Source organism: Salvelinus namaycush, unplaced genomic scaffold (genome assembly GCF_016432855.1).
Source record: "Salvelinus namaycush isolate Seneca unplaced genomic scaffold, SaNama_1.0 Scaffold698, whole genome shotgun sequence".
In the NCBI taxonomy this organism is placed as follows: domain Eukaryota; kingdom Metazoa; phylum Chordata; class Actinopteri; order Salmoniformes; family Salmonidae; genus Salvelinus; species Salvelinus namaycush.
The window spans coordinates 1-72,089 of NW_024061417.1; the positions used below are offsets into that span (position 1 = coordinate 1).

The following is a 72,089-nucleotide window of genomic DNA, read 5'->3' on the forward strand; positions in this document are numbered from 1 at the left end:
ATGGACAATGACCCCAAGCATACTTCCAAAGTTGTGGCAAAATGGCATATGGACAACAAAGTCAAGGTATTGGAGTGGCCACCACAAAGACCTGATCCTATAGAACATGTGTGGGCAGAACTGAAAAAGCGTGTGCGAGCAAGTAGACCTACAAACCTGACTGAGTTACACCAGCTCTGTCAGGAGGAATGGGCCAAAATTCACCCAACTTATTGTGGGACGCTTGTGGAAGGCTACCCGAAACGTTTGACCCAAGTTAAACAATTTAAAGGCAATGCTACCAAATACTAATTGAGTGTATGTAAACTTCTGACCCACTGGGAATGTGATGAAAGAAATAAAAGCTGAAATAAATTATTCTCTACTATTATTCTGACATTTCACCATCTTAAAATAAAGTGGTGATCCTAACTGACCTAAGACAGGGAATTTTTCTAGGATTAAATGTCAGGAATTGTGAAAAACTGAGTTTAAAGGTGTATGTAAACTTCCGACTTCAACTGTATGTATATATATTTAAATTTTGTATTATAGCCACTATTCTTATTGTTGTTTTGATAATTGTTCTGAGTAACTTGGCTTCAGCAACATTCACCTTGTCAATCATGCCAATAAAGCAGAGAGCGAGAGAGATGGAGAGAGAGAGCGAGCGAGAGAGCGAGCGAGAGAGCGAGCGAGAGAGCGAGCGAGAGAGCGAGCGAGAGAGAGCGAGAGAGAGCGAGAGAGAGCGAGAGAGAGCGAGAGAGACTCACCACAATGGGTTGTCTGAAATACTCGTCTACTGCAGCTTCTCTCAGTGATGACAGATCAACACCATGGAAAGATGGCTGATACCTGACAGACAGACAGAGAGAGAGAGACCGTGGGAAGTGACTTTAGTTATTTGACTTTGTTACAATTATACAAAAATATTTAATTGTCACTAAGGCCTGGTGAATTCGCTCTCCCCCCAACACTTTCCAGGTAAAAATGAAGCTTTAATAATATAGTAAATAAAGTTAAAGGTTATTCACCAGAAGTTGCATAATTAAGAGTGAGACTGTAGCTTGTTAAATAAAGTTAAAGGTTATTCACCAGAAGTTGCATAATTAAGAGTGAGACTGTAGCTTGTTAAATGAAGTTAAAGGTTATTCACCAGAAGTTGCATAATGAAGAGTGAGACTGTAGCTTGTTAAATGAAGTGAAAGGTGACTCACCAGAAGTTGCATAATGAAGAGTGAGACTAGCTTGTTAAATGAAGTGAAAGGTTAAAGGTTACTCACCAGAAGTTGGCCTTGGTGAACTGTTCCATGTATAACTGTTCGTCTGTGAAGGGAGCCAGGTGGACGTCACCTAAAGTGGGGAACATGTTACCTAGGAGAGGAGAGAGGGTTAGGGCTGTCACCTAGGAGAGGAGAGAGGGTTAGGGCTGTCACCTAGGAGAGGAGAGAGGGTTAGGGCTGTTACCTAGGAGAGGAGAGAGGGTTAGGGCTGTTACCTAGGAGAGGAGAGGGTTAGGGCTGTTACCTAGGAGAGGAGAGAGGGTTAGGGCTGTTACCTAGGAGAGGAGAGAGGGTTAGGGCTGTTACCTAGGAGAGGAGAGAGGGTTAGGGCTGTTACCTAGGAGAGGAGAGAGGGTTAGGGCTGTTACCTAGGAGAGGAGAGAGGGTTAGGGCTGTCGGCAACACCTGTATACGCCTTCTACGAATTCCATTTCCTCATCCCCCTCCATCTTTCCATCCATCTTACCGTTGGGCTGTATCCCTCTCTCATCCATCACTTCCTCTATCCCTCTCTCATCCATCACTTCCTCTATCCCTCTCTCATCCATCACTTCCTCTATCCCTCCCTCTCATCCATCACCTCCTCTATCCCTCCCTCTCATCCATCACCTCCTCTATCCCTCCCTCTCTCTCTCATCCATCACCTCCTCTATCCCTCCCTCTCTCTCTCTCATCCATCACCTCCTCTATCCCTCCCTATCTCTCTCATCCATCACCTCCTCTATCCATCACTTCCTCTATCCCTCTCTCATCCATCACTCCTCTATCCCTCTCTCATCCATCACCTCCTCTATCCCTCCCTCTCTCATCCATCACCTCCTCTATCCCTCCCTCTCTCATCCATCACCCTCCTCTATCCCTCCCTCTCATCCATCACCTCCTCTATCCCTCCCTCTCATCCATCACTTCCTCTAGCCCTCCCTCTCATCCATCACTTCCTCTATCCCTCTCTCATCATCACTTCCTCTATCCCTCCCTCATCTATCACCTCCTCTATCCCTCCCTCTCATCTATCACCTCCTCTATCCCTCCCTCTCTCTCTCATCCATCACCTCCTCTATCCCTCCCTCTCTCTCTCATCCATCACCTCCTCTATCCCTCCCTCTCTCTCCCCCAACATTCCTCTATCCCTCCCTCTCTCTCCCCCAACATTCCTCTATCCCTCCCTCTCTCTCTCATCCATCACCTCCTCTATCCCTCCCTCTCTCTCTCATCCATCACCTCCTCTATCCCTCCCTCTCTCTCTCATCCATCACTTCCTCTATCCCTCCCTCTCATCCCATCACCTCCTCTATCCCTCCCTCTCATCCATCACTCCTCTATCCCTCTCTCATCCATCACTTCCTCTATCCCTCCCTCCTCTATCCCTCCCTCTCATCTATCTCCTCCTCTATCCCTCCCTCTCTCTCTCATCCATCACCTCCTCTATCCCTCCCTCTCTCTCTCATCCATCACCTACTCTATCCCTCCCTCTCTCTCATCCATCACCTCCTCTATCCCTCCCTCTCTCTCTCATCCATCACCTCCTCTATCCCTCCCTCTCTCTCTCATCCATCACCTCCTCTATCCCTCCCTCTCTCTCTCATCCATCACTTCCTCTATCCCTCCCTCTCATCCATCACCTCCTCTATCCCTCCCTCTCATCCATCCCTCCCTCTCATCCATCACCTCCTCTATCCCTCCCTCTCATCCATCACCTCCTCTATCCCTCTCTCATCCATCACCTCCTCTATCCCTCCCTCTCATCCATCACCTCCTCTATCCTCCCTCTCATCCATCACTTCCTCTATGCCCTCCGACCCTCCCTCATCAATCACCCCCTCTCTCATCCATCACTTCCTCTATCCCTCCCTCCCATCCATCACTTCCTCTATCCCTCCCTCTCATCCATCCATCACCTCCTCTATCCCTCCCTCTCATCCATCACCTCCTCTATCCCTCCCCTCTCATCCATCACCTCCTCTATCCCCCCCTCTCATCCATCCCCTCCTCTATCCCTCCCTCTCATCCATCACCTCCTCTATCCCTCCCTCTCATCCATCACCTCCTCTATCCCTCCCTCTCATCCATCACCTCCTCTATCCCTCCCTCTATCCCTCCCTCTCATCCATCACTTCCTCTATGCCTCCGACCCTCCCTCATCCATCACTTCCTCTATCCCCCTCCCATCCATCACTTCCTCTATCACCTCCTCTATCCCTCCCTCTCATCCATCCATCACCTCCTCTATCCCTCCCTCTCATCCATCACCTCCTCTATCCCTCCCTCTCATCCATCACCTCCTCTATCCCTCCCTCTCATCCATCACCTCCTCTATCCCTCCCTCTCATCCATCACCTCCTCTATCCCTCCCTCTCATCCATCACTTCCTCTATGCCTCCGACCCTCCCTCATCAATCACCCCCTCCCTCACTCCCTCATCAATCACCCCTCCCTCCCTCCCTCATCAATCACCCCCTCCCTCCCTCCCTCATCAATCACCCCCTCCCTCCCTCCCTCATCAATCACCCCCTCCCTCCCTCCCCTCATCAATCACCCCCCTCCCTCCCTCCCTCATCAATCACCCCATCCCTCCCTCCCTCCCTAATCACCTCCTCCCTCTCTCAGCTTTAACAACTTCTTGGCATGTAGGAAGCTCCCTAGCATTCCCTAATTCCCCTCTCCTTCCATCCCTCCCATCTCTCCCCTCCCTCCTCACCGTTGGGCTTGAGGAACTTCTTGGCGTGTAGGTAACTCTCCAGCATTTCTCTCGTTGAAGAGCATGTATCCCATGGGTTCAGAGATGATGATGTCCACCTGCTCTGGTAGAGAGATCTCCTCCACCTTCCCAGCTATCACCACCACACGATCCCCCATTCCGTTGGAGTTTACCAGCACCTACACACACACACGGGGTTAGGGTGTGTGTGTGTGTGTGTGAGGTAGGGTGTGTGGTGTGATAGTGCGCATGGTTGAGGAGGCCTCTCAGTGTAGTCTAATTAACAACAGCTTTATACTAAGAATCACCATAATAAAAATACATCACAGCAAAAGAAACAAACCCACACTCGTACGGTCAGTGTGGTGGTCAGTGTGGTGGCAAGTGTTTGTGTGTGTTACCTCTGCGTGCTGGGCCATGGTGCTAGCCTCCACAGCGTAGGACCTTCCTGGCTCCGGCCTGCGCCGCAAAGAACGACAGAATACCTGAACCACAGCCCACATCTAACACCACCTAGAGAGAGTGGGAGCGAGGAAGAGGGAGAGAGAGAGAGATCACATATCATTGGATTGGCAGCACGCATAAAATCAGTCACCGCGTGTCTGTGCCCGTGTGTGGTACCTTGTCCTTAAAGTCAGCATGGTTCTGAAGGATGGCACGTTGGTAGGTTCCGGTCCGAACATAGTCCTGCATCATGTTCTGCTGCTGAGAGAGATAGCCATAGAACTAGAGGGAGACGAGGGTCAAAATGGAGAAGGCAAAGGTCATTCAGAGGCCAATCAGTCAAAATTCAGCAGTTATCTCCAATGTCTTTTAGACTTTGATAACGCTGTGTGTGTGTGTGTGTGTGTGTGGTGTGTGTGTGTGTGTGTGTGTGCGCAGTGATAAAAAAATAATAATAGGTGGGTAACTGATGGCCACAGTAGAAAAAGTAACGCTTCCTTTTCTTTCAATGCATTTTTCTGAAAAAGGTGTGTAAACTGTTGGGCCTAAAAAAAGGTGTGTAAACTGTTGGGCCTAAAAAAAGGTGTGTAAACTGTTGGGCCTAAAAAAAAGTGTAAACTGTTTACTTGCGTTACCCCTCCACTCCACCGCCGTGTGAGAGTTGGATTAGATGGAACTGCAGGAAATGCCTTAGACTCACAGTAGTCCAGCGCAGGTGTGTGTGTGTGTGTGCCCACCTGAAAGTATTGCACAGCAGAGGACTCTTCCGTCCGGTCACTGAAGACGGAGTGTTCTGCATTGTGGCCCCGGCAACTCTTCAGAATGTTATAGAAGGAAGTAAACTCTACACACACACACCCACACACAGTTAGAAACAGATTGAACATCACCACCGATGAGGCAATCACTGCACAACGTTTGTAAACATCCACACAGCCTACCTGCAGGTGTGGAGAACTGTAGCAGGACACTGTTGCAGCCCAGTGTGATGATGAATGACTGTTTCCCCACACGACTGCATTCCGTTTCCCTGGACAACGAACACTTGAAGACTGAGGTCTCATCGCCTGTTGACAAACCATCAGACAGGTCAGATAAAGATACACAATATTTACAAAGTCGAATTAAACCAACTTTTCAAAGCACTGGTAGGAGTTAAAATGGCACTATCCTGAAGCATCCGCTGAAGCAGGTAAACAGGTGCAAGAGCTTGGCAAGCACGCATGCTTCTATTCTCATCTTGTGCACATGCTTCAGGTGAGAGACATTTTTACACACTAGTACTTTGAAAAGTTTATTTAATTACACTTTTTTGTATTGTCTCATTCCTACATGTAATGGACCAACCGCACGGGTAAAGTAAGTTAAAATATATTTTTATTCAACATTCTGGCTTGCAGAGGTCGAGAGAGTTAACTTTCCTGATCACAACGATTAAATTATGCCCAACATCAAATTCAATGAAATTCAACGTCGGGTTTCCAGGCTAACTGACGGGCTAACGTTACTCTACAATGAAGATTTGTAGCTACAGGACAAAGCCACCAAGATGTATAGGCATAGCCAGCCTCAAACTTAGCATGCTAGTTACCTAGCTATCTCATAACGTTAATAAGATGCTATTTTATATGTAGTGTATCAATATTCTGGTAATAACCACCCAATTTATACAACAGCAACATTAGTTCACTTGAAAAACACATTTTGGGTAAACTTGTGCTATCCCAATGCACCGGCCCATCACAGTGAAATGCTACCTGGCTAGCTAGCTAGGAAGATGCTAAAGTTAGTTAGCCGCTGCTTTACCGAATCCTATTCATTCTTCATAGCATCGTGAAGGGTTCTCGGGCTACCACAAGGCAGGAAGCGCTAGCTAACTAGCGGATAATCAATACGCCGGGAGCTGGTTATAGCAGCTACTTACTATTGGAGAGATTTAGGAGAGCCGTGTCTGGGGTGCTTTTGACCTCCAACCTCAGGGGCTGTTGCTCGGAGTGTCGCTGGATCTCTCCGTTCACGTCCCCGATGGACCGCAATCGCACACAGGGAAACACCGATACCGCCATCTTTGCTACTTGACTTTGCTTCGTCGGCTCAGACTTCACGATCAAGCAAACTGTTGCTATACTGCCACCCACAGTCAGTCGGAGCATAACAGAAGCTGCATCTTGTGAAATACCAAGGCTATCTGACCTTGTTTCTCAAACCTGGTGGATAGAGGGTAGTCCAATAATGTGTGTATATATATATATATATCCATTAAAGAGTTTGGGGTCACTTAGAAATGTTGTTTTTGAAAGAAAAGCTATTTTTTTGCCCATTAAAATAACATTAATTGATCAGAAATACAGTGTAGACATTGTTAAATGTTGTAAATGACAATTGCAGCTGGAAACCGCAGATTTTTAATGGAATATCTACATAGGTATACAGAGGCCTATTATCAGCAACCATCACTCCTGTGTTCCAATGGCGCTTTGTGTTAGCTAATACAAGTTTATAATTTTAAAGGCTAATTGATCATTAGAAAACGCTTTTGCAATTATGTTAGCACAGCTGAAAACGGTTGTGCTAACTAAAGAAGCAATAAAACTGGCCTTCTTTAGACTAGTTGAGTATCTGGAGCAATAGCATTTGTGGGTTCGATTACAGGCTCAAAATGTCCAGAAACAAAGAACTTTCTTCTGAAACTCGTAAGTCTATTCTTGTTCTGAGAAATGAAGGCTATTCCATTTGAGAAATTGCCAAGAAACTGAAGATCTCGTACAACGCTGTGTACTACTCCCTTCACAGAACAGCGCAAACTTGGTCTAACCAGAATAGAAAGAGTGGGAGGCCCCGGTGCACAACTGAGCATGAGGACAAGTACATTAGACGGTCTAGTTTGAGTAACAGACGCCTCACAAGTCCTCAACTGGCAGTTTCATTAAATAGCACCCGCCAAACACCAGTCTCAACAGTGGAGAGGTGACTCCTGAATGCTGGCCTGCTGCCAAGGAACTGACGTTTGTTTTGTTGCTTTGTCGGCACATTGGAAGAATGCCTTTCAAAAATGTTTAGGCGTCAACAATCTATCCAGAGAACCACCCACACACATAAAGTAGTCACACACACATAGTGGTAAATGTGATTTACTAGGTTGGAAACACAGTTACAAAGTTAAGGCACAGAGGATCGACAGTATATCAGGTATCAAATTAAAACTCCTCATTCAAGGCAGGTAGCTAGGCTAGACAGTTCCACGATATAAATATAAACTTATATAGGCTGATGGAATCATAAAAATGGCAGTCATGGTGATGTGGCTAATCAGTAATCTGATACAAGCTGAAGCACCAGCTGTGGCATATGGAAATGAGTGTTGTTTGTCTTAGTTAAATACGTTCCCATTTGCTACAGTGTTATCGGTGACTGAATGTAGGCCAGTGGAAAAACGTGCTACAGTGTTATCGGTGACTGAATGTAGGCCAGTGGAAAAACGTGCTATAGTGTTATCGGTGACTGAATGTAGGCCAGTGGAAAAACGTGCTATAGTGTTATCGGTGACTGAATGTAGGCCAGTGGAACAACGTGCTACAGTGTTATCGGTGACTGAATGTAGGCCAGTGGAAAAATGTGAGAAGGACATGAGAATTTCCAGGGAGAAAGGCCAGGACAGGAGTGTCTTCCTAAAAAAAGGTACAGGAGGGCACAACAATGTAACATTTAAGATCACATCAGTATCATCATGACCGAATGAACGAACCCTTCGATAAAAAGGCTGATTATTTTATAAAACCTTAAATAAAATAGGTAGAGGAAAGTTTAAAAGAAACATGTACCTGCCAGTCTCTTGTATAGAGTACAACTGGGGAATATGTGGTTAGTGTTCTGCATGAATTCTATATTCTAATTCTATGGTTCTGTATCCCTGGGTTGAGAATGTCAACCTGTACCGTGTGGTAGTTTGTACCAGGAAGTATACTGCATGTGGAACACGAGCAATAGAAGGTGACAAGACAGCATGTAGGCCAATAGGCTAAGAACTGTAGGCTAAATATCAATACATACCCTGGTTAAAACATTCAACTGTTGGTCACTTCCTTATTGTGCTGTACATGTCGTCGGACACATAAGTTGCATTCCAAATAACACCCTATTCTCTATATACTGCACTATAGGGCTCTGGTCAAAAGTAGTGCACTATATAGGGAATAGGGTGCTATTTGGGAGACACAAAGAGAGACAACCTCAAAAGGCACATTCACTGGCTGCCTGTCAGAGGCTGATATCATACTGATGGAAAGTACAGTGCATAGATACAATGTAGGGTTTCAGAACTACAGTAACTTTCCAGATTTTCCTGAAATTCCAGTAGAAGATTCCTGGATGTTCTGCTTATTCCCTCCTGATTCCAGGAATCTTCCAACAGGAATTTCTGAAAAACTGGGGAATTTTCAGGAAGTTACAACCCGAATACAATGTCATCATCATCATCATAACAAATAGGATATCACATCAACATCCTGAACATACATGTATAATGGCACTACTAGGCTTTATCTTAATACATGGACTGTCTAGCCTGGTCCCAGATCTGTTTGTGCGGTCTTGCCAACATCTATATGGTCATTGTCGTGCCTTGGCATGCCAGATCTGGGATCAGGCTAGAGGTTAACATTGGGATAGCTGCAGCACACAAACGGACCAGCAGTAGAGAGAGAAGAGGAAGGGTCCCTCATAGGACATACAGCAACAACTCCTCCTCCATACACTGACTGCTGCTGCAGAGAGAGACAGACAGAGGGGGTGGGGGGAGAGAGAGAGAGAGACACAGAGAGGGAGAGACAGACAGAGGGGGTGGCGGGAGAGATAGAGAGAGACACAGAGAGGGAGAGGGAGAGAAACACACAGAGAAAGAGACAAAGAGAGAGAGGGGGGGGGCACAGAGAGGTATGGTAAATAAACAAAACACTATCAACCACACACATAATTATTATAATTAGGAGGATCTGACATATTGCCAATTCACCAGCATCTATCCCATCCTAAAACCCAGACAGGAGAGGAGACTGGAACAGGGGAGAGAGTGGAGAAGAGGAGACTGGAACAGGGGAGAGAGTGGAGAAGAGGAGACTGGAACAGGGGAGAGAGTGGAGAAGAGGAGACTGGAACAGGGGAGAGAGTGGAGAAGAGGAGACTGGAACAGGGGAGAGAGTGGAGAAGAGGAGACTGGAACAGGGGAGAGAGTGGAGAAGAGGAGACTGGAACAGGGGAGAGAGTGGAGAAGAGGAGACTGGAACAGGGGAGAGAGTGGAGAAGAGGAGACTGGAACAGGGGAGAGAGTGGAGAAGAGGAGACTGGAACAGGGGAGAGAGTGGAGAAGAGGAGACTGGAACAGGGGAGAGAGTGGAGAAGAGGAGACTGGAACAGGGGAGAGAGTGGAGAAGAGGAGACTGGAACAGGGGAGAGAGTGGAGAAGAGGAGACTGGAACAGGGGAGAGAGTGGAGAAGAGGAGACTGGAACAGGGGTGAGAGTGGAGAAGAGAGAGGGAGGGAAAAGAGGAGACGAAGGTGTACATCCGTAGAACAGGCTGCAGGACTCTGGAGAGAGAAGGAGAAGAGGGGGAGAGTGGATAAAGGTGTCCTAGACTACCCCAGAACAGGCTGCAGGACTCTGGAGAGAGAAGGAGAAGAGGAGGAGAGTGGATAAAGGTGTCCTAGACTACCTCGGACCAGGCTGCAGGAATTAGGGGGTGAGAAAAGAAGAGGTGGAAGAGGAGGACAGGAGATTGGGTACTAGGTTACCTCGGACCAGGCTGCAGGACTCTGGAGAGAGAAGGAGAAGAGGAGGAAGAGAAGGACAGGAGAATGTGTACTAGGTTACCTCGGACCAGGTTGCAGGACTCTGGAGAGAGAAGGAGAAGAGGGGGAGAGTGGATAAAGGTGTCCTAGACTACCCCAGAACAGGCTGCAGGACTCTGGAGAGAGAAGGAGAAGAGGAAGAGGAGGACAGGAGATTGGGTACTAGGTTACCTCGGACCAGGCTGCAGGACTCTGGAGAGAGAAGGAGAAGAGGAAGAGGAGGACAGGAGATTGGGTACTAGGTTACCTCGGACCAGGCTGCAGGACTCTGGAGAGAGAAGGAGAAGAGGAAGAGGAGGACAGGAGATTGGGTACTAGGTTACCTCGGACCAGGCTGCAGGACTCTGGAGAGAGAAGGAGAAGAGGAGGAAGAGAAGGACAGGAGAATGTGTACTAGGTTACCTCAGACCAGGCTGCAGGACTCTGGAGAGAGAAGGAGAAGAGGAGGAAGAGGAGGTACTAGGTTACCTCAGACCAGGCTGCAGGACTTTAATTTGGGGGTGGGGCATATATTTGTCCTGTTACACAAGTGTGTAATGTAAATGTGTTTCTTGCATATCCCAACTCCCCCTGTGGGGTCCCGACCAGGGTCACCATTGTATAGCGCCCCTGGAGTAATTCAGGTTAAGTGCCTTGCTCAAGGGTACAGCGACAGATTTTTCACCTTGTCGGCTCCGGTGTCCGAACCAGCGACCTTTTGATTACTGGTCCAGTGCTCTAACCTCGAGGCGACCTGTGGAGAAGAGGAGGAGAGTGGACGAAGGTGTTGTAGACTACCTCAGAACAGGCTGCAGGACTTGGGGGGTCTGAAGGGGTTGTCACTGGAGGGTACCCCCATCAGGAGAGGGTCCTGGTGAGCATTCTGCAGACAGTAGTTCTTCAGCTCCACTGCAGCCTGAGACACCTGGGGGTTCATTACAATAATTATTCATTACAGAATACAAGAAGATATATGAATGGGACTGATGCATTATGGGGCGGCTTGCCAGACACAGATTAAACCTAGTCCTGAACTAGACAGTGATCTCAATGGAGAATGTCTATTAAAAGCTGTAGTTAGTCCAGGACCAGGCTTAATCTGTGTCTGGGAAACTGCCCCTAGATACCAGGGCTCTCCAACCCCGTTCCTGGAGAGACACCTTCCTGTATTTTCACTCCAACCCCGTTCCTGGAGAGATAGCCTCCTGTATTTTCACTCCAACCCCGTTCCTGGAGAGATACCCTCCTGTATTTTCACTCCAACCCCATTCCTGGAGAGACAGCCTCCTGTATTTTCACTCCAACCATGTTCCTGGAGAGATAGCCTCCTGTATTTTCACTCCAACCATGTTCCTGGAGAGACACCCTCCTGTAGGTTTTCGCTCCAACACTAATCTAGCACACCTGATTCTAATAATTAGCTGGTTGATACGTTGAACCAGGTTGGTTACAACTGGGGTTGGAGTGAAACCATACAGGAGCTATATACACTATGGACCGGTTTCCCAGACACATATCAAGCCTAGTTCTGGTTCAAAATGAGCTTTAAATAGAGAATCTCAATGGAGCATGCTTTTAGTCCAGCACTAGGTTTAATCTGGGAACCCGGGCCTGTATGCTACTAACACATGACAGGTGTAGACACACCAGGACTAGGTTTAATCTGGGAACCCGGGCCTGTATGCTACTAACACATGACAGGTGTCGACACACCAGGACTAGGTTTAACCTGGGAACCCGGGCCTGTATGCTACTAACACATGACAGGTGTCGACACACCAGGACTAGGTTTAACCTGGGAACCCGGGCCTGTATGCTACTAACACATGACAGGTGTCGACACACCAGGACTAGGTTTAATCTGGGAACCCGGGCCTGTATGCTACTAACACATGACAGGTGTCGACACACCAGGACTAGGTTTAATCTGGGAACCCGGGCCTGTATGCTACTAACACATGACAGGTGTCGACACAGCAGGACTAGGTTTAACCTGGGAACCCGGGCCTGTATGCTACTAACACATGACAAGTGTAGACACACCAGGACTAGGTTTAATCTGGGAACCCGGGCCTGTATGCTACTAACACATGACAGGTGTAGACACAGTGGAGAGCTGACAGAGGAAACAAGGGCTCCGTACTGCATATTGACTGGCTGCATCACTGCTCGGTATGGCAATAGCACCGCCCTGGATCGCATGGCGCATCCCTGTCCCCTTATCCCTATACATATCTACCTCCATCCCTCCAGTGTCCCTGTCTCCTTACCCCTATACATATCTACCTCCATCCCTCCAGTGTCCCTGTCTCCTTACCCCTATACATATCTACCTCCATCCCTCCAGTGTCCCTGTCTCCTTACCCCTATACATATCTACCTCCATCCCTCCGTGTATCCCTGTCCCCTTACCCCTATACATATCTACCTCCATCCCTCCAGTATCCCTGTCCCCTTACCCCTATACATATCTACCTCCATCCCTCCGTGTATCCCTGTCCCCTTACCCCTATACATATCTACCTCCATCCCTCCAGTGTCCCTGTCTCCTTACCCCTATACATATCTACCTCCATCCCTCCGTGTATCCCTGTCCCCTTACCCCTATACATATCTACCTCCATCCCTCGTGTCCCTGTCTCCTTACCCCTATACATATCTACCTCCATCCCTCCGTGTATCCCTGTCCCCTTACCCCTATACATATCTACCTCCATCCCTCCAGTGTCCCTGTCTCCTTACCCCTATACATATCTACCTCCATCCCTCCAGTGTCCCTGTCTCCTTACTCTACCTCCATCCCTCCAGTGTCCCTGTCTCCTTATCCCTATACATATCTACCTCCATCCCTCCAGTATCCCTGTCCCCTTATCCATATACACATCTACCTCCATCCCTCCAGTGTCCCTGTCTCCTTACCCCTATACATATCTACCTCCGTCCCTGTCTCCTTACCCCTATACATATCTACCTCCATCCCTCCAGTATCCCTGTCCCCTTACCCCTATACATATCTACCTCCATCCCTCCAGTATCCCTGTCCCCTTATCCATATACACATCTACCTCCATCCCTCCAGTGTCCCTGTCTCCTTACCCCTATACATATCTACCTCCATCCCTCCAGTGTCCCTGTCTCCTTACCCCTATACATATCTACCTCCATCCCTCCAGTATCCCTGTCCCCTTACCCCTATACATATCTACCTCCATCCCTCCAGTATCCCTGTCCCCTTATCCATATACACATCTACCTCCATCCCTCCAGTATCCCTGTCCCCTTACCCCTATACATATCTACCTCCATCCCTCCAGTATCGCTGTCCCCTTACACATATCTACCTCCATCCCTCCAGTATCCCTGTCCCCTTACCCCTATACATATCTACCTCCATCCCTCCAGTATCCCTGTCCCCTTACCCCTATACATATCTACCTCCATCCCTCCAGTATCCCTGTCCCCTTACCCCTATACATATCTACCTCCATCCCTCCAGTATCCCTGTCCCCTTACCCCTATACATATCTACCTCCATCCCTCCAGTATCCCTGTCCCCTTACCCCTATACATATCTACCTCCATCCCTCCAGTATCCCTGTCCCCTATACATATCTACCTCCATCCCTCCAGTATCCCTGTCCCCTTATCCCTATACACATCTACCTCCATCCCTCCAGTATCCCTGTCCCCTTATCCCTATACATATCTACCTCCATCCCTCCAGTATCCCTGTCCCCTATACATATCTACCTCCATCCCTCCAGTATCCCTGTCCCCTATACATATCTACCTCCATCCCTCCAGTATCCCTGTCCCCTATACATATCTACCTCCATCCCTCCAGTATCCCTGTCCCCTATACATATCTACCTCCATCCCTCCAGTATCCCTGCACATGTAAATATGGTATTGGAACTGACTCAAAATATTTCCTGTGTATAGAATGCTGACCTACATACTGTACTTTATCCTGTACTTGATATTTCTTATTTCACGTGTTTTTTTTCTAGTAATACATTGTTATTGATTATTGCATTGTCGGGTTTTGAGTTGACAAAAAAGGCATTTCACTGTTCTTGTGCATGTGACATTAAAACTTGTACCGCAGTGGTGTTACTACACAGCCTCATTTCCATAGTAACAGATTAACACAGAAGTTTTGAATACATTTTCTAGTGACTAAACGACAGTTAGGCTACAGCTGGATTTCCAATGCAAAGAAGAGAGTACTTCATGCCCTGTACAGGAAGTAGCCTACCCCATTCACAGATTCTACTCTAGTGCTTATTGACGATAAGTGTCTTCTGACCAGGGGATCTTTGTTAGGAGCCCTGATGCTTTGCTATAAACATGAAAACACATCGCTTGTGGTACCGTTTTGGAAACATAAGGAACGCATCACTACAGTCCCTGGTTCGATTCCAGGCTGTATTACATTTGGCCGTCATCGGGAGTCCCATAGGGCGGCACACAATTGGCCCAGCGTCGTCCGGGTTTGGCCGGGGTAGGCTGGCATTGTAAATAAGAATTTGTTCTTAACTGACTTGCCTAGTTAAATAAAGGTTAAATAAATAAATTAAATCTCTTTCATTTCAGCGAGAAATACATTTTCAAAAAAACAACATGTAAATGATCACACACCATAAGAGTTACGATTAGTGTTCCTACATGGCCATGTTACAGCGCTTGTTTGCGGAAGACATAGCTAATTAGCACAGGTGGCGGCCTATCTAGCTGCTCCAAACACCTGTGCGTAACGCGTGCCACATTTTGTAACAATGCGAAGGGCTCCGCATAGCTCCACATTGACATGATTGGTTGACGGTGGGGGTGGAGTTGGGGGGATTGGTTTGAACTCCTGGAAAGAGATCCGGGAGGTAATGGGGATAGATGTGGTAAAGAGGTAATTGGAATGCAGACAGTGGGGGATAGAATGCTGGATTGGTGCACAGCCAACAAATCTGAAATAATGTGGATATTTGTCAAACCCGTCATGATTGATGTATTGTAAGAGTGGTTACTAAAATCTGATTTAGATATATTTGGCTGTTTTCACTGCATAACATTTAGAAGTTGTTCCTTTTCAGGTTTAGAAGAAGTGACTGCTAAATGCTAACTACCATTCGTATAAACTGGTAGCATAACTAACTTACAGAAATCATTGGTGGTAGTCAGTCGTTAAACTAATGCAGTTGATTGGTGACGTGAACAAGTATTGGGGTTGACATCCATACAATAATTAGTCAGATTTAACCTCAACATAGTGTGAAATGCACATAGCATTTCTGATAAATCAGTTATAAGGTCATTCATATTCCCCCCCCATCAAATCAAATTAGTGCACTAGGCCTTTTAGTCTACTCGTGAAAGGGCTGAGCAAAATACTGGTCAGCAGAGCGGGGAGAAATGGCGCCCCCTATGGCTACAATAAGATACACACGTCATTAATCATCCATTTCCCGAAACGGTTTTCGCAACATATGCTGATATGCCCCTTATCTTTAATGTCAGCTAGAAATAATATTTCAAATAAAAAATATACACTTACTGTAGACATAACCCCTCCCCACCCACCCACCCAACCAGCGTCTATGGCTACAGTAACTGTATATTTATTATTTATTTTTATATTTAAAATATTCTGAGACAAGAAAAGGGGCATATTAGCATAGGTTCCGAAAGCGATGATTATTGACGTTAAAGCACAGCTTCAGAATTGTAGTTTACATACATAGAGCCAAATGTAATAGCTGAAAACCATACATGCGGAAAAGGGTTTTCGGGAGCTAGGAGTAGCCTAGCTACACTAGGCAGAGGCAGTAATATGACAAGTTTACTTAGAGAAAGAAAAAAATGGCTTCGGAATATTACTAACCCGTGGGAATGTCAGTGAACTGACTCATCCAAGATAGGCCTACACGCTGACCCGACTTTCAATCTATTTCACTAGGCCACCGATGCAGGACCATGGTCCTAGGACTGTCTCGATAGCAGGCAAAAGTTGATGGAATTATGAATTACTTTCCTATTTGATCGCCTTTATTCTTTTTGGCTATGTCAACAATACTAGCCTACTGACAGGAGGCGACGATGTAGACCAGCCTACTGTTCAATAGACATTTGTAACATGACAACATTGATACAAGGCAGCAACATGTACAACTGTATTATACATAACATGACAACTTCATAAAGCAACCTTTGCATCATTGTAACGTCGTGTTTGTTACTTTGTTTCACGTCACTAGCCTAGCCTACTCCAAGCCGCGACGCTGTCCCAGCGACAGGAGTGTCGTTAACAGCTCTTCCGTGTTTGTTTGGTGTTAGTGTTGCTGCTACTATCCCTTTTACCTTGATCCTACGGACACTGGCCTCCAACCGCAGCTGTTTCACTACTCTCTGAGCGACGACCAAGTTGCTGCTGGCGTTGTTGTTTGACATGTCGAGGGTCAGAAGTGCGAAAGTAGGTTATCCTACTAGGGCGACTGTGAGTGAAAGTGTCAGAGTTTGTGAAGCAGTCAGTCTGTCGTTCTCTCCCCGCCCACTCGACACAATGTTTCCTCAACAACAACATTCTAATTGGTTGTCCGTCAATCGATCACTAAGTACGTTTACATTCACACTAACTATTTGATATTAAACTGATTATGGATGAAGGCCGAGTATGGCAATAGTCATGTAAACACCTTGTTCTTCTTATCTTAATCGGCGTAAGGTCATGATCGAAGTAAGCATACGTTGATTAACACACCTGGGTTTCTGAACAATTTAAAACAATTATTAGGACACGTAAACAGCAGAATCGGCGTGGTCTGCGGTGCATTTCATCTGCTGATGTGCCAGCAGCCGGTAGCGCGAAGCTTCGCTCTTTTGCGCGAATGAGAGGAGTTCGGAAAAACTGAAAGTATGCATCTTATAAACAATTTTCACAGACAAACTTTGTCTTTATATGTCCCAAATCAGAATCAAATAGTCTTCGCAAAGATAACATGGTCACCGTGGTAGAACGTTTATTTTGATTGGCGATTTTCTGCATTTATCAAATGGCAAAGCAGTAGCCTGATTTCAGATGTGGCCATATAAACTGGCTTATTAGGGAAATCGTTATTCTTGCAAAACATGTAAACGTTTTTAAACGAACTATTATATTAATCTGACTATCCACAATAATCGTATTATTGTGTGCATGTAACCTCTTTGTAGTTTACGCAGTCTCCAATATGGTGTAATTGCAGAACGCAATTCAGGGCGTTTCTTGATGTGATCGTTTCTTGACAGCAGGAAACGCCCATTGGTGCTTGTCTTTGGTCAATTCCGATGATAATGAGACTGACCGTTTCTCGACACAAATTATTTGTTTATATAGCAGGTTAGGATAACTGACGTGGCGGGTTAGGCTTCACTATAGTGAGTAGGTTCGATTAATCTCGCCCGTTTTACTCCAGTTGAAAGTTGATCGCATTCGATTTGGAACCTGGCTGCCTTCCCTGGCCTATGGCGAAGTCGGGTGAAAACAGAAGTGACTTAATTTAGCACGTGGATTGATGAGTACTATTCTGTGTGGTCCAATGCAAAAGTGATTTATCTTTATTTTATTTGGTTCATGGGGAATTTAACAGCAAACGGTATTTTATGTGCACTACGTCATCACGCACAGCCTTGTATCTGCAACAAGTCAATTTGATGAAAACACCTGTCTGTTGGGAAAATGCGCATATTGTTTATATGCGGATTAGAGAATATTCGCATGAAAATCTGTCATCAATTGGATGGAAACCTAGCTATTGCCAGTCTTCAACAGCTGTTGTCCCTAATGCGAAAGAAACGGCCACGGACCAATGACGAGCATCAATGGGTGTAATTTAACTCAAGAAATGGCTTTATCAGAAAACGCCTGTAATTGCCCGTCTCAGTGGCAGATTTACCATTAGGCATAACAGTCAACCGAGACGGAAGCGGAAGCTAGACACCCCACTCACTTTTTTCCCCTGGTTCAATTATAGGCAATGAACTATAGTAGACCAAACCCAGCTGCTATTCCATTGGTGTCTATGGCAGTCACCCAGTCCGGAACTGACAATGTTTTTCAATGATAAAAGGCCTGAGTAAGTGATCTTCATTTGTCCATCTTTATTTAAAAATATGTATTTAAAATATATATATATAATTATGGTAACAAAATAAAACGGGGCCTACATAATTTGCCTTAATGTTCATGCTTGAGGCTTTTACTGGGCTGGGTCTCAAATTCTGAGAATTGATGTGGGCTGGGAGGGTTTCGGACTCTGTATCAAGATGATACGTATAGGCAAGAGTGCACTCAGAAGAATGATGTTCCACCAGACCAGGACAGGCAGCGTATCTCAGAAGCCCATAACTCTAATTGTATCTGTTAATACCAATATACAGTTTATCCTAGTAACAATATGACTGTCCTGCTAATATGCATCACTATACCTGGTAACCTATCGAAAGGAGACCCATAGGCCTAACTGATCCAAATATTTCCCTCAGACAGGCTTGTTAGTTTGTAATACATTTTTTGAGCGATTTAAATGTCTGACAGAAAATCTATTTATGTATTTGCTTAATTAGTCAAGGCACAGACCTTATTTTCACCATTTATCCCCCCAAAAACATTAATTGTCCCATAGGCTTTGGCCAACGAGGCATGGCAGAGTTGCGCTGCTTTCACATGCTAGTCGTAACTAGAAAAAACCTCACATTTCCGACTAGCTAACTGGTAGTAGTTATATACGTGCAGTGTCCAACGAATCAGCCAGTAGAACATTTTGAGTTTCTTAGTTCCGACTAGCATTGGTGCCTACAAAAATACACCATTTCTATTGCTCTCTATAGACATGGGCCTCCAAATCACTGTCTGCCCTGAGTCTGTCACATCTACTGCAGCGTAGCCTCCCCCCGGTAACCATGATTAACATTCATGATTTGCCAAGAAAAAACAAATTCCTGTACACGTTTCTTATGTTCTGTTCAGAGACAGTCATTAGAAACTAGGCTAGAGGCTAAGAAACCAACAGAGTTATAAAACACCTGTGGGATGTACGTCAAGGTATGTTTGTAAAATCCTATGCTAAGCTTTGTAGTCTACACTTTCATCTGTTTTGTATTGTAGACGTGATTAGTGCAATAAAAAACACACACGGCCTAGACAAGGGGCGTGTTCAGCAGGACACAACATTATTTCTATCTGAAGGTTCCAGAACGTTATGTAGAACAAACGTGTCTCTATGACATGTAAAACAATGAATCATGTTGGCTCTATTCCTGGCATTTCTATCTGGAGACTGAACGTGGCCCATGCAATGACTGTGCAGAAACACTGATGCTTTTTTGTTTAATGCATAAAACAATTGCATTACAGTATGGATGTGGTACAGATAGTCACCTATCTAACTTCCATCCAAGGTAGCTTACGGTATCTTTGGCAGTAACCATTGTGTCCCCAACTATGACATTAAAGCCAAGGGATCTGCTCCGTTTGATACAAGAGAATACAGTCTTAACCCAGTGGTGGAAAAAGTACCCACTTGTCATACTTGAGTAAAAGTAAAGATAACTTAATAGAAAATGACTCAAGTATAAGTGAAAGTCAGCCAGTAAAATACTACTTGAGTAAAAGTCTAAAAGTATTTGGTTCAAAATGTACTTAAGTATCTAAAGTAAATGTAATTGCTAAAATATACTTAGTATCAAAAGTTAAAGTATACATCTTTTCAAATTCCTTATAAAGCAAACCAGGCTGCACCATTTTCTAGTTTAAAACTTACGCATAGCCAGGGGCTCAGACATCATTTACAAACCAAACATGCGCTTAGTGAGTCCAACAGATCAGAGGCAGTATGGATGACCAGGGATGTTCTCTTGATAAGTGTGTGAATTGGACCATTTTCCTGTCCTGCTAAGCATTCAAAGTGTAATGACTACTCTTGGGTGTCAGGGAAAATGTATGGAGTAAAAAGTACAATATTTTCTTTAGGAATGTAGTGAATTAAAAGTAGTCCAAGTCAAAACTATAAATAGTAAAGTACAGATACCCCCAAAAACTTCTTAAGTAGTACTTTCAAGTATTTTTTACTTAAGTACTTTACACCACTGTCTAAACCCCTCTCCCACTCCACCATGTGATACAGCAAAACATGTCTGTAAGACTGTGTGGTAGGCTGTGACTATAAGAGATGAACGGTTGTGGTCAGAGAGTTCAGTCCAAACCCAAGATAGAGAGGCTCAGTGAATGTGGTGTGGAATGTATACAGATGGGTCATTGTGCCCAATTGGTTGACCATGTAAAAGGACAAAGTGCCGGCCGGCCAATCCAGAAACACTCCTACTCTGTAGGGCACTTGTGCTTTGATTTTGGGGAGCTGTAACCTGTGTAGAATGTCTTTGTGCTGTGCATGGCCCTTATACTTCGAGGCGTACAAAGTCCAAGAATTGGCATTGCATCCTAGTGTTACGCTTTCACCGGTTCCTTTCCTCTCGATTCCCTTGTAGGCCATGCCTATGTGAACGTTGTGTAGACACTCCACCTCCAGGTAATGACGCTTGTCGAGGCCCTCCTTACACAGCACCTGGTTGCATTTATCAAACCTGTCTTGGGTGATGGGATACCACTGCTTCTTGCTCTGGCGCGTCACCTTCTTGTCCCCCTTAGACAGAACGAGGAAATCGTTCGCTGTGCTGGGGTCTAGTGTGAGTTCACATGCATCTGAAATGTGTTCAAATTAGAAGGTTTCAGTTACCTGTGTCTAGTAAAAATCTTCCCAGCGTGAAATAGTTCCCGATCGATCTGATCGTGACGTCATGCTGTAAAATTTATCACAGCGTGCAATTATTGAACTAGGAACATTTTCACGCTGGGATAAATTTTACGACATGTTAATTTTTAAAATTTGTTTTTATTTCACCTTTATTTAACCAGGTAGGCTAGTTGAGAACAAGTTCAAGTTCTCAACAACAACACAATCAGAACGATTGGGAACTCTCTCACACTGGGAAGAATTTTACATGACAACCTGCAACACAAGCTTTGCTGTCACACTTGACACATGAATCGGTACATAGTACCGCTAGATGTCAAATATTCCACAGAGGCCACTGTGAATTACTGTGTTCGCAAAGGTGAGAATGATAGATGGATATTTCCTCACATTTCTGCAGACCTGGCTTATTCCTGCTCTCTCCTCTGTGCTCCAGGCTGAAAGACAACATAAAGAGGGAGGAATGGAAACCTGGAAATGCTCACACTACTCAGGCAATGCAGTATATTTTCTATTTATTTAACGAGGCAAGTCAGTTAAGAACAAATTCTTATTTACAATGACGGCCTAGGAACAGTGGGTTAACTGCCTTGTTCAGGGGCAGAACGACAGATTTTTACCTTGTCAGCTGGGGGATTCGATCTAGCTACCTTTCGGTTACTGGCCCAACGCTCTAACCACTAGGCTACCTGCCGCCCCAAATTATATTGACACTAGGATGTAACAAGGGTCATAGCTAAAGGTAATTCACTAACAGATCGTTGTTCTAATCTATCAACGTTTATATCTACTCGTGAACATTTGATTTAGAAGCACATTGGTATTCTTTTACACAATCTAACTCACTTCAGCTTCAGCTGAAAAGGGAAATCCAATTCAATGTCCCCGAGGGGATTGTAGCTCAGATCCAGCTCTTTCATCTGGAAGGGGTCGGACCTCAAAGCTATGACCAGGACAGAGGACACGGTCTCAGGCAATGTGATCAAACAACCAGATAGTCTGTAAATGAATAGGGAAAATAATTATGAAATAAATATTTGTTTCACCTTTAAAACTAGGAACATTGAAGAACCATCTATAGCCACAGGTCAGCAGAGTTCAGCGATTAAGGCAAACCCTTAATGTGTCATTGTCTAATTTGGCACTGCTGTACATACCTCAGTGCCTGCAGCGTGCAACGCTCGTAGAGGGCAAAAGCAAGGGACTCCAACCCCAAGTCCCCAAGGTCATTGCAGCTGAGGTCCAAGGTCAGAAGCTTCAAGGTGGGACGAATCAGCACTTTGCAGAGTTCCTTGACACCTTGCTCTCCAACATTGTTGTGGCTGAGGTTCAGAGTTTTCACCTTGCAGTTGGCGTTCCACAGCCCATCACAAAGGCGTCGCACCCCTACATCGCCCAGGTTGTTGTGGCCCAGATCCAGGACTGTAATACAGGAATTCGGAGATCGGAGAACTGAGGCCACAGTTGCACATAGCAGTGGTGTCATGTGACAACAGTTGAGCCTGTGAAAGAGTGAGTTCAAAGTTGCTGTTTTAATCTTTTCAATTTGAACATCACAATGCAAACTTAAAACATGTTTGATATACATACTTAATGTAATGATACACATTTCACAGTGATACTTACAATGCTGTAGAGCAAGACCGCAAAGCAGGAGCCAGTCTGTAGAAACCGTCCTCCGAGGTTTGTTTATTCCTGAAGTCAAACTCTTCAGGCTTCTCTGACATGAAGATAAATGCCAAGAAAGAGCACTGAAAGGGAGTTAGCGGCGTGTCAGAAGACGGTACCTGGTTGTCATTCTGCAGTATGGGGTCCTTCAGCTCCAGCAGACAGTGGATCAGGTTGATGCATCTCTCTGGGGAGAGGGACTTTCTTTTCAATATCTTGATGTATCCAATTAACTTTTTGTTGTGTTCTGAACTGCTGAGTGTCTCTCCCAGAAGTCCTTGAAGGAGGTTCCGGCTGGAGTCGTGAGAGATCCCGACAAGGAAGCGTGTGAAAAGGTCCAGGTGTCCATTTTTACTATCTAATGCACTGTCCAGAGCACCTTTGAGAAAATATAAAAAATCAATGGGAGTGCTTCCATTCTTCTTTTTGATTAAGGCTTTCACTGAGTCAATCCTGCGGTTTTCAAATTCATGAAATGCGTACAGAGCTGCTAAGAACTCCTGAACACTCAGGTGTATGAAACAGTACAGTTTCTTGGGATACAGTCCATGCTCTAATTGTACAACTTCAGTACATAGGCCAGGGCATTTAGCAGCATCCTTGACACTAATACCACAGTCCTTCAAGTCCTGTTCTGTGAAGTGCACGTTTTGAATTAACAGGTTATGATACGCTAGCTGTCCCAATTTGAAAATTACGTCTTTGAAGCAAAACAAAGTATTTTCTTTACCATCTTCATGAGTTGAATCGTACTTCTTAAAACTGATAATTGTTTGGTTCACTAGGTAATGGATGTACAATTCAGTAAGGGTTGTAGATAAAGATCTAGACTTTGGGCCGACTTTACCCAGGATATCCTGAAAAACAGTTGCTGCTATCCAGCAGAACAACGGTACATGGCACATGATGTAGAGGCTCCGGGTTGATTTAAGGCCTGAGATGATATGGCTGGCCATCAATGGATCACTGATTTTCCTTGTGAAGTACACATTCTTTTGTGAATCATTGAACCCTCTGATCTCTGTCACTCGATCACGACTCTCTGGAGGGATCTGATTGGCAGCTACTGGACGAGAGGTTATCCAGAGGAGAGCATTAGGGAGAAGACGGCCAGTGATGAGGTTTGTAAGTATAACGTCCAGGGTAGCAGATTCTAACACATCAGATATAGGAATGTTTTTTTGAAACTCCAGTGGCAGATGGATCTCATCCAGTCCATCAATAATGAACAAAATCTTAAGGTCATCATACAGCTTTATGTCTATGTCCTTAAATACAGGGTATAAGACCTGAAGAAGTCCATGCAGGCTGCATTGCCGATGTTTAATCACATTTAGATCCCATAAAGAAAGGAGAATTAAAAGGTCTAGATGTTGATTCTCTATCCCATCTGCCCAGTCCAGGATGAATTTCTGGACTGCCACAGTTTTCCCAATGCCAGCTACTCCCTTTGTCACCACACATCTGATGGGTTCTTCTTTATCATGCTTGAAGATATCTTGACATTTTATGACCGAGTCCTCCGAGGTGTCTTGGAGGTGTGCGGTTTCAGCCTGCCACACCTCATGTTCTTTATTGACGGTGGCAGAATCACAAGTGACCATATAAGTCTCTGTGTAGACCTTGTTAAGGGCTGATTTACTTTGTGTCACACCCTCTAGTATGCTCCTGGACTTCTTCTTAAGGGCTAATTTGATCTTGCCTTTGAGGCGAATGGTGTCTGCAAAGAAAAAAAAAAATATATATATATTACTTTGGGTGAAATTAATGGATTGTCTTTTTTTCTTAATCTGAGGTACCAACCGAATTTTACTTACTTTCTTTCTTCTTGCTCTGGTCATTCAGTGGCACCAGTCCTGGTTGTGTCATCTACAGGAAGTTAACAAGACAGAACAGTAGATACATTTCCAAAACATGTAGAACAATCTTCTGAAGATTGTGTATAATAAATTATAAAATGAATTACCTGGTCAACCATCTCTGGTCCAGGGTCCTCGCCTGTCTGCCTGTCATGGCCTAGAGATGGGGAACATTTTAGAAAACACCACCAGATGAAAACAGTAATCAAACCATCTTCTGTCCGGAGATGAGCTTCTCTCACCATAATAAATGATCAGGTCCCGTTTAACTGAATTCCCAGTTGTTATTGGTGCAGAAATGTTGCTTCTATTAGTTGCTGTGATGGAAGTATGTTCAACGAGTGCTCCTCCAGCCTGGTTGTCCTCAGACAGCGGTGTTACGTCCATCGCCGTTGGTGTAGGAAAAGAAACAATAACAGCTTAGCCTCGTCATCACGTACACGTCTAGAGGGAATATTCAGGATCTCTCACTGGAATTAATTGACAATGTATTTACAGTACCAGTCAAAAGTTTGGACACCTACTCATTCAAAGGTTCTCTTTATTTTTACTATTTTCTACGTTGTAGAATAGTAAAGACATCAACTATGAAATAACATATGGAATTATGTAGTAAAAAAGTGTTAAACAAATCTAAATATATTTTATATTTGAGATTCTTCAAATAGCCACCCTTTGTCTTGACAGCTTTGCACACTTGGCATCCTCTCAACCAGCTTCACCTGGAATGCTTTTCCAACAGTCTTGAAGGAGTTGCCACATATGCGGAGAACTTGTTGGCTGCTTTTCCTTCACTCTGCGGTGTAACTCTTCCCAAACCATCTCAATTGGGATGAGGTCGGGTGATTGTGGAGGCCAGGTCATCTGATGCAACACTCCATCACTCTCCTTCTTGGTCAAATAGCCCTTACACAGCCTGGAGGTGTGATGGGTCATAGTCCCGCTAAGCGCAAACTAGATGGGATGGCGTATCACTGCAGAATGCTGTGGTAGCCATGCTGGTTAAGTGTGTCTTGAATTCTAAATAAATCAGTGTCACCAGCAAAGCACCATCACACCTCCTCCTCCTTGCTTCATGGTGGGAACCACACATGCAGAGATCATCCGTTCACCTACTCTGCATCTCACAAAGACACGGTGGTTGGACTCATCAGACCAAAGGACATATTTCCCTTTGGTCTAATGTCCATTGCTCGTGTTTCTTGGCACAAGTAAGTCTTCTTCTTCTTGGTGTCATTTAGTAGTGGTTCCGTTGCAGCAATTCGACTATGAAGGCCTGATTCAAGCAGTCTCCTCTGAACAGTTGATGTGTCTGTTACTTGAACTCTGAAGCATTTATTTGGGCTGCAATATGAGGTGCAGTTAACTCTAATTAACTTATCCTCTGCAGCAGAAGTAACTCTGGGTCTTCCTTTCCTGTGGCGGCCCTCATGAGAGCCAGTCATCATAGCTCTTCATGGTTTTTGCAACTGCACTTGAACAAAGTTCTTGAAATTTTCCGGATTGACTGACTTTCATGTCTTAAAGTAATGATGGAGTCATTTCTCTTTGCTTATTTGAGCTGTTCTTGCCATAATATGGACTTGGGTCTTTTACCAAATAGGGCTATCTTCTGTAACACCCCTACCTTGTCACAACACAACTGATCGGCTCAAACCCATTAAGAAGGAAAGAAATTCCACAAATTAACAAGGCACACATGTTAATTGAAATGCATTCCAGATGAGCACAAACCCACCGTCGCTGGACCAGACAGGACTGGCAAAAAGTGCTCTTCACTGACGAGTCGCGGTTTTGTCTCACCAGGGGTGATGGTCGGATTCGCGTTTATCGTCGAATGAATGAGCGTTACACCGAGGCCTGTACTCTGGAGCAGGATCGATTTAGAGGTGGAGGGTCCGTCATGGTCTGGGGCGGTGTGTCACAGCATCATCGGACTGAGCTTGTTGTCATTGCAGGCAATCTCAATGCTGTGCGTTACAGGGAAGACATCCTCCTCCCATATGTGGTACCCTTCCTGCAGGCTCATCCTGACATGACCCTTCAGCATGACAATGCCACCAGCCACACTGCTCGTTCAGTGTGTGATTTCCTGCAAGACAGGAATGTCAGTGTTCTGCCATGGCCAGCGAAGAGCCCGGATCTCAATCCCATTGAGCACATCTGGGACCTGTTGGATCGGAGGGTGAGGGCTAGGGCCATTCCCCCAGAAATGTCCGGGAACTTGTAGGTGCCTTGGTGGAAGAGTGGGGTAACATCTCACAGCAAGAACTGGCAAATCTGGTGCAGTCCATGAGGAGGAGATGCACTGCAGTACTTAATTCAGCTGGTGGCCACACCAGATACTGACTGTTTTGACCCCTCCTTTGTTCAGGGACACGGTATTCCATTTCTGTTAGTCACATGTCTGTGGAACTTGTTCAGTTTATGTCTCAGTTGTTGAATCTTATGTTCATACAAATATTTACACATGTTAAGTTTGCTGAAAATAAACAGTTGACAGTGAGAGGACGCTTTTGCTGAGATATATATATATATATATATACATACACACACACACACATATTCAAACATATTTTTTAAAGCCCATTATGCCTACCTGTTGGTCATCCACCTCCTCGTTAATGGCAGTTGAGGTCAGATTCCCATCGTTCTCATTGTCTATGGACGAAAGGCGTATCTTTATCTGAATTTGGTGAAAAACCTGCCAATAATTTATTACACTTTTTAGTTAAAGGTCGACTTTGGGCACGAACAACGGTCCAACTCCTCTTCCTCAACAGAAATGGGGTGTGCCTTTGGTGGTTCATTGATGCGTCATTCCGGTGCGCTGCGACCAACATAGCTAGTTTGTTGTTATCTTAATTGTTTTCTTATTTTGTTTATAAAGTTTAGCCATTATTTTTGCCCAAAGTCGACCTTTATAGGAGTAGGTTCAATCTGGGTCCAGGAAACCGGCCCATAAAACACAGAATAACCCTGCACAGGTCATACGATTAACTGTTGTAAAATAAGCACACACTCATTTTTTTATCTGAAACCACTTGACTAGCGGAAAAAGTTAAATGCTACTGAGTAAATACTGTAATACAGGTTCAATAAAATCTAAGAATTCCTCCTGCAACAAAAAACATTGAGTATTAATATTGAGTTTTAATGCCTATACTCACCCTGCCGTCTACGTCTCCGTTTACGCCGACCTTTGACGTGTTTTAGAATTGAGGACACAACTTCACGAGCACCTCCTCTATATGTGTCTGTCATAACTGACACAATGGCTTTCACTTCCATCCTCCTCACACTGATGTCATACTTCTTCCTCAGACGGCGTTTAAATCGTTTTAACTTCCTTGAACTCAAACGATTCAATTTGGATTCCATGATCCTCATCTTAAAATAAACCCAAATAAATAAAAAGGTATTTAAAGTGGAACTGACAGCGTTTTAGCAACATGAAATCTGATGAATCTGTTCATATACAGGAAGAATGACGTTTTTTTCTTACATTTTCGGACAAGGGAGCATTTATATGGCCATTTTCACATTTTCATAAATGCATAGAATGTTTGGGAATGACGTATAGTAAGGCATTTGTGAAAATTCTACAGCAATGTAGTGGAAAAGTGACCATGCGTTTGGAAAATGATCAGACACCGCAGTGAATAAAACCACCTGTCTTGTCCAGGACCAGAGTCTACATAGACAGGTGCCATAGCCTATATGCAAATAAGCCATTTGCCACACGGGCCTGCCATCATTCCCTTTGAACTGGACTGTGTGTTTACAGGAAGTAGCAAAAGCTGAACTTTAGATCATGAGAATGCATTCGCCACAAAATATACCTGAATGGATTTCTGTAAATACCACGGGAGTCCGCTTACATTAGGGAACTTTACAGTCCTATTGATCAAACAACCATGAAACGGTAGTCTCTCTCTCTCCCTCAGTTGCCTATGAACATCAACAAGATCAACAACTAATGCTAGCCAGTGAGATAATCTAAAGAGGGAACTGAAACCCTCTCAAACTTGTTCAGCTAGTTGGCCGTCAAAATCGCACTGATAACGGCGAACCTGCTCGTTCTTATACAACTAGCCTGCCAATGCATGCTTGTCCCAACCCACATTGACAAGTGAATGAACTTGCTTCCCGGCCCATTTGTTCAATGCCAAATACATTTGATTGACAACTAAGAGATACGTTATCTGTGGATATCAGTCGTTTAAGTTCAGCCTAACTAGCAAAGGGATTGACATGTCTTGGTGGCCAACCAAATGACCCCTGCCTCCATCTTTAGCTGTAACCACCGACAAACAATGAGGAAAAACTTTGGTCACCCCCCCACTCCTCCAATGACATGACATCCTCCCAGCAGCTAGCTAACTGTTAGGCTCTGTGTTTTTAAGTTTGCTAAATAAATAGCTAGCTACATAATAGATACGTTATCCCAGGGGTGTCAAACTGAATCAGCACATGGGCCATATTGAAAAAGAAATGATGAATTCGCGGGCCAGACAAAGCCCATTTCTTTTTACAAAAGAAACTTGTAACTGCAACTCAAACTGGCCATTGGTCCCTTTCTAAAGTCCACTTACTGTATGTACAGAGGATGCTGTATACAGCATTTTAACACATTAAAACAAAAGAGATCAATGAGATTTGTCCAGCCTTAGCTGCTATGCAAGCAGATGTGCATAATATGATGCAACAGAAATCAACAAGTATTTTAATGACAAAAACGTAGCAATAGGTTGTTGTAACATGACATATTTTCATTGTTTTAGACTGCATGGATCACCATTGTGGTTGAACGCAGCATTGCTGTATGGTGCACTGAACATGCATTGTAGTTGAGTAGCCAGGCTACAGCTCTGTTACTGTAATAGGCCTATACGTTTCTCCTTTGTGTGGTGTTTTGTTGCAGGTTTAGTTTTTTTGTTATTCATTGTCAAGCTTTTAAAACCAAAGACTACAATATTTTAGCAACCTTGCTAGGACTGTGGCGTGTGTGTGTACTTTCCCTCCGCTGTGCGCTGTAAACGGGACACACGAAAGCAGCGCAATTGAAGTTGAATTCACTGATGCACCAGGCTGTAATTTCATAAAGTAGACGACTCAACTGTTGACTAATTTACAGTGCCTTCGGAAAGTATTCAGACCCCTTGACTTTTTCCACATTTTGTTATGTTACAGCCTTATTCTAAAATTGAAAAAATTATTTCCCCCCTCAATCTACACACAATACTCCATAATGACCAAGTGAAAACAGTTTAGACATTTTTGAAAATGTATATATGAAAAAAGTTTTACATAAGTATTCAGACCCTTTGCTATGAGACATGAAATTGAGCTCAGGTGCATCCTGTTCCCATTTATCATCCTTGAGATGTTTCTACAACTTGGAGTCCACCTGTGGTAAATTCAATTGATTGGGCATGATTTGGAAAGGCACACACCTGTCTATATAAGGTCCCACAGATGACAGTGCATGTCAGAGCAAAAACCAAGCCCTGAGGTCGAAGTAATTGTCCGTAGAGCTCCGAGACAGGATTGTGTCGAGGCACAGATCTGGTGAAGGGTACCAAAAAAATGTCTGCACCATTGAAGAAAACATAATTCTTAAATGGAAGAAGTTTGGAATCACCAAGACTCTTCCGAGAGCTGGCCACCTGGCCAAACTGAGCAATCGGGGGTGAAGGGCCTTGGTAAGGGAGGTGACCAAGATACCGATGGGCACTCTGACAGAGCTCTAGAGTCCCTCTGTGGAGCTGGGAGAACCTTCCAGAAGGACAACCATCCCTGCAGCACTCCACCAATCAGGGCTTTATGGTAGATGGCCAGATTGAAACAAACAGTGCATCCCTAAATGGGTGGAGGCAGCAAACAATGTACCAGGCCAGCTGTGATTTACCTGATAGCAGTATTTTTATGGACTACGAAGAAATGTGATGGTGAATTATACTAATCATGCATTGAACTGCATCCATCTATTCTGCCAACAATGCCTTCCATTACTTCATGGAATTGACTCAAATAGGGGGCGGCAGGTAGCCTAGTGGTTAGAGCGTTGGGCCAGTAACTGAAAGGTTGCTAGATCGAATCCCAGAACTGACAAGATAAAAATATGTAATTCTGCCTCTGGACAAGGCAGTTAACCCACTGTTCCTAGGCCGTCATTGTAAATAAGAATTTGTTCTTAACTGACTTGTCTAGTTAAATAAAATAGAACCCATTTTTAAAACCTCTTATATGAAGTCAGGTAGGTCCCTCACCGTTTTGTTCCTAGTGAATACACCCACAACAGGTAGACGTTAATTATCCCCATCTTAGATCACCTTCTTAAACATGAAAATAATGAGTCATGTAATCTTTGCTGCTCATGTATCAGCAAGTATTATCATTGCTGTGTGTAGCCTACATTTCCAGAACCACACTCACCCCTAAAATGGACCAGCTGGCAAGAGCCAATAATCAGAGCCTGTGCTCTATTGAAACGGCACGCAAAACCTCAAGCCTGAATGACCTCAGACAGCGGTGTTCACCCGTCACCGTGGGTGTAGGAAAAGAAACAATAACAGCTTGGCCTCGTCATCACGTACACGTCTAGAGGGAATATTCAGGATCTCTCACTGGAATTAATTGACAATGTATTTACAGTACCAGTCAAAAGTTTGGACACACCAACTCGTTCAAGGGTTTTTATTCAAAAAAAATTCTACATTGTAGAATAATAGTGAAGACATCAAAACTATGAAATTACACATATGGAATCATGTAGTAACCAAAAAAAGTGTTAAACAAATAAAAATATATTTGAGATTTTTCAAAGTAGCCACCCTTTGCCTTGATGACAGATTTGCACACTCTTGGCATTCTCTCAACCAGCTTAATGAGGAATGCTTTTTCCAAAAGTCTTGAAGGAGTTCCCACATATGCTGAGCACTTGTTGTCTGCTTTTCCTTCACTCTGCGGTCCAACTCATCCCAATTGGGTTGAGGTCGGGTGATTGTGGAGGCCAGGTCATCTGATGCAGCACTCCATCACTCTCCTTGGTCAAATAGCCCTTACACAGCCTGGAGGTGTGTTTTGGGTCACTGTCCTGTTGAAAAACAAATGATAGTCCCACTAAGCGCAAACCAGAAGGGATGGCGTATCGCTGCAGAATGCTGTGGTAGCCATGCTGGTTAAGCTTTTCACACCTCCCTTGTACTTTACTGCCCTCCAGGAATTGAGTTTGACACCCTTGATATAGATAATCAACATTTACACTACACACTATTATAGGCCTACATCATTTTTTCCCAAGCCATTTTAAATTGATAGTAATCAAAATGGCTTCCATTTCGCCAATCGTTTGACACAGATAGGTCGTGTCCCCTGCTCAGACGTTGCATGCATCAACCAATGGTTGCGTGCTATGTCATCGACTGTGCTGTCGGGCACCAGATTGCTATAACGTGGTAAGCTCACATTGTATTGTATTCTGTAGCGTTAAGATTTCCGGTCACTGGAACTAAGGGGCCTAGCTCGAAACATGAAAAACAGTCCCAGACCATTATTCCTCCGAAATCAAACTTTACAGTTGGCACTATGCGTTCAGGCAGGTAGCGTTCTCCTGGCGTCCGGCAAACCCAGATTTGTCTGTTGGATGGTGAAGCGTGATTCATCACGCCAGAGAACGAGTTTCCACTGCTCCGGAATCTGGTGGCAGTGAGCTTTACGCCACTCCAGCCGACGCTTGGCATTGCGCATGGTGATCTTAGGCTTGTGCGCAGCCTGCCATTGCAATCTCTATTGCACTCCACACTGCCCTTTCCCACCTGGACAAAAGGAACGCCTATGTGACAATGCTATTCATTGACTAAAGCTCAGCGTTCAACACCATAGTGCCCTCAAAGCTCATCAATAAGCTAAGGACCCTGGGACTAAACACCTCCCACTGCAACTGGATCCTGGACTTCCTGACAGGCCGCCCCCAGGTGGTAAGGGTAGGTGACAACACATCCGCCATGCTGATTCTCAACACAGGGGCCCCGCAGAGGTGCGTGCTCAGTCCCCTCATGACTGCATGGCCAGGCACGACTCCAATACCATCATTAAATTTGCCGATGACACAACAGTGATAGGCCTAATCACCGACAACAACGAGACAGCATATAGGAAGGAGGTAAGAGACCTGTCAGTGTGGTGCCAGGACAACAACCTCTCCATCAACGTGATCAAGACAAAGGAGATGATTGTGGACTACAGGGAAAAAAGGACCGAGCACGCCCCCATTCTCATCGACGGGGCTGCAGTAGGGCAGGTTGAGAGCTTCAAGTTCTTTGGTGTCCACATCACCAACAAACTAACATAGTCCAAGCACACCAAGACAGTCGTGAAGAGGGCACAACAAAACCTATTCCCCCTCAGGAGACAAAAGATTTGGCATGGGTCCTCAGATCCTCAAAAGGTTTTACAGCTACACCATCGAGAGCATCCTGACGGGTTGCATCACTGCCTGGTACGGCAACTGGTCGGCCTCCGACCGCAAGGCACTACAGAGGCACTACAGAGGGTAGTGCGAACGGCCCAGTATATCACTGGGGCCAAGCTTCCTGCCATCCAGGACCTCTACACCAGGAGGTGTCAGAGGAAGGCTCTAAAAATTGTTAAAGAGTCCAGCCCCCCCAGTCATAGACTGCGCTCTCTGCTACCGCACGGCAAGCGGTACCGGAGCGCCAAGTCTAGGTCCAAGAGGCTTCTAAACAGCTTTTACCCCCAAGCCATAGGACTCCTGAACACCTAATCAAATGGCGACCCAGACTATTTGCATTGCCCCTCCACCTCCCCCCACCTCTTTTACACCGCTGCTACTCTCTGGTTTTTATCATCTATCTATCTGCTCTTTAATTACTTGTTACTTTTATTTCTTATCCGTATTTTTTTTAAACTGCATTGTTGGTTAGCCTGTTGAGGACAGAGGGCGCTATTTTCACTTTGGGGGAAAATCGTGCCCAATTTAAACGGCCTCGTACTCTATTCTTGCTCGTACAATATGCATATTATTATTACTATTGGATAGAAAACACTCAAGTTTCTAAAACCGTTTGAATTATATCTGTGAGTAAAACAGAACTCATTTTGCAGCAAACTTCCTGTCAGAAAGTGAAAAATCTCAAATCGAGGCTCTGTTCCAGGGGCTCCCTATCATTTTGCTTGAGATTTATGACTATACATGCACTTCATACGCCTTCCACTAGATGTCAATAGGCTGTGAGAGGTGAAATGGGGTCTCAAATCGCTTTCTATGGTCAAAAGAGACAGCTTGGAATGACATGACCCCAGAATTCCTTTGTTCAGGAAGTGCATAAAGGTCACCAGTATTGGCTTCTGAAAAGCAATCGTTATAGACGTCTTATATCTCCGGCTTTGATTTTATTTGATAAATGTGAAGATATCATCGTAAAGTATGTTTTTTCAATATAGTTTTATTAGATTATTGAAATTTGTTCGGGAGTTTAGACGTGTTGCGTTCTTTGCGTTTGGTGAAGATGGACAGCTTAGCGCCACTTGGCTAGTTTTGCTTGCTAATTCGCGGGAAAAAGGCCATTCTAAAACCAAACAATGATTGTTCTGGACAAAGGACCCCTTGTACAACATTCTGATGGAAGATCATCAAAAGTAGGACCCATTTTATGATGCTATTTCATATATCTGTCGAACATGTGTACTAGTAGTTAGCGCCCAGATTTTGGGCACGCTCTCGCTATAACAAAAGCTGGATGTCGTAATGAAGTTATTTTTAGAATTCTAACACTGAGATTGCATTAAGAACTAGTGTATCTATCATTTCCTATACAACATGTATTTTTTAGTCATGTTTATGAATAGTTATTTGGTCAGAATAGGTGAGTTTTAGAAAAATATCCGCACATTCTGGGAAAAAGCTGCTACGTTAGCACAATGTATAACCACTGATTTCAGCTCTAAATATGCACATTTTCGAACAAAACATAAGTGTATGTATAACCTGATGTTATAGGACTGTCATCTGATGAAGCTTATCAAGGTTAGTCAAAAATTATATATATTTTGCTGGTTTGTTACGATCGCTAACTTTTGCTGCTGGTAAATGGCTTGTGTTTCTGGCTATTGTGGTAAGCTAATATAATGCTATATTGTGTTTTCGCTGTAAAACACTTAAAAAATCTGAAATATTGGCTGGATTCACAAGATGCTTGTCTTTCATTTGCTGTACACCATGCATTTTTCAGAAATGTTTTATGATGAGTATTTAGGTATTCCACGTTGGTCTCTATAATTACTCTGGCTGCTTCGGTCCTATTGTTGACGGTAGCTGTGATGGTAGCTGCAATGTAAAACTGATTTATAGCTCAAATATGCACATTTTTCGAACAAAACATAAGATTAATTGTGTAACATGTTATAAGACTGTCATCTGATGAAGTTGTTTCTTGGTTAGTTTGGTTGGTTCTTGGTTAGTTTGGTTGGTTTTCTGCAAGCTACCTGTGCTGTGAAAGAAATGTCTGTGCTTTTTTGTATTTGGTGGTGAGCTAACATAAATATACGTGGTGTTTTCGCTGTAAAACATTTAAAAATCGGACATGTTGACTGGATTCACAAGATGTTTATCTTTCATTTGCTGTATTGGACTTGTTAATGTGTGAAAGTTAAATATTTCTCAAAAATATTTTTTGAATTTCGTGCTCTGCCTTTTCAGTGGAATGTGGGAGGAGTTCCGCTAGCGGAACCCCGGGGCCAGACAGGTTAGGGGCTCGTAAGTAAGCATTTCACTGTAAGGTTTACACCTGTTGTATTCAGCGCATGTGACTAATACAATTTGATTTGATGGGAACCGTGCTAGGCTGGTTAAGTGTGTCTTGAATTCTAAATAAATCACACAGTGTCACCAGCAAAGTACCCCCACACCATCACACCTCCTCCATGCTTCATGGTGGGAACCACACATGCGGAGATCATCCGTTCACATACTCTGCGTCTCACAAAGACACAGCGGTTGGAACCAAAAATCTCAAATTTGGCCTCTTCAGGACAAAGGACAGATTTCCACCGGTCTAATGTCCATTGCTCATGTTTCTTGGCACAAGCAAGTCTCATCCTCTTATTGGTGTCCTTTAGTAGTGTTTTCTTTGCAGCAATTCGACCATGAAGGCTTGATTCACGCAGTCTCCTCTGAACAGTTGATATTGAGATGTGTCTGTTACTTGAACTCTGTGAAGCATTTACATGGGCTGCAATCTGAGGTACAATTAACTCTAATGAACTTATCCTCTGCAGCAGAGGTAACTCTGGGTCTTGCTTTCCTATGGTGATCCCGATAAACCAGTTTCATCATAGAGCTTGATGGTTTTCACGACTGCACTTAAAGAAACTTTCAAAGTTCTTGACATTTTCTGGACTAACTGACCTTTTTCTTTAAGTAATGATGGACTGTCATTTTTCTTTGCTTATTTGAGCTGTTCTTGCCATAATATGGACTTGGGTCTTTTACCAAATAGGGCTATCTTGTGTATACCACCCATATATTGTCACAACACAACTGACTGGCTCAAACACATTAACAAATTAACAAGGCACTCCTGTTAATTGAAATGCATTCCAGGTGACTACCTCATGAAGCTGGTTGAGAGCATGCCAAGAGTGTGCAAAGCTGTCATCAAGGCAAAGGGTGGCTACTTTGAAGAATCTCAAATATAAAATATTTTGATTTGTTTAACACTTTCTTGGTTACTACATGATTCCATGTGTTATTTCATAATTTTGAGGTCTTCACTATTATTCCACAAGGTAGAAAATAGTCAAAATAAAGAAACTCCCTTGAATGAGTAGGTGTGTCCAAACTTTTGACTGGAACTGTATATATTTTTTAAAGCCCATTATGCCTACCTGTTGGTCATCCACCTCCTCGTTAATGGCAGTTGAGGTCAGATTCCCATCGTTCTCATTGTCTATGGACGAAAGGCATATCTTTAACTGAATTTGGTGAAAAACCTGCCAATAATTTAAGTTAAAGGTCGACTTTGGGCACGAACAACGGTCCAACTCCTCTTCCTCAACAGAAATGGGGTGTGCCTTTGGTGGTTCATTGATGTGTCATTCTGGTCATGTGCGCCACGACCAACATAGCTAGTTTGTTGTTATCTTAATTGTTTTCTTATTTTGTTTATAAAGTTTAGCCATTATTTTTGCCCAAAGTCGACCTTTATAGGAGTAGGTTCAATCTGGGTCCAGGAAACCGAACCATAAAACACAGAATAACCCTGCACAGGTCATACGATTAACTGTTGTAAAATAAGCGCACACTCATTTTTTAATCTGAAACCACTTGACTAGCGGAAAAAGTTAAATGCTACTGAGTAAATACTGTAATACAGGTTCAATAAAATCTAAGAATTCCTCCTGCAACAAAAAACATTGAGTATTAATATTGAGTTTTAATGCCTATACTCACCCTGCCGTCTACGTCTCCGTTTACTCCGACCGTTGACGTATTTTAGAATTGAGGACACAACGTCACGAGCACCTCCTCTATATGTGTCTGTCATAACTGACACAATGGCTTTCACTTCCATCCTCCTCACACTGATGTCATACTTCTTCCTCAGACGGCGTTTAAATCGTTTTAACTTCCTTGAACTCAAACGATTCAATTTGGATTCCATGCTCCTCATCTTAAAATAAACCCAAATAAATAAAAAGGTATTTAAAGTGGAACTGACAGCGTTTTAGCAACATGAAATCTGATGAATCTGTTCATATACAGGAAGAATGACGTTTTTTTTATTACATTTTCTGACAAGCGAGCATTTTTATGGCCGTTTTCACGTTTTCATAAATGCATAGAATGTTTGGGAATGACGTATAGTAAGGCATTTGTGAAAATTCTACAGCAATGTAGTGGAAAAGTGACCATGCGTTTGGAAAATGATCAGACACCGCAGTGAATAAAACCACCTGTCTTGTCCAGGACCAGAGTCTACACAGACAGGTGCCATAGCCTATATGCAAATAAGCCATTTGCCACACGGGCCTGCCATCATTCCCTTTGAACTGGACTGTGTGTTTACAGGAAGTAGCAAAAGCTGAACTTTAGATCATGAGAATGCATTCGCCACAAAATATACCTGAATGGATTTCTGTAAATACCACGGGAGTCCGCTTACATTAGGGAACTTTACAGTCCTATTGATCAAACAACCATGAAACGGTAGTCTCTCTCTCTCCCTCAGTTGCCTATGAACATCAACAAGATCAACAACTAATGCTAGCCAGAGTGAGAATCTAAAATCTAACAAGGGAACTGAAACCCTCTCTAACTTGTTCAGCTAGTTGGCCGTCACTGATAACGGCGAACCTGCTCGTTCTTATACAACTAGCCTGCCAATGCATGCTTGTCCCAACCCACATTGACAAGTGAATGAACTTGCTTCCCGGCCCATTTGTTCAATGCCAAATACATTTGATTGACAACTAAGAGATATGTTATCTGTGGATATCAGTCGTTTATGTTCAGCCTAGCTAGCAAAGTGATTGACATGTCTTGGTGGCCAACCAAATGACCCCTGCCTGTAACCCCCGACAAACAATGAGGAAAAAGTTTGGTCACCCCCCCACTCCTCCAAAGACATGACATCCTCCCAGCAGCTAGCTAACTGTTAGGCTCTGTGTTCTTAGTTTGCTAAATAAATAGCCCAGGTGTGTCAAACTGAATCAGCACATGGGCCATATTGAAAATTATGAATTCGCAGACCAGACATAGCCCATTTCTTTTTACAAAAGAAACTTGTAACTGCAACCCAAACTGGCCATTGTTTGAAAAAAATGTCCCTTTCTAAAGTCCACTTACTGTATGTACAGAGGATGCTGTATACAGCATTTTAACACATTAAAACAAAAGAGATCAATGAGATTTGTCCAGCCTTAGCTGCTATGCTTGCAGATGTGCATAATATGATGCAACAGAAATCAACAAGTATTTTAATGACAAAAACGTAGCAATAGGTTGTTGTAACATGACATATTTTCATTGTTTTAGACTGTATGGATCACCAGTGTGGTTGAACGCAGCATCGCTGAATGGTACACTGAACATGCATTGTAGTTGAGTAGCCAGGCTACAGCTCTGTTACTGTAATAGGCCTATACGTTTCTCCTTTGTGTGGTGTTTTGTTGCAGGTTTAGTTTTTTTGTTATTCATTGTCAAGCTTTTAAAACCAAAGACTACAATATTTTAGCAGCCTTGCTAGGACTGTGGCGTGTGTGTGTACTTTCCCTCCGCTGTGCGCTGTAAACGGGACACACGAAAGCAGCGCAATTGAAGTTGAATTCAGATGCATCAGGTTGTAATTTCATAAAGTAGACGACTCAACTGTTGACTCATTTATGTATACTCACTTGTGTGTCCTATTTGGCCCGCGGGCCTTGTTTGGCACGTTGCCACCAGCCTATTAGCCGGGTTATGACTGACTTGTGATCATTTCCCTTTCTAGTTGGATTGTATTGACATTCCCAGCCTTAGTTTTTGTTCAAAATATTGAGTAATTGGAACAGTTTAAATGTTTGTACTTTTCTCTTAACTAATGTCTGTGTTCTATTCAGGTGCTGTTCTAATAACCATTTTCTGTGTTTATGCAAGTGGCTGACTGTACAAATCCTCGCTTATCAGTAGCTGCAATTTGGCAGTACGCCCAGACGTTGTTTTGACAAGATATCTCAGTTTCAAGGTCTGAACTTAGAGAGAAAGAGTCCTCGTGTTGGTATGTCACATGTTATGAACCAGTATTGGTCGGTCACATGAATGAAACAGAACGCTAATGATGAATGAATTATGCTAAATCATGCAAATATAACTTGTCTGTGTCTAGCCGTATATAAAGACACCTGCTGGGACTGCCCCAGCAGAGCTCCTGATTGTACTGTTGTGCATTGAGTTGGATGGAACCTCTCCAGCACGCTGACAATAAACAATGATTCAGTTAAGATTGACTTTGAGTGTCCCTGTGTAAGAATTTTCACAACACTGTGCTTCCCCATTGGGTGGAGGCAGCAAACAATGTACCAGGCCAGCTGTGATTTACCTGATAGCAGTATTTTTTTGGACTACCAAGAAATGTGATGGTGAATTATACTAATCATGCATTGAACTGCATCCATCTTTTCTGCCAACAATGCCTTACTGTACTTCATGGAATTTTTACTCAAATATAACCTATTTTTAAAACCTCTTATATAAAGTTGGTTTTGAAGCATAAACTAGGAATTTGATATTTTTGACTGGTATTAGAATTGTTTCATATCTGCAAAGTAGTTAAAACGCTGTCAATTCCACTTTAAAGTACATACAGTCTGGTTATTCTTACTCTCTATTTCACAATGTGAGTAGCCATGTGAAGTTTAGGCCTGTACCTTCAATCCCTTATCCCTCCCTGCCCTGGTTCCACCAGTGACCACACAAACTCTCCATAATGTCCACTTTTATTATTTGGCTTAATGTGAGAAATTCATGCAGGTCATTTACCTGGGGTGATAATAATTAGTGCACACCGTAGCAAACAGCTGCAAAACGTTTCGTAATTGAAAACGTTCAGCAATGAAAATGTGTTTATATTGGAGAAATTCAGGTAGGTCCCTCCCCGTTTACTTCCTAGTGAATACACCCCCAGAACAGATAGACTATAATTATCCCTGTCTTAGTTCACCTTCTTAAACATGTAAGCAATGAGTCATGTAATCTTTGTTGTTCATGTATCAGCAAGTATTATCATTGGTGTGTGTAGCCTACATTTCCAGAACCACACTCACCACTAAAATGGACCAGCCGGCAAGAGCGAATAATCGAGAACCTGTGCTCTCTTGAAATGGCGCGCAAAAACAAAATCCTACATTTGGGCTACTGTGCAATATGGTTCAAGCCCGCCTTAGAAGCCTTACAGCCGTGATAAATTGACTAAAGCAACTTAATGAATTATTTAAATGAACGATTTAATACTAAACTTCTCGGTTTGCACATTTCCGTATTGGCTGCAAAAAAACGAGCACATTTCCGTGTTGGCTGAAACACAGACGCAAACATTGGCATGGAAGGACAATGAAGCTTTCAGATAAAGTGCATTATTCAACGAATAACGTTACGTGAAATTCAATCAGATAGTAAGTTATAATGAAAGACATACAGTTTCACTCAAACCTAGACTACTTTAAAAAGTGTTACCTGCCTTCAGATTTGGTGATTTCCCTGCTCAGCTCCAGGAAAGTAGCCAATTAGCCTGCCATCAATTAATTCTGCCAATAAAGCTTGTCTTTCTGACTGTGTTGTAAGCAAAACATGTTTTAACTCAAAGCTCAACTTCTCGACTAACGTATCAAACGTCGTTGGCTAAAATAACTCATAACAGGTGTGGGGGGAAAATGGCGATAGGTGCATCTAAGAGCCTGGCTGACGCGCAACCAACGTGTCACCCAGAATATCAGAGCCTGCCTCCTCAGCGTGGGAGGCAGGTGAAATTCAACTTGGGGCATTCACATGGATCGCCGTTTGGGTCATAAAGCACGTGGTCCAAACGTGATATTTTTAATGCTACGCGTGTAAAGTAAGCAGGTGCAGGCGCTAAATGCACGCGTTAAGTTAACGCCTACACGGTCAAATAAGCGCGTGCAAATGTGCTTGCAGGCGATCCAACATGTGCTAAATAAACGGCTGCAAGCGGTCCTGCACACTTCAAATTAACACCTACAGCTGCTAAATATACACGCTAACTTTTGTCTTTGAAAATGGTTTATCAGCTAGTTTAAAGTGGAAGGATCTTTCTCATCACTGGCTATACAATTCAGCTAACATTAATCTAGCACCAGGATCAGCACTGGCTAGCTAATTTAGCTAACATCGGTAGCCTCGAACCCCAGCCATATTATATAATATAATTTGCCTCAAACTGACCGGCCATGCTGCTAGCCGCAGTGAACAGCGCAGTCTTGTGTTTTATTAAGAGCCCTGCTGAAAAAACATGTCAACCATAACAGCCACAGAAACACATTGGACTATGTTAATACTATCGAGGTAAATTACATACTAGCAATATTGTTGCTTGAATGCAGGGCCAGGCTGTAAAGGGTTGCGTCAATCGAATCTGGTATCAGGATAAAATGTGATTCAGAGTCACCGAATATACTTTAAGTATTTTTTATTTAACACAAGCGATAAATGGTAAATGCAATTTTCGTATATACGGGTTCACTGTATCACCACGCAGGGTAAAGCAGAGAACTGACTGAAATAGTACAGACATCTTCTTTTATACTGTGACAGAGGTAGTTCCAACTTTAGAGTTGGCCTGTCACAGTAGAGGCTTAGCGTGGTTTAAACTTGATAGCCTATCGGTGGTGCCCAGGCTGGTCCCAGCCTCACAGCACTCAGGATTCAGATGTCCGGAATGATGTTTGTGAAGATTGAGCTGAGTTGACGGTTTCTACATATTCCTCAGCTCCTGTTTTCTTGTTATTCAGTATTTCTCCATCTTGTCTCAACCTTGTGGTTAGCACAGTCGACACCCTAGATTAGCAACAGCTTTTCTGCAGTCACGCTATGTTTTGTGATTAACATGTCCTATTTCTATAAGGCATATATTTTTGTTAAAAAGAGAACAAAACCATCCTTCACAAGGCATACATAGATTAGACAATGGAGATACTCCAAAAACATCCTGTTCAAAATCCTGCTAACGTTAGTTGTCGATTTTTGGGCTGTTTTGGACAAGCTACCTAAATGTGACTAATAGGCTAGTACTGAAGCAGGACATGTTTTTGAGTTCTGTTTTTAGCCCAAAGCCTTGTTTTTTGTGTGTGTATTTAAGCAAAACAACAGCTGAAGGTTGGCAACTTCTTCAGCCTGACTGGCTGTCATTTCAATGCTAGCGTTAGCCGTGCTACCTCTCGATTAGCATGAAGACACTGAAAAGCTCACATAAAGCAAATTTGGCCAGTGACAACCTTGTAAAACCTTTGCTAACATCTACAACATATCAACTTTCGAACAGAATATACTTTAATGTCCACGTTCACTTCGTTTTCAGAATATTTACACCTCATTGAAGCCTATTAGGGTAAAATAACACCTTCAGGCATATCCCCAGTATGATATAGTACTGCTTCAAAGGAATAGGGTTCCTATTCCTTCCGCTTTATTTTCACACAATTGTGTCTTGCAGAAGGGAACAATGAAGAGGAGCTTGGAGTGGACAAGGGGGGGCTGATAAAGCAGCAGAGAAGACCTGATTCATCAAGTATCACGCTTAACTCTGGTGATTCTCATCTGGTTGGCATGCACAACACGACAAGGTATGCAACATTAAACCCAATCAAATATCCAATGTTATTAAAACATGTATTCCAATCTACTGTCAAGCAACGTTTAATGTCAGTTGTGCGTAAATGTTATGAACAACAAACAACCTATGGTTCTTGGAGTCAATGAATCAATTGAAAGTGACGACAATTAAACATTATTTTAAAACCTACTGTGCCAGTAAAGATGACAAAGAAATCTGCTCTTATGTTTCTGTTAGAATTGTTTCAGACAATTCAATCCGACACTCTTGTTAATGTTTGACGTCAGGCAAAACGTCTTCAGCCACCGTAGGAGGGAGAGGCGCTGCTTGGCATTTAACTGCAGTGTCTGTGGGTGTACCAGGAAAGAACGTTAGAAGTTAGGTCCCCATGATATCAGAGCTTCTTACCGTCTCCACTGCATCCCAGTCGATATCGATTTAAAAAACTGGAACAATAGATATCGTGTAGCACATGGTAGCAAGAATTCACTGGACTAACTTCAGTTTGCTTATTGTCCCAACAAATGTGTCAATTATGCATTTTACATATGTCATAGTGGGTTTTCTTTTATAGCTCTGCTTTCAACACCATCCTGACCCACAAACCGGTTAGCAGACTCAGGCCTCTGGGTGTAAACCCTGTAATAACAAATGACATTATCACAAGAATGTGTATCCCCAGAATGGACGCAACACCTAAACAGGCTGACAACCCGATCATGGTACACCTGATCACCTGATCACCAGTACATGAAGGAGCTGTGGGACCTGCCATAATGGTCATAGGACAACAGCCTCAGCGTAAGCAAAACGGTGAGACTTAATGACCATTCTCCCATCTACTGTACATTGACATGGAGATACTCAGCAGCTTCAAGTTCCTGGGCACCCTGATATCCTTTTCTGCCCTCAGTCACTTCACTCAAAGTCCCACTTGTGCTTCTCCACTACCCTCATCAACTTGCTGCACCACGACCTATGTACCAGCTACAGTGTCTGTTTTTATGGCCATAACACATTTAAATGAAATGTCCATATTTACTGTAAGATTTATTTATGGTAACATTGCACATATTGTAACATTATAGTCCCTTGACATAAACTAGCGGCGGCAGGTAGCCTAGTGGTTAGAGTCTAGGGGCGGCAGGTAGCCTAGTGGTTAGAGTCTAGGGGCGGCAGGTAGCCTAGTGGTTAGAGTGTAGGGGCGGCAGGTAGCCTAGTGGTTAGAGTGTAGGGGCGGCAGGTAGCCTAGTGGTTAGAGTGTAGGGGCGGCAGGTAGCCTAGTGGTTAGAGCATTGGATTAGTAACCAGAAGGTTACAAGATCGAATCCCCTGAGCTGACAAGGTAAAGATCTGTCGTTCTGCCCCTGAACAAGGCAGTTAACCCACTGTTCCTAGGCCATCATTGAAAATAAGAATTTGTTCTTAACTGACTTGCCTAGTTAAATAAAGGTAAAAAAATACATAACTTAACTACTTTGCATAATGCTCAGTTTACCCACTAAGAAATCATTAAAATATTAAAACTGTGTCCAACTTTTTTTTTTGCTGATGGCCGATCCTGCCGGGAACTTTCGTAATATCAACCGTTTTGGGACACATAACCAATTAACATTGGCTGCAGTATTGCAATAAACATTTAGGATAATTCCCCTTAAATGAATTCCCTTTAAATCAAATACAATTTTATTTGTCATATGCTCCGAATACAACCGGTGTAGACCTTACAGTGAAATGCTTACTTACAAGCCCCTAACCAACAATGCAGTTAAGAGAAATACATACAAAAAAATAATTAAAGTAAATAATTAAAAAGCAGCAGTAAAATAACAATAGCGAGGCTATATACATGGGATACCAGTACAGAGTCAATGTGCGGGGGCACCGGTTAGTCGAGGTAATATATATGTAGGTAGGTAGAGATAGATATTAATGTAGGTAGAGATAGATATTAAAGTGACTATGCAAGGATAATAACAGAGAGTAGCAGCAGTGTAAAATAGAAGGGGGGGGGGGGGCAATGCAAATTGTCTGGGTAGCCATTTTATTAGATGTTCAGGAGTCGTATGGTTTGGGGGTAGAAGCTGTTTAGAAGCTTCTTGGACCTAGACTTGGCGCTCCGGTACCGCTTGCCGTGCGGTAGCAGAGAGACTAGGGTGGCTGGAGTCTTTGACAATGACACCAAATGTTGGTGACTGTAGAATTCTACTCTCCATTTTCTCCCTGAAGGCTGCGTAGGGTTGGGTGTGTTGGCAGCCTTAAAACAATGCTGCATGTATTTGCTTCCGGGAACATCTTGGCAGCCTCATTCTCTTGTTTGTGTAAGAATTGTAGCTGTGGCTCCACTGGGAATCTCAGCCTAGGAATGGCCGAAGCCCCGGAACTGAAAATGAGAATCTTCTCCAGGGTTAAAGGGTATGCTTTCCTCTCTGAAAAAAGAAGGGAAGGGGAGTGCAAATTAACTAACTTAGTGCAAATTAATAGTTACATACCATCCACCACAGTATAAAGTGACTTACCTTCAACTTCTCTCTGAAGTCATAATTATGGCTCTACACCCCCATGTACCAGACAGACAGCAATCATGCGGCCCACCTGCTTGTATACACCATCATAGAGCGCTGTCACACAGAAGACAAACAGTAAATAAAGGACACATTACATAATACAAAAATCAAATGTCTTACTCAAGTCATACATATTGACATAAACAAACGTGTCTTTGTTTGTGAAAAAGTGTAACTCACCTTGAGAGTTGCATGGAAGCCATTTTTGCCAATCAGGTCCCTCAAATATTGCAGAGGAATGGATGGCACTCATTAGCAGCCGGAGAAATTCTCGAGGGACCACCCTCATCAGCTGCCCCTTTTCCGTCAGCATCCCTAAAAACCATGTCTATTTTTGCCTCCGGATTAAAGCGGGCTCTCTTAAAGCCTCTCATTGCACATTCATAAACGTTGTCCCTCATCACGTTAATTTGGTTGGCATCTCATTAACTTCAGCAGTGTTTGGAGGTCAACACTAAAAAAGAGACATTCAGAATAACAAAGCTCAGATACTTCCCACAATTCATCTGTAATAACAAGACATTTCATTATTTGCAGGGATGACTTACTCATCGTCATCATCACCAACATCGACAGACGAGAGTGGGCTCCATGGAGGGGAGGCCACATATTGTGGTGAAGGTGGACGATAAGCCTCAGGGAATGGTGGAGGGAAGGCCACAGGAAGTGGTATAGGTGGACGGGGGGGCCACGGGCAGTGGTATAGGTGGAGGGAAGGCCACAGGAAGTGGTATAGGTGGAGGGAAGGCCACAGGAAGTGGTATAGGTGGAGGGGGGGCCACAGGAAGTGGTATAGGTGGAGGGAAGGCCACAGGAAGTGGTATAGGTGGATGGGGGGGCCACGGGCAGTGGTATAGGTGGAGGGAAGGCCACAGGAAGTGGTATAGGTGGAGGGAAGGCCACAGGAAGTGGTATAGGTGGAGGGAAGGCCACAGGAAGTGGTATAGGTGGAGGGAAGGCCACAGGAAGTGGTATAGGTGGAGGGGGGGGCCACAGGAAGTGGTATAGGTGGAGGGGGGGCCACAAGAAGTGGTATAGGTGGAGGGGGGGCCACAAGAAGTGGTATAGGTGGAGGGAAGGCCACAGGAAGTGGTATAGGTGGAGGGGGGGCCACAGGAAGTGGTATAGGTGGAGGGGGGGCCACAAGAAGTGGTATAGGTGGAGGGGGGGCCACAATAAGTGGTATAGGTGGAGGGAAGGCCACAGGAAGTGGTATAGGTGGAGGGGGGGCCACAGGAAGTGGTATAGGTGGAGGGGGGGCCACAAGAAGTGGTATAGGTGGAGGGGGGGCCACAAGAAGTGGTATAGGTGGAGGGGTGGCCACAGGAAGTGGTATAGGTGGAGGGGGGCCACAAGAAGTGGTGCAGAAGATGGGGGGGCGGCACAGGAATAGGTGCTGCCGTAGGTGTAACCTCATTTGTAGAAGTAGTCTGTAAAAGGTCATTTAAAGGCTTATACATTTCAAAAGCATGGAGAAAGCAATAAAGCTGTCAAACATAATGATTTACAGAAATAAAAATGTAGCCGCATGCATCACTCACTACAGAATGTAATCAATGTGTAGGTCAAGAAGACCTTTTAATGATGCATGTAGCTCTATTTTCTAAATAATATTTTCAGTGTGTATTACATTCAACAAGCAGTGTTGTTTCCTCCTCCCTGGTCCGTCCTAACTCTGGAGGGAAGACCACATCTGCAGACAGCATTCATGAAGCAATCCATGACAGTACTGCTGCGACTGTTGCTGGAAGCACGGAGAAACACAACGAGGCGGCTGTACTCATTAATGCCACCATGTATGACTGTCCTCCACCTAAATCAGAAAACACAGCACTGGTTGATACAAAAGCTGAACACATGAAATATACAAACGCCACCATCCTCCTTTACCACTTAGATGCTGGATCAGCTTCCTGCAGTACATAACAAAGCAGCAGACCAGATATTAAATTAACATCCAAAATGTGGAACAATGTTAATGAACAGTCTACCGCGGATCACAACTATAAGTACTTCGGTTCGCCCTTAAAGGCTACAACAAGGGTTTGTTCTAGACTGTTTCCTGCAGCGGAAGATGTGTGATTACAATCTCTACTTCAGTTGGATAAAATAACCACGTTTATCTTGGTGAGTCAAGAGGACAGACTCTCCTGTTGTTCACACTTAGGCACAAATACTTTGCTCCAACTGTGTTTACCTCCGTACGTCCTCAATATCAGCATGTTTGTTAATTTCATGATGCAGATATTCTATCATTAACAGAAGTAGCAGAAATGCAATTAAACAATTATTACCCACATGAGTGACATGTGGTATCAAGGGCCATCAGTGACATGTGCTATCAAGGGCCATCAGTGACATGTGGTATCAAGGGCCATCAGTGACATGTGGTATCAAGGGCCATCAGTGACATGTGGTATCAAGGGCCATCAGTGACATGTGGTATCAAGGGCCATCAGTGACATGTGGTATCAAGGGCCATCAGTGACATGTGGTATCAAGGGCCATCATACCACATGTCACTGATGGCCCTTGAATGTTCTTGGCTTGAAAATGGTTGTCGAGAAATGAACCAACTTGACAGAGCTGGAAGACTTTTAAAAATAATAATATGCAAATATTGTACAATCCAAGTGTGCAAAGCTCTTAGAGAATTACCCAGAAAGGCTCACAGCTGTAATCGCTGCCAAAGGGGATTCTAACACGTGTTGTCTTAGGTGGTTGAATACTTACCGTGCATTCGGTATTCAGACCCTTTCCCTTTCCCCACATTTTGATACGTTACAGCCTTATTCTAAAATAGATTAAATTAATTGTTTACCTCATCAATATACACACAATACCCCATAATGACAAAGTGAAAATAAGCTTTTAGACATTTTTGCAAATGTTTAAAAAAATGACAACTGAAATACCTTATTTACAAAATAGACCCCTGCTCCGCTCGGGAGAATATAATTACTTTTAAAAAGATGAAGAGATTCAACACATGAAGAAACAATATAAAAAGGACAATTTTATTTTTATATATATATATATTTTTTTTTAATCCCCTTTTCTCCCCAATTTTCGTGGTATCCAATCGCTAGTAATTACTATCTTGTCTCATCGCTACAACTCCCGTACGGGCTCGGGAGAGACGAAGGTCGAAAGCCATGCGTCCTCCGAAGCACAACCCAACCAAGCCGCACTGCTTCTTAACACAGCGCGCCTCCAACCCGGAAGCCAGCCGCACCTTTTTGTCGGAGGAAACACCGTGCACCTGGCCCCCTCGGTTAGCGCGCACTGCGCCCGGCCCGCCACAGGAGTCGCTGGAGCGCGATGAGACAAGGATATCCCTACCGGCCAAACCCTCCCTAACCCGGACGACGCTATGCCAATTGTGCGTCGCCCCACGGACCTCCCGGTCGCGGCCGGCTGCGACAGAGTCTGGGCGCGAACCCAGAGACTCTGGTGGCGCAGCTAGCACTGCGATGCAGTGCCCTAGACCAATAAAAAGGACAATTACTCAACTTTTCAACCTCATATTCATTATCTCCAGCACGATGTCAGTATCGATGTACAGTGTGGAACGAGATTACTGACACCCTTGATAAAATATGATCAACCAGGACTGTATAAAATAAATAATTCAAATACTGTGCTATATTGTATGCTATTTTTTGGGGGGGGAAATGATGTAAATAATAAACGCAGACGTTCTGTATATTACCTCGGAAACAATGGATGACGCAGCGGGACAAGGTGGAGCGGCGTTTGATTACAACGTGTCCCGATATCTTATTTAATTATTTTTTGTTTTTTTTGTTTTAATGTCCATTCTAGATTGCCCTTCTAGCTAATCATAAACTAATATTCAACAATGCTGTGGTATAAACTATTTTATACTAATACAATTGATCAGATACATATATATATATATAGTAATACTTTTTCTCTCAAAAAGGTAATTAGTTGCACCCTTTAAGAATTCTTATTAATAAAGAAGCCAAAAGTTTAGTATTTGGTCCCATATTCCTAGTACGCAATGACTACATCAAGGTTGTGATACTACAAACTTGTTGGATGCATTTGCAGTTAGTTTTGGTTGTGTTTCAGATTATTATGTGCCCAATAGATGGTAATGGTAAATAATGTGTTGTCATTTTGGAGACACCTTGATTGTAAATAAGAATATAATATGTTTCTGAACACCTCTACATTTAATGTGGATGCTACCATTGTTACGGATAATCCTATGTGAATCGAAGAATAATGATGAGTGAGAAAGTTACAGAGGGTCAAAGATCATACCCCCAAGACATGCTAACCTCTCACCATGACCAATGACAGGGGAGATTAGCATTATATATCCTACCCCCAAGACATGCTAACCTCTCACCATGACCAATGACAGGGGAGGTTAGCATTATATATCATACCCCCAAGACATGCTAACCTCTCACCATGACCAATGACAGGGGAGGTTAGCATTATATATCATACCCCCAAGACATGCTAACCTCTCACCATGACCAATGACAGGGGAGGTTAGCATTATATATCATACCCCCAAGACATGCTAACCTCTCACCATGACCAATGACAGGGGAGGTTAGCATTATGTATCCTACCCCCAAGACATGCTAACCTCTCACCATGACCAATGACAGGGGAGGTTAGCATTATATATCATACCCCCAAGACATGCTAACCTCTCACCATGACCAATGACAGGGGAGGTTAGCATTATATATCATACCCCCAAGACATGCTAACCTCTCACCATGACCAATGACAGGGGAGGTTAGCATTATATATCATACCCCCAAGACATGCTAACCTCTCACCATGACCAATGACAGGGGAGGTTAGCATTATATATCATACCCCCAAGACATGCTAACCTCTCACCATTACAATAACAGGGGAGTTGAAAATGTATTGGGAGTATGGGACAAAAAACTAAACTTTTGACTACATTATTTATAAGAATCTTTAAGAGGTGTAAATAATTTTACTTGTTAAACAAAATCTCTTTCTCTGAGCAATTGTATTAGTATAAAAATAAAAAAATCGATTTTTTTTAGGATTAAATATAGCTCAGTATTTGAATGATTTATTTTAAACAGTCATTATTGCTCATATTTATCAAGGATGTCAATCATTTCGGACCTCGCTGTATGTGAAAATGGCATGTTTCTATGATCGGTGGTTAAAAAGAGAAGAAGAAAGGTCCTTAAAAAATGTCAGGATCTAAAGTTTAAAAAAAGCAGTGATTTTTCTAGCCAGAGGAGGCTAGTCATAATCTCAGTATTTGAAAATCAATATATATATTTTTTTAAAACTTTTGATGTCATCAGAGAACTTATTATATTATTTTCTACAAAAGGTAGAAATTTGCAGTTTTCACATATGTAGACAATGGTATTGTGCTGGAAATAATAAAAAGGAGGTCGAAAATTGGTGGAATTGCCAGTTAATTATTGAATTAATAAAAAAGGTTTTGTAAGTGTGCTGTTGTTGTGTCGTCATGATGCAGACTTCTACCAGTGTTTCTGTGGTAATACTGGCACCTACTGGTTCATCATTGTCTTGACTGATCCCAAAGAGAAAGAACTAAGCTATAGCAATAGTACACTACATTCCCTGTACATTATTCATACATTAATACATTTATACATATATTTATCATTTATATTTTATTAACACTATTAAATTACTGCACATGCAAAGCATTTTAGAGCAATAGTACACTACATGCACAGTACATTAATACATTGATACATACATTTATCATTTATATTTTAATAACACTATTAAATTACTGCACATACAAAGCATTTTAGAGTAATAGGATGACATAATATTATAGCTACAGTGTGAACTACAAAAGGGAGATGTTTGTGTTGATATAATCCCAACTAGATGTCCATTTATTTTCACGTTTTAAACATTAGTGGCCAGCTCATACACTTTCTGGCCTCACGCCTTCGTTAAAGGTTCAACAATTAATTTGTGTTGATTCAATAAATAAATGTTTTCCCAATTATTCTAGTCATAAGAAAAATATTAAAATATCCAAAAAATATCCTTATTTATAACTGGATGTATGTAAGATGTTAAATATGAAATGGCTTGGTTTACGACATAAATGATGTATAGGTGAGATAGGTTTATGAACTTCACATAAATCATTTAAATAACTGAGTTCATTGTTTACTTAGGATACAGGAAGAATGCCAGGGATTCATGAAGTTCAATCTTCATTTTGGGACCCTGAAAGTCAAAAACAAATACACTGTTAGTTATTTAGTTACTTAGTTACCTGAGTGTCCATCATTGACATCAACATAATTTGTTTGATTGACATCTATTAAATTATTGGTTTTGATTGATAACGTATGAGGTCGTACTCACAGGTGATTGGTCCGATGGTGAGGGGTTCGAGGGGGACAGAGGGGGTGACAGAGCGGTATTTCCTTTTGGTGCACACCTGAGGAGAGAGACGGGAAGGAGTCAGAGAGACCAGACACTGAGACAGAGAGACGAGAAGGAGTCAGAGAGACCAGACACTGAGACAGAGACGGGGAGTCAGAGAGACCAGACACTGAGACAGAGAGACGAGGAGTCAGAGAGACCAGACAGAGAGACGCAGACAGAGAGACGAGAAGGAGTCAGAGAGACCAGACACTGAGACAGAGAGACAAGGAGTCAGAGAGACCAGCCACTGAGACAGAGAGATGAGGAGTCAGAGAGACCAGACACTGAGACGAGAAGGAGTCAGAGAGACCAGACACTGAGACGAGAAGGAGTCAGAGAGACCAGACACTGAGACGAGAAGGAGTCAGAGAGACCAGACACTGAAACAGAGAGACGAGAAGGAGTCAGAGAGACCAGACACTGAGATGAGAAGGAGTCAGAGAGACCAGACACTGAGACGAGAAGGAGTCAGAGAGACCAGACACTGAGACGAGAAGGAGTCAGAGAGACCAGACACTGAGACGAGAAGGAGTCAGAGAGACCAGACACTGAGACAGAGAGATGAGGAGTCAGAGAGACCAGCTACTGAGACAGAGAGACTCAGGAGAGCCAGAGAGACCAGACACTGAGACAGAGAGACGAGGAGTCAGAGAGACCAGACAGAGAGACGAGAAGGAGTCAGAGAGACCAGACACTGAGACAGAGAGACAAGGAGTCAGAGAGACCAGACACTGAGACAGAGAGATGAGGAGTCAGAGAGACCAGACACTGAGACAGAGAGATGAGAAGGAGTCAGAGAGACCAGACACTGAGACGAGAAGGAGTCAGAGAGACCAGACACTGAGACAGAGAGACGAGGAGAAGTCAGAGAGACCAGACACTGAGACGAGAAGGAGTCAGAGAGACCAGACACTGAGACAGAGAGAGGAGGAGTCAGAGAGACCAGACACTGAGACGAGAAGGAGTCAGAGAGACCAGACACTGAAACAGAGAGACGAGAAGGAGTCAGAGAGACCAGACACTGAGACGAGAAGGAGTCAGAGAGACCAGACACTGAGACAGAGAGGTGAGGAGTCAGAGAGACCAGCTACTGAGACAGAGAGACTCAGGAGAGCCAGAGAGACCAGACACTGAGACAGAGAGATTAGGAGTCAGAGAGACCAGACACTGAGACAGAGAGATGAGGAGTCAGAGAGACCAGACACTGAAACAGAGAGACGAGAAGGAGTCAGCGAGACCAGATACTGAGGCAGAGAGACTTAGGAGAGTCAGAAACCACTACAGCGGGAAAGATGCAGGACTAACCGGAGTGCAGGAGGAGCTCCTCTGGTCACAAAGGCTGAGTCTGCAGTGTAGGAAGACATCCCGGTAGTCCCCCTGGTACAGGAACAGCAGAGCAGAGAAGCGAGCCCTGAGAGACGAGCTGCTCTCCTCCACCCTCACCTGACGGAATTCAGTCGGACATCTAAGAAACAGGGAGGGTCAGGGTTTAGGTTAGATAACGCAACAAAAAATACACAAACATTAGGGTTTGGTTTCTCAGACACAGAATAAGCCTGGTCCTGGAGTAAAAAGCATCTCAATGGAGAAGCTCCATGTAAAGGGTTGTTAGTCCAGGACCAGACATAATCTGTGTCTGGGAAAACCTCCATGTGTTCCTTGAGTGTAAACCAAGACACACATACTTGTTCTGAATGATGTAGTATCGCATGATGTCCTCAGGGTCGGGGGATTGTGTGGCATAGCAGTCCTCCAGAACGACCACGAAACGCTCTGTCTCGGACTCCTCTACGGACACACCCACGTGCAGCACGGAACCCACCGGCAAGGTGACTCGGCCCGCTGGGTAAGCCTTTGTGAAGTTGTCGCTGTGGTACAGAGTCATGTTGGATCCCACTTTGGAGCCCTTACCGACTTGGACATCCTTCAGCCTGTCAAATGGGCAAATAGGAGATTTGGTTAATAAGAGATGTCGTCAGAGATGGTGAAGGACAAACAAAGTGACTTGGGTGAGAAATGCGAGAAATGCACTTTACAGGCTCAGTAAAATGAATCGTTAATATTATTATTTATAATAATTCTAATTAAAATAATAATAATAGTAAATACACATTATTGTTGAAGCACTTTTCAAGACACCCAAAGTCACTTTAGATAAGATAAGAAATTATTATTATTATAGTTTTAACACTATTACACAGCCAGCTTCAACTGAGTATTTTGTTGGAAAAACCAGAACAACCAGTACAACCAGAACAACCAGTACAACCAGAACAACCAGTACAACCAGAACAACCAGAACAACCAGTACAACCAGAACAACCAGAACAACCAGTACAACCAGTACAACCAGAACAACCAGAACAACCAGAACAACCAGTACAACCAGTACAACCAGAACAACCAGTACAACCAGAACAACCAGAACAACCAGTACAACCAGTACAACCACTACAACCAGAACAACCAGAACAACCAGAACCACCAGTACAACCAGAACAACCAGTACAACCAGTACAACCAGAACAACCAGTACAACCAGAACAACCAGAACAACCAGAACAACCAGAACAACCAGTACTGTGATGAGTGGACAGAGGAGGTGCAAAACTCTTATATAGTTATCTAAAGGATCATCAAGAACCACAGGTTTGGAGTATAAACTGTCTATACATTAACAGGATACTGACAGTCCGACATGTGTTCGCCTGCATTGTGTTACATTGTGTTACATTATGTTACATTGTGTTACAGGGTTTGGTTTTAGAAGTGGGGGGGACATAATTATTATCATGTTTAAATCCAGTCGTATAAACACTCCAAACAGCCTACCCGACTGCTCGGAGGCGTCTGCATGGTCCTAAAGTACACCATTGCCTCGTATTGTATCACATTCCAATGATAAAACTGGGGGGGGGGGGTCAAAAATGCAATTTCAGAATGTGGGGGAGGGGGACATGTCCCCCCCCGTCCCAAGTGAAAGTTGCGCCCCTGTTGTGTTACATTGTCCATGTTTGACATTGTTTACTGCAACGTCTCCACTTACGACAGGTAGGGTTTGATGGCCACATCCAGGCTGGTCTCTGATTCCAGAGGGTAGGCACAGGAGAAGGGCACGCTCACGGGTCGGCTGAAGGACACGTTGTGAATGTGGTAGATGAATAAACTGTTGGAAAAGATGGCGTCAGTTCCGTTTGTCTGGTGAAAGGGGGAAAAGGGAAGAAGATTAGAAGCCAGGAGAGGACCTCTCCCCAGTCCTCAGAATAATACAATTCTTGGACTATTGTATTTCAGTTCATCTGTTCATCATTTTCTGTTGATGGCAACATGTCTCACAGCAACTGTTCTCTGTTGAAGGTTTCGGTGAGGAACGGGGTGAACGGGTCGGGGTCTGTTCTCACCTCCAGAGTGTTTCCGCAGGTGCCCTCCGTGCGCTCCACCTGGTACCATACCATGCCGCCACGCTCTTCGTGAGCGTTACACCGGGGGTCGGCCAGGTTAGCGGTGGTGGCATCCAGACCAGCGGCCTCCAGGTTAGTCCTGTTGAGACCCACCTGTACCAGGCTCCGCCCACACACTACCGCTGGGTGCAGCAAAACAGGCTCATCTGTAAGAGAGAAAGAGAGCGACAGAGGGATGAGAAAAGAAAGACAACGGGAGAGTGTTATTCAAGAACCCCAAATGAAAAGAAGGAATTACAAATTCTCATATGCACTCCTAGAAAAAATGATTTCAAAATGGTTCTTCGGCTGTTTCCATAGGAGAACCCTCTAGGGAAGGGGTTCATCTTGGAACCCAATAGGCTTCTACCTGGAACCAAAAAAGGGTTCTTCAAAGGGTTCTCCTATGGGGGCAGCCAAAGAACCATTTTAGGTTCTAGATAGCACCTTTGTTTCTAAGATTGTACATAAGTCCTCAAGCAGGTCTTTTCTGAGAACTCACCTGGCCTCTCACACCGCCAAGTGACCCCATCGTTGCTCACGCAGGTCTCCCCCGCTCTGCAGGTACCACACATTGCTTTTGGCGTAGTCGTGGCAACCTGTGACTGTGTTGTTGTTGTGGTGCGATTGTTGTCTACTGGTGTTCTTGTCGAGGTGACAACATCTACTGGTGATTTTGTCGTAGTGGTGATATTTACGGATGTTTGTGTTGTCGTGGTGATCTTAATAGGTGTTTGTGTTGTCGTGGTGACCTTAACCGGTGTCTGCATTATCGTGGTAATCTTAACAGGTGTTTGCGGTGTTGTGGTGATCTTATCAGGTGTTTGTATTGTCGTGGGTATCGTAACAGGTATTTGTGTTGTTGGGGTGTCTTTTACAGGTGCATTTGTTGTCTTGGTGACCTTTACAGGTGTTTGTGTTGTCGTGGTGATCTTTACAGGTGCTTTTGTTGTCGTGGTGACCTTTACAGGTGCTTTTGTTGTCGTGGTGACCTTTACAGGTGCTTTTGTTGTTGTGGTTGTTGTTGTTGTGGTGGTTGTTGTTGTGGTTGTTGTTGTGACTGGTTTTGGTGTTGTGGTGGGAGCTGTCACATCTGGAACAAGGAGTTAAACAGGAGACACAGTTACGAGGGAACATTCATCGCTCATGTTTTGAAAGAACTAGTATGCTGGTATTACCAGAATCATACAATACACCTATATGAATGAATGGATGAATATGCTGAGTACTGTTGATATCTAGGGCCATAAGAAGAACATCATGGTGTATATAACCAGCTGGTGAATGACTAAGCAGTAAACAGTTAAAGAAGTAAATACAATAACTTCAATTCAAAAGGCAGAACAACAACAACAAGTCCCACTCAGAACTTGGCAAAGCAGGGGGCGAAACCTTACATGCACAATAGGCGAAGTAGCACCCGGGAGGCATGACCAACTTGTACACAAAGTAGTTCCCAGGGCATGCCTTGACGTGGATGGGCTGAGACTGCACCCAGCAGCAGTCCTCATTGAAGCTGGCGCAGACTGCACTCTGGACAATTTCATCCACCTGCTGGGGGGGAGGAAACGCCAGCCACAAGGGAGCCTGGGTGCCGCACTTGAACGAATCCACGCACTTGTCCGGCATGGACACGCTCTGGTTGCCGATGTACATGCGGTAATAGCCGTCCCAGTGGACGTTGCGGTCGCAGTGCTTGTTGCCCACGACGTTGTTGGTGGAACGCCAGGCGTCGTTCAGGACCGTGTAGATCTTGCAAGGGTTGGCGCACTGCTGGATGCCGTCGACCGTGATGCAGTCCTCCCCGTCGGCGCACTCGTTGAAGCCGCAGGTGAACCGGACATGGGCGAGGTTGGTGTTGGAGGTGGGATAGGAGCGGCGGACACGGCGAGGGGCGTGGTGGTGGTCGTCGGCGGTGTGGCCAGGTAAACAGATGAGGCCGTCGCCGGAGAAGCTCTTCTTACAGGTGCATGTGATGTCACCTGCCATGGGCGAGGTGCGGCAGACGGCTTGTTCGTGACACGCCTCGCAGCTGGTGACAATCGTACCTGTGGGAATATGGGAATATATGGGTTCTTTGTCTTTCTAGGTTGAGTTATCATGATAAACCTGTATGGTTTTGATGCCTCCATTTCTAGGTTGAGTTATCATGATACACCTGAATGGTTTTGATGCCTCCATTTCTAGGTTGAGTTATCATGATACACCTGCATTGTTTTGATGCCTCCATTTCTAGGTTGAGTTATCATGATAAACCTGCATTGTTTTGATGCCTCCATTTCTAGGTTGAGTTATCATGATAAACCTGCATTGTTTTGATGCCTCCATTTCTAGGTTGAGTTATCATGATAAACCTGCATTGTTTTGATGCCTCCATTTCTAGGTTGAGTTATCATGATACACCTGAATGGTTTTGATGCCTCCATTTCTAGGTTGAGTTATCATGATACACCTGAATGGTTTTGATGCCTCCATTTCTAGGTTGAGTTATCATGATACACCTGAATGGTTTTGATGCCTCCATTTCTAGGTTGAGTTATCATGATACACCTGCATTGTTTTGATGCCTCCATTTCTAGGTTGAGTTATCATGATACACCTGTATGGTTTTGATGCCTCCATTTCTAGGTTGAGTTATCATGATACACCTGCATTGTTTTGATGCCTCCATTTCTAGGTTGAGTTATCATGATACACCTGAATGGTTTTGATGCCTCCATTTCTAGGTTGAGTTATCATGATACACCTGCATTGTTTTGATGCCTCCATTTCTAGGTTGAGTTATCATGATACACCTGCATTGTTTTGATGCCTCCATTTCTAGGTTGAGTTATCATGATACACCTGAATGGTTTTGATGCCTCCATTTCTAGGTTGAGTTATCATGATACACCTGAATGGTTTTGATGCCTCCATTTCTAGGTTGAGTTATCATGATACACCTGAATGGTTTTGATGCCTCCATTTCTAGGTTGAGTTATCATGATACACCTGCATTGTTTTGATGCCTCCATTTCTAGGTTGAGTTATCATGATACACCTGCATTGTTTTGATGCCTCCATTTCTAGGTTGAGTTATCATGATACACCTGCATTGTTTTGATGCCTCCATTTCTAGGTTGAGTTATCATGATACACCTGCATTGTTTTGATGCCTCCATTTCTAGGTTGAGTTATCATGATACACCTGCATTGTTTTGATGCCTCCATTTCTAGGTTGAGTTATCATGATACACCTGACTTGTTTTGATGCTTCCATTTTAAGGTTCTGAGACTAAAGAGCAGAGAAAATACAGAAGTCAATTGTGTGGTGGGTTGTTTAAGCAATAAGGCATGAAGGGGTGTGGTATGTGGCCAATATACCACGGCTAAGGGCTGTTCTTAGGCACGATGCATCGTGGAGCTGGACACAGCCCTTAGCCCTGGTATATTGGCCCTATATCACAAACCCCAGTTGTCTTATTACTATTATAAACTGGTTACCAATGTAATTAGAGGAGTAAAACTAGATGTTTTGTCATACCCCTGGTATACGGTCTGATAAACCACGGCTGTCAGCCAATCAGCATTCAGGGCTCGAACCACCCAGTTTATAAAAACTCTATTAAATACTTAGTAAATACAATACTTAATACATGATACATGTATCCCTATACTGTCTAACCAAATATACTTGATCTCTTAATATGGCAGACACTCAATGAGAAAATCTATTTTACAAATTATATATTGTCTGTCATATATAGTATTCATTATGTAATATATATTTTGGACACACCTACTCATTGAAGGGTCTATCTTCTGTATACCACCCCTACCTTGTCACAACACAACTGATTGGCTCAAACGCATTGAGAAGGAAAGAAATTCCACAAATTAACTTTTAACAAGGTACACCTGTTAAAACTTCTTATGGCTGGGGGCAGTATTGAGTAGCTTGGATGAATAAGGTGCCCAGAGTAATATATAGGATAGATTCGGATAGCAAACACTCTGAAGTTTCTAAAACTGTTTGCATGATGTCTGTGAGTATAACAGAACTCATATGGCAGGCAAAAACCTGAGAATAAATCCAACCAGGAAGTGGGAAATCTGAGGTTTGTAGTTTTTCAACTCATTGCCTATCGAATATACAGTGTCTATGGGCTCATATTGCACTTCCGAAGGCTTCCACTAGTCTTTAGAACCTTGTTTCAGGCTTCTACTATGAAGGAGGGGGGAATAAGAGCTCTTTTAATCAGGTGTCTGGCATGAGCTGATCACGCGTGCTCCCGTGAGAGCGACCTGCGTTCCATTGCATTTCTAAAGACAAAGGAATTATCCGGTTGAAACATTATTGAAGATTTATGTTAAAAACATCCTAAAGATTGATTCTATACTTCGTTTGACATGTTTCTACGAACTGTAATGGCATTTTTTGGCTTTTCGTCTGACCTGCGCGTCGTGAATTTGGATTTGTGAACTCGCGTGAACAAAAAGGAGGTATTTGGACATTAATTATGGACTTTATCGAACAAAACAAACATTTATTGTGGAACTGGGATTCCTGGGAGTGCATTCTGAGGAAGATCATCAAAGGTAAGTGAATATTTATAACGCTGTTTCGGACTTTTACTGACTCCACAACATGGCGGATATCTGTATGGCTTATTTTTGTGTCTGTGCGCCGTACTCAGATTATTACATGGTGTGCTTTTTCGGTAAAGCTTTTTTGAAATCTGACACAGCGGTTGCATTAAGGAGAAGTTTATCTAAAGTTCCATGCATAACACTTGTATTTTCATCAACATTTATGATGAGTATTTCTGTAAATTGATGTGGCTCTCTGCAAAATCACCGGATGTTTTGGAAGCAAAACATTACTGAACGTAACGCGCCAATGTAAACTGAGATTTTTGGATATAAATATGAACTTTATCGAACAAAACATACATGTATTGTGTAACATGAAGTCCTATGAGTGTCATCTGATGAAGATCATCAACGGTTAGTGATGAATTTTATCTCTATTCTGCTTTTTGTTACTCCTCTCTTTGGCTGGAAAAATGGCTGTGTTTTTCTTTGACTAGGTACTGACCTAACATAACCGTTTGGTGTGCTTTCGTCTTAAAGCCTTTTTGAAATCGGACACAGTGGTGGGATTAACAACAAGTTTTTCTTCAAAATGGTGTAAAATACTTGTATGTTTGAGGAATTTTAATTATGAGATTTCTGTTGTTTGAATTTGGCGCACTGCACTTTCACTGGCTGTTGTCATATCGATCCCGGTAGCGGGATCTAAGCCATAATAAGTTTTAATTGAAATGCATTCCAAGTGACTACCTCATGAAGCTGGTTGAGAGAATGCCAAGAGTGTGCAAAGCTGTCATCAAGGCAAGGGAGGCTACTTTGAAGATTCAAAAATATTTAATATATTTTGATTTGTTTAACACTTGTTTTGGTTACTACATGATTCCATATGTGTTATTTCATAGTTTTGATGTCTTCACTATTATCCTGCAATGTAGAAAATAGTAAACATTTAAATAAAAACTTGAATGGGTAGGTGTGTCCAAACCTTTGACTGGTACTGTAAATATTTTGATGTATTAAATATATAGTATAATTGTGTGTACCTGAGGTATGTCCAGCTGTTGATGTATTAAATATACAGTATAATTGTGTGTACCTGAGGTATGTCCAGCTGTTGATGTATTAAATATATAGTATAATTCTGTGTACCTGAGGTATGTCCAGCTGCTGATGTATTAAATATATAGTATAATTGTGTGTACCTGAGGTATGTCCAGCGCTGGACAGAACCAGTAGAGGCACCAGCAAAGCTACCAGGATCATCCTCATCAACAGTAGTTACTTCTACAGGGGCAGAAACGAGGAACACTTATTATATTATATTTATCCACAATTTACATATACTGGATAGTCAGTCACTTTTAAATTCAAGTTTGAATTGATTTAATTTGACTGTATCTATACAGGTCATCCTATTGTGATAAAAAATATTTTATTTTCTGTCACAAGACTGCAATAAACCACGTTACAAAACATCTAATACAACTATAGATATTAAGCGTGGACACACACATCCTCTGGAGGGTATTATAACATTTCAAACTTAGCCAGTTCAGATATATTAATTTCACCAAACCAAAAACAACTTTGTTTAACCATACAGTATGAATAGTGATCTGAGAGAAGTACTGACTTACCAAATCTTGATGCTGACTGCTGGACACACCTGTAAGCTCAGCATTTATACCCTGGTTATCGGGGAGTGGGGGAAACGGGACACATTGTGCAATATTCCCAGGGACAATACCTTAGCCTGGGTCCCAGTATGTTTAGCTCTCATACCACTCCTTGACACTCCTTGTCATGATAAACTGTTTGGCAATGACCCTGAGTAAAGGACTGAAACGTCAGCCCAACCTGACTGGATTTCAGGCTAACAATGGGTCTGGAAGAGATTCAATGGCAACTATCAACGTTCATACGTAAGGAATGCAACAATCGCCTGATAACCATGGAAACCTGGGCTGTGATTAAGCTAAAGTCTATATGCTCTGTTGGGTGGCATGTCGAATAAATTGGATGTTTTCAAACGAATTAAGCAAACTTAAAAGAAATCTCTAAAACCTTAAATCAACAGGACAGGTGTGGTGGCTGATGGGAGGCATTAGGTCAACACCATATGATTTATGAGGTGATTAATGTCTGACAATAACCCAGAGAACAACTTCTTACCCCCAAGACATGCGAACCTCTCACCATTACAATAACAGTGGTGAGAGTATGAAATGTATGCCTTTAACTTTCTTACTCATTATTAACAATTCATTTAGGATTATCTGTAACCATGGTAGCATCCACATTAATGTAGAAGTGTTTAGAAACATATTCTATTCTTATTTACATTAAAAGTGACTCCAAAATAACACAATACATTATTTAACATACATTTCTATTGGGCACAAAATAATCTGAAACACAACAAGAACAAATAGCAAATGCATCCAACTCATTTATGTAGTCAATGTGTGCTATGAATATGGGACTAAATACTGTACTTTTTACTACTTTAATATAAGTGAATATAAGTGAATTTGTCCCAATACTTTTGGTCTCCTAAAATCAGTCGACCGTATACAAAAGGTGCTGTAATTTCTAAACAGTTCACCTGATATGGATGAAAATACCCTCAAATTAAAGCTGACAGTCTGCAATTTAGCCTCAACATTAGCCAATCATTTCACATCAAAAGTGCTAGAGTACAGAGCCAAAACAATTAAATATGTGTCACTGTCCCAATACTTTTGGAGCTCACTGTCCAGTGTTCTTGTCACTGTTCCCTTTATCGTTCAGTTTTTTGTCTTCTGTTTGTACTATAGATATGCCTGTTTCAACTGTGTTGCGTAACACATCTCCAATTAGTCAGCGGATTAATAACAGGAAAAGATCTGACCCAATCCCTTTGTCTTATTCCAAACCCTTTTCTCTTTGCTCCAGATGACCAACAATAGCCAGTTGTCACCATGATGACATTATATCAACTATTCACACTGAGGGAAAGGTGAACTGTTCCCACTCATCTAAACACAGACTCAAATGGCACCCTATTCCCTGTATAGTGCACAACTTTTGTTCACTAAGATGGTCAAAAGTAGTGCACTAAATAGGGAATAGGGTGTCATTTGAAACAGAGCCATAGTGTTCAACAGGCATTATCCCTCTCTCTATGGCTTATAGACGATACAGCAAGTTTAGTTATTTTGTTTTAGTGTTAAGTCACTTTTACATGCTTGAACAATTTGAGAGCTTTGTATTTAATGTTTAGAGTCCCTGTGAATCCATGAAACTCATGTATGAAGTTAAGCACATACTTTAAAATGGTTGCACCCTTATATTTTCAGTCGTGAAGAGGCCTGACAACGCTTCCTCTCTCCTCAGGACGCTGAAAAGATTTGGTTTTGGCCCTCAGATCCTCAAAATGTTCTACAGCTGCACCATTGAGAGGATCGTGACTGGCTGCATCACCTCTTGGTTTGGCAGTTATGAACTTAGCACATACTTTAAAACATTGTTTTTATTGCTTACAAGGGAGTCAAATAACATTAAGCCTGATCAATCAATTAGAAAACCTTAGTAAATAACATTAAGCCTGATCAATCAATTAGAAAACCTTAGTAAATAACATTAAGCCTGATCAATCAATTAGAAAACCTTAGTAAATAACATTAAGCCTGATCAATCAATTAGAAAACCTTAGTAAATAACATTAAGCCTGATCAATCAATTAGAAAACCTTAGTAAATAACATTAAGCCTGATCAATCAATTAGAAAACCTTAGTAAATAACATTAAGCCTGATCAATCAATTAGAAAACCTTAGTAAATAACATTAAGCCTGATCAATCAATTAGAAAACCTTAGTAAATAACATTAAGCCTGATCAATCAATTAGAAAACCTTAGTAAATAACATTAAGCCTGATCAATCAATTAGAAAACCTTAGTAAATAACACTAAGCCTGATCAATCAATTAGAAAACCTTAGTAAATAACATTAAGCCTGATCAATCAATTAGAAAACCTTAGTAAATAACATTAAGCCTGATCAATCAATTAGAAAACCTTAGTAAATAACATTAAGCCTGATCAATCAATTAGAAAACCTTAGTAAATAACATTAAGCCTGATCAATCAATTAGAAAACCTTAGTAAATAACATTAAGCCTGATCAATCAATTAGAAAACCTTAGTAAATAACATTAAGCCTGATCAATCAATTAGAAAACCTTAGTAAATAACATTAAGCCTGATCAATCAATTAGAAAACCTTAGTAAATAACATTAAGCCTGATCAATCAATTAGAAAACCTTAGTAAATAACATTAAGCCTGATCAATCAATTAGAAAACCTTAGTAAATAACATTAAGCCTGATCAATCAATTAGAAAACCTTAGTAAATAACATACTCAACACCTTAGCAACGGGCCTACGACCAAATATGGTCATGTCATGTATCCTTCTGTACATACTGAAAGAAATGGGTCTACCGTTCTCAAATTAGGACCAACAAAAAATACATGAACCCTTTAATAGAGGAAGAAGAAGCAACTTCTCTTAATGATTTAAGTCCTGCTGTTTAGTCACGTTAACTGTGAAACATTAAGTCGAAAAATAATGATGAAAATAAATGACATAAACAAGATGAAATTCTATCAGAACCTCAGCTTAGCTCTAACTCTGCTTAACCTAAAGTCAACAGCAGACATTGATATAATGACACAACAGACTGATGTAATAGTAAAAAGGTACAGTTCACTTTATTATCTCAGTCGTTAAGATACAGAAGCGCTCTGTTGTCCCATTGCAGTTCTGTTTGGTTCACTCTGACCATTTGGTCTTTGGAAGACAAACAGTGAAAATACAAGGTTACCAGTGACAGACACATCCTTACCAAAGGATTGTAAACGCAGACAGAGCCGCCACCGGCAACTAACACATGACCTTCTGACCTCTGAACTCTTCACCCAATGACGAGCCGCCCCAAGCCTGCCTGCTGATCAGTTAACTGGTAATTGCCTTTTGCTAGCCTCTCGGGACGCAGTGGGAAAGAGGCGCCTGTCCTTAGTTACCCTAACATTTTTTAAACATTAATATATATATATCACAATCTCATAGAAACACATCAAACCCAAGTTATTATTTTATTGTTTGGTCTGATGTTCTAAACATATTGCTCAATATATGTCTGATGTTCTGAACATATTGCTCAATATATGTCTGATGTTCTGAACATATTGCTCAATATATGTCTGATGTTCTGAACATATTGCTCAATATATGTCTGATGTTCTAAACATATTGCTCAATATATGTCTGATTATCCAAACATATTGCTCAATATATGTCTGATGTTCCAAACATATTGCTCAATATATGTCTGATGTTCCAAACATATTGCTCAATATATGTCTGATGTTCTGAACATATTGCTCAATATATGTCTGATGTTCTAAACATATTGCTCAATATATGTCTGATGTTCCAAACATATTGCTCAATATATGTCTGATGTTCTGAGCATATTGCTCAATATATGTCTGATGTTCTGAACATATTGCTGAATATATGTCTGATGTTCTGAACATATTGCTGAATATATGTCTGATGTTCTGAACATATTGCTCAATATATGTGTGATGTTCCAAACATATTGCTCAATATATGTCTGATGTTCTGAACATATTGCTCAATATATGTCTGATGTTCTGAACATATTGCTCAATATATGTCTGATGTTCTGAACATATTGCTCAATATATGTCTGATGTTCTGAACATATTGCTCAATATATGTCTGATGTTCTTAACATATTGCTCAATATATGTCTGATGTTCTAAACATATTGCTCAATATATGTGTGATGTTCCAAACATATTGCTCAATATATGTCTGATGTTCTGAACATATTGCTCAATATATGTCTGATGTTCTGAACATATTGCTCAATATATGTCTGATGTTCTGAACATATTGCTCAATATATGTCTGATGTTCTGAACATATTGCTCAATATATGTCTGATGTTCTAAACATATTGCTCAATATATGTCTGATGTTCCAAACATATTGCTCAATATATGTCTGATGTTCTGAGCATATTGCTCAATATATGTCTGATGTTCTGAACATATTGCTGAATATATGTCTGATGTTCTGAACATATTGCTGAATATATGTCTGATGTTCTGAACATATTGCTCAATATATGTGTGATGTTCCAAACATATTGCTCAATATATGTCTGATGTTCTGAACATATTGCTCAATATATGTCTGATGTTCTGAACATATTGCTCAATATATGTCTGATGTTCTGAACATATTGCTCAATATATGTCTGATGTTCTGAACATATTGCTCAATATATGTCTGATGTTCTGAACATATTGCTCAATATATGTCTGATGTTCTAAACATATTGCTCAATATATGTGTGATGTTCCAAACATATTGCTCAATATATGTCTGATGTTCTGAACATATTGCTCAATATATGTCTGATGTTCTGAACATATTGCTCAATATATGTCTGATGTTCTGAACATATTGCTCAATATATGTCTGATGTTCTGAACATATTGCTCAATATATGTCTGATGTTCTGAACATATTGCTCAATATATGTCTGATGTTCTGAACATATTGCTCAATATATGTCTGATGTTCTGAACATATTGCTCAATATATGTCTGATGTTCTAAACATATTGCTCAATATATGTCTGATGTTCCAAACATATTGCTCAATATATGTCTGATGTTCCAAACATATTGCTCAATATATGTCTGATGTTCCAAACATATTGCTCAATATATGTCTGATGTTCTGAACATATTGCTCAATATATGTCTGATGTTCTAAACATATTGCTCAATATATGTCTGATGTTCCAAACATATTGCTCAATATATGTCTGATGTTCTGAGCATATTGCTCAATATATGTCTGATGTTCTGAACATATTGCTGAATATATGTCTGATGTTCTGAACATATTGCTGAATATATGTCTGATGTTCTGAACATATTGCTCAATATATGTGTGATGTTCCAAACATATTGCTCAATATATGTCTGATGTTCTGAACATATTGCTCAATATATGTCTGATGTTCTGAACATATTGCTCAATATATGTCTGATGTTCTGAACATATTGCTGAATATATGTCTGATGTTCTGAACATATTGCTGAATATATGTCTGATGTTCTGAACATATTGCTCAATATATGTGTGATGTTCCAAACATATTGCTCAATATATGTCTGATGTTCTAAACATATTGCTCAATATATGTCTGATGTTCTGAACATATTGCTCAATATATGTCTGATGTTCTGAACATATTGCTGAATATATGTCTGATGTTCTGAACATATTGCTCAATATATGTCTGATGTTCCAAACATATTGCTCAATATATGTGTGATGTTCCAAACATATTGCTCAATATATGTCTGATGTTCTGAACATATTGCTCAATATATGTCTGATGTTCTGAACATATTGCTCAATATATGTCTGATGTTCTGAACATATTGCTGAATATATGTCTGATGTTCTGAACATATTGCTCAATATATGTCTGATGTTCCAAACATATTGCTCAATATATGTCTGATGTTCTGAACATATTGCTCAATATATGTCTGATGTTCTGAACATATTGCTCAATATATGTCTGATGTTCTGAACATATTGCTGAATATGTCTGCTGTTTCCAACATATTGCTTAATAAATGTCAGCTGCAGAGAGACAAGAGATCATTTAAAAACAAGATGGAGAACAAGATATAGGATGAAAAAAAATATTGGAGTTTAGTTGCATGTACAGCCGACTAGCGCTCGCTAAAGCTATTTAGCAAAAGACATGGAGTCAAAGTATCAATTTAAGTCAGATTTGTCTCAGTTGATAGAGCACGGCATTAGCAATGTCAAGGATCACGGGTTCAATTTGAATGTAAATGAAAACCAGGAAAAATTTAATTTGGCAAACACAGTGTGTAAACATGTCATATTTCTCCCAGGTAGGTGTGACGGATACATCCAGTCTGCTCTCCAGGGGAAAGATACAGGAGAAAGGAAGGCTCGTCTGCTCTCCAGGGGATAGATACAGGAGAAAGGAAGGCTCGTCTGCTCTCCAGGGGAAAGATACAGGAGAAAGGAAGGCTCGTCTGCTCTCCAGGGGATAGATACAGGAGAAAGGAAGGCTTGTCTGCTCTCCAGGGGATAGATACAGGAGAAAGGAAGGCTCGTTTGCTCTCCAGGGGATAGATACAGGAGAAAGGAAGGCTCGTCTGCTCTCCAGGGGATAGATACAGGAGAAAGGAAGGCTCGTCTGCTCTCCAGGGGAAAGATACAGGAGAAAGGAAGGCTTGTCTGCTCTCCAGGGGATAGATACAGGAGAAAGGAAGGCTCGTCTGCTCTCCAGTGGATAGATACAGGAGAAAGGAAGGCTCGTCTGCTCTCCAGGGGAAAGATACAGGAGAAAGGAAGGCTCGTCTGCTCTCCAGGGGAAAGATACAGGAGAAAGGAAGGCTCGTCTGCTCTCCAGGGGATAGATACAGGAGAAAGGAAGGCTCGTCTGCTCTCCAGGGGATAGATACAGGAGAAAGGAAGGCTCGTCTGCTCTCCAGGGGAAAGATACAGGAGAAAGGAAGGCTCGTCTGCTCTCCAGGGGATACATACAGGAGAAAGGAAGGCTCGTCTGCTCTCCAGGGGATAGATACAGGAGAAGGGAAGGCTCGGCTGCTCTCCAGGGGATAGATACAGGAGAAAGGAAGGCTCGTCTGCTCTCCAGGGGAAAGATACAGGAGAAGGGAAGGCTCGTCTGCTCTCCAGGGGATAGATACAGGAGAAGGGAAGGCTCGTCTGCTCTCCAGGGGATAGATACAGGAGAAAGGAAGGCTCGTCTGCTCTCCAGGGGATAGATACAGGAGAAAGGAAGGCTCGTCTGCTCTCCAGGGGATAGATACAGGAGAAAGGAAGGCTCGTCTGCTCTCCAGGAGATAGATACAGGAGAAAGGAAGGCTCGTCTGCTCTCAGGGGATAGATACAGGAGAAAGGAAGGCTCGTCTGCTCTCCAGGGGATAGATACAGGAGAAAGGAAGGCTCGTCTGCTCTCCAGGGGATAGATACAGGAGAAAGGAAGGCTCGTCTACTCTCCAGGGGATAGATACAGGAGAAAGGAAGGCTCGTCTGCTCACCAGGGGATAGATACAGGAGAAAGGAAGGCTTGTCTGCTCTCCAGGGGATAGATACAGGAGAAAGGAAGGCTCGTCTGCTCTCCAGGGGATAGATACAGGAGAAAGGAAGGCTCGTCTGCTCTCCAGGGGATAGATACAGGAGAAAGGAAGGCTCGTCTGCTCTCCAGGGGAAAGATACAGGAGAAAGGAAGGCTCGTCTGCTCTCCAGGGGATAGATACAGGAGAAAGGAAGGCTCGTCTGCTCTCCAGGGGATAGATACAGGAGAAAGGAAGGCTCGTCTGCTCTCCAGGGGATAGATACAGGAGAAAGGAAGGCTCGTCTGCTCTCCAGGGGATAGATACAGGAGAAAGGAAGGCTCACTTGTCCAGTGAGGGAGTCCAGCAGCTTCTTAAACTAATAGGCTGTTGGAGTAGACAGCACGGGTGGCGCTGGTCTGGAGAAAAGACAAAAGGCAGTAAGGTAGATGTTTTATTTACATAGTCAGTTACTCCTCCAGTGTTGCCTAATCTTTTGGCACAAATTGATGAAATTTGTTCTCACCTCCAGAATGTTCCAACCTGGTACCACACCTTGCTGTTAGCCTCCTTGGGGCCAGCCAGGTAAGAAGAGGAAGCGTTCAGACCAGCAGCCTCCAGGTTAGCCCTGTCGAGACTTACCTGTACAAGGCTCCGCCCACACACTAGCTCTGGGGCCGTGATAGGTTGTCCTTTAACGTGGACGAGAAAAGTTGATAGAGGGAAAGAGGGAAAAATAAAAAGATGGAGAGAAAGTTGCTATCAGCCAATGTTACTATCAGCCAAGGTGAGCATGCCTACAGTCAAAAACACACAGGAAGTTCCGCTCCCACACCAGCTCTGGAGCTCAGTGATGAAGTCAGCAGGTTAAAACACACACAGGAAACACCAGCTCTGGAGCTCAGTGATGGAGTCAGCAGGTTAAAACACACACAGGAAACACCAGCTCTGGAGCTCAGTGATGGAGTCAGCAGGTAAAACACATCAACAGAAAAAAAGTTTCATAAAATATACAAAGTTACATCAGCAGCTTAAAGTGAAACTGAGAGCATTTGAACTATTTAGCAGATATGAAACAAACCGACATTCATAATATCAGTGAAAAATATCAAATTCACAGTTCATGCTACAAAAACTTCATAACAGCTTTTTAAAATAGGTTATATTTGACTCCAAATTCCATGATGTTGTCAGAATAGATGGATGCAGTTCAATGCAGGGTTAATATAATTCACCTATAACTGTATTGATATGACCCCTCTATGGAATGATGAGACTCTCACCAAAACCATGGTGTTCTCTGTTTTGCTCTGCGACCCTCACAAGTCTGAAGTCTGTACAGCTGATCTGTTAACTTCTGTCAGCATCTGAAGTCGATCTGCCGACTTCTATCAGCATCTGAAGTCGGTACAGCTGATCTGCCAACATCTGTCTGTAGCGTCCGAACAGTTTGGACTACACACTAATAACCTATCCGTGGAAAGGTGAGTCTCTCATGAACATGTACATGTTGGTTGTTTTGCTCTAGGACACCCACAAGCCTAACACGACTCGTATGAAGGTCCTGGTACCAGTTTTTAAAACATTATTGAAGCATATACGGAGCTAGTTTAGTGCCAAAAACAAGGGGTCAAATACACATATATATATAAAAAATATACAATAAAACGTTTCCTGATCTTTCTTATATCTCTCAGATATGGGACAGACACTTCAGAACAAACTTCCTTTAGATTTTTGGGGGGACTATCTGTGAATCTGTTAGTCAATGCGTTTGTATGGGCTAATAGCATTAAGGCCAAATTCAAATCATTTTTGTATATACACTATTGTTCAAAAGTTTTAGAACACCTATTAATTCAAGAGTTTTTCTTTATTTTTACTATTTTCTACATTGTAGAATGACAAGTGAAGATATCAAAATTATGAAAGAACACATGGAATCATGTATGAAACAAAAAAGTGTTAAACAAATCAAAATATATTTTATATTTGAGATTCTTCAAATAGCCACCCTTTGCATTGATGACAGCTTGGCACACTCTTGGCATTTTCTTAACCAGCTTCACCTGGAATGCTTTTCCAACAGTCTTGAAGGAGTTCCCACATATGCTGAGCACTTGTTGGCTGCTTTTCCTTCACTCTTTTCCTTCACTCTGCGGTCCGACTCATACCTAACCATCTCAATTTGGTTGAGGTCGGGTGATTGTGGAGGCCAGGTCATCTGATGCAGCACTCCGTCACTTTCCTTCTTGGTAAAATAGCCCTTACACAGCCTGGAGGTGTGTTGGGTCATTGTCCTGTTGAAAAACAAAAGATAGTCCCACTAAGCACAAACCAGATGGGATGGTGTCTCGCTGCAGAATGCTGTGGTAGTCATGCTGGTTAAGTGTGCCTTGAATTCTAAATAAATCACAGAGAGTGTCACCAGCAAAGCACCCCCACACCATAACACCTCCTCCTCCATGCTTCACAATGAGAAATACACATGCGGAGATCATCCGTTCACCCACACCGTGTCTCACAAAGAACCAAAAATCTCCAATTTGGACCCCAGGCCAAAATTTCCACCGGTCTAATGTCCATTGCTCGTGTTTCTTGGCCCAAGAAAGTCTCTTCTTCTTATTGGTGTCCTTTAGTAGTGGTTTATTTGCAGCAATTCAACCATGAAGGCCTGATTCACACAGTCTACTCTGAACAGTTGATGTTGAGATGTGTCTGTTACTTGAACTCTGTGAAGCATTTATTTGGGCTGCTATTTTTGAGGCTGGTAACTCTAAAGAACTTATCCTCTGCAGCAGAGGTAACTCTGGGTCTTCTATTCCTGTGGCGGTCCTCATGAGAGACAGTTTCATCATAGCGCTTAATGGTTTTTGCGACTGCACTTGAAGAAACTTTCAAAGTTCTTTAAATTTTTCGTATTGACTGACCTTCATGTCTTAAAGTAA

At 42.7% G+C, this 72,089-nt stretch overlaps 3 protein-coding genes and 1 pseudogene across 5 annotated transcripts; all 4 read right to left on the bottom strand.

Annotated features, from left to right (window-relative positions):
• Positions 1-752: 752 nt before the first annotated feature.
• On the bottom strand, positions 753-6,583 carry LOC120042482 (annotated as a pseudogene).
• A 936-nt stretch (positions 6,584-7,519) lies between these two features.
• On the bottom strand, positions 7,520-16,762 carry LOC120042481 (guanine nucleotide-binding protein G(I)/G(S)/G(O) subunit gamma-5-like). 2 transcript variants are annotated; one of them, XM_038987314.1, is made up of 3 exons: positions 16,579-16,762; positions 11,026-11,152; positions 7,520-9,164 (listed from the first exon to the last, which is right to left on the bottom strand). In XM_038987314.1, the coding sequence occupies exons 1-2, from the start codon at positions 16,666-16,668 to the stop codon at positions 11,027-11,029; spliced, it is 216 nt and encodes a 71-aa protein (XP_038843242.1). In that variant the 5' UTR covers positions 16,669-16,762; the 3' UTR covers positions 7,520-9,164; position 11,026. The 2 variants fall into 2 exon arrangements, with proteins under 2 accessions (XP_038843242.1, XP_038843241.1); XM_038987313.1 differs by having other exon boundaries at positions 7,520-9,167; positions 16,579-16,761.
• Positions 16,763-20,136: 3,374 nt separating this feature from the next.
• Positions 20,137-41,007, bottom strand: LOC120042480 (NACHT, LRR and PYD domains-containing protein 3-like). Of its 2 annotated transcripts, none has more exons than XM_038987311.1 (13): positions 40,774-41,007; positions 37,011-37,230; positions 36,446-36,507; positions 27,706-27,925; positions 27,136-27,196; positions 24,778-24,926; positions 24,643-24,692; positions 24,494-24,545; positions 22,635-24,396; positions 22,166-22,510; positions 21,855-22,007; positions 21,399-21,445; positions 20,137-20,956 (listed from the first exon to the last, which is right to left on the bottom strand). In XM_038987311.1, exons 2-13 carry the CDS (start codon positions 37,228-37,230, stop codon positions 20,418-20,420), a joined length of 3,660 nt encoding a protein of 1,219 aa, XP_038843239.1. In that variant the 5' UTR covers positions 40,774-41,007; the 3' UTR covers positions 20,137-20,417. The 2 variants fall into 2 exon arrangements, with proteins under 2 accessions (XP_038843239.1, XP_038843240.1); XM_038987312.1 differs by having other exon boundaries at positions 40,770-41,007.
• Positions 41,008-51,687: 10,680 nt separating this feature from the next.
• On the bottom strand, positions 51,688-61,186 carry LOC120042476 (pancreatic secretory granule membrane major glycoprotein GP2-like). The gene is made up of 8 exons (XM_038987308.1): positions 61,126-61,186; positions 56,749-57,399; positions 55,313-55,518; positions 54,958-55,109; positions 53,597-53,842; positions 53,217-53,376; positions 51,849-51,924; positions 51,688-51,707 (listed from the first exon to the last, which is right to left on the bottom strand). Exons 1-8 carry the CDS (start codon positions 61,184-61,186, stop codon positions 51,688-51,690), a joined length of 1,572 nt encoding a protein of 523 aa, XP_038843236.1.
• Between the last annotated feature and the right edge of the window lie 10,903 nt (positions 61,187-72,089).

What these genes read in the sequence shown, in the direction of transcription:
- LOC120042480 (XM_038987311.1), bottom strand. Translation starts at nt 37,230, where the DNA reads ATGAGGAGCATGGAATCCAAATTGAATCGTTTGAGTTCAAGGAAGTTA. An exon ending in AGGAGGTGGATGACCAACAG is followed by an intron (nt 27,926 to 36,445) that starts GTAGGCATAATG and finishes GTTTATTTTAAG; the next exon opens with ATGAGGATCATGGAATCCAA. An exon ending in ACGGAGACGTAGACGGCAGG is followed by an intron (nt 27,197 to 27,705) that starts GTGAGTATAGGC and finishes TTTCGTCCATAG; the next exon opens with ACAATGAGAACGATGGGAAT.
- LOC120042481 (XM_038987314.1), bottom strand. Translation starts at nt 16,668, where the DNA reads ATGTCAAACAACAACGCCAGCAGCAACTTGGTCGTCGCTCAGAGAGTA. An exon ending in CCAGTGTCCGTAGGATCAAG is followed by an intron (nt 11,153 to 16,578) that starts GTAAAAGGGATA and finishes ATGAACCCCCAG; the next exon opens with GTGTCTCAGGCTGCAGTGGA.
- LOC120042476 (XM_038987308.1), bottom strand. Translation starts at nt 61,186, where the DNA reads ATGATCCTGGTAGCTTTGCTGGTGCCTCTACTGGTTCTGTCCAGCGCT. An exon ending in CTACTTCGCCTATTGTGCAT is followed by an intron (nt 55,519 to 56,748) that starts GTAAGGTTTCGC and finishes TCTCTCTTACAG; the next exon opens with ATGAGCCTGTTTTGCTGCAC. An exon ending in GCCATCAAACCCTACCTGTC is followed by an intron (nt 53,843 to 54,957) that starts GTAAGTGGAGAC and finishes CCCATTTGACAG; the next exon opens with GCTGAAGGATGTCCAAGTCG.